Source organism: Clupea harengus, chromosome 7 (genome assembly GCF_900700415.2).
Source record: "Clupea harengus chromosome 7, Ch_v2.0.2, whole genome shotgun sequence".
In the NCBI taxonomy this organism is placed as follows: domain Eukaryota; kingdom Metazoa; phylum Chordata; class Actinopteri; order Clupeiformes; family Clupeidae; genus Clupea; species Clupea harengus.
The window spans coordinates 386887-440604 of record NC_045158.1 but is presented as its reverse complement, the minus strand read 5'-3'; the positions used below and the strand labels follow the sequence as shown (position 1 = coordinate 440604).

The 53718-nt window shown below is 41.3% G+C and overlaps 3 protein-coding genes across 4 annotated transcripts; 2 read left to right on the top strand and 1 right to left on the bottom strand.

Moving 5' to 3' along the window:
- Positions 1–2775: 2775 nt before the first annotated feature.
- ficd (FIC domain protein adenylyltransferase) lies at positions 2776–9029 on the top strand. Of its 2 annotated transcripts, none has more exons than XM_031570048.2 (3): positions 2776–3074; positions 3323–3686; positions 4843–9029. In XM_031570048.2, the coding sequence occupies exons 2-3, from the start codon at positions 3419–3421 to the stop codon at positions 5922–5924; spliced, it is 1350 nt and encodes a 449-aa protein (XP_031425908.1). In that variant the 5' UTR covers positions 2776–3074; positions 3323–3418; the 3' UTR covers positions 5925–9029. The 2 variants fall into 2 exon arrangements, with proteins under 2 accessions (XP_031425908.1, XP_012679126.2); XM_012823672.3 differs by having other exon boundaries at positions 2776–3095.
- Positions 9030–9242: 213 nt separating this feature from the next.
- On the bottom strand, positions 9243–44280 carry sart3 (spliceosome associated factor 3, U4/U6 recycling protein). Its single transcript, XM_031570047.1, has 19 exons — positions 43966–44280; positions 40436–40562; positions 39349–39453; positions 38991–39175; positions 38010–38115; positions 37092–37216; positions 36468–36623; positions 32123–32261; positions 30214–30321; positions 28358–28432; positions 26353–26411; positions 23066–23175; positions 21678–21790; positions 17207–17283; positions 15543–15687; positions 14276–14709; positions 13889–14041; positions 11676–11857; positions 9243–10113 (listed from the first exon to the last, which is right to left on the bottom strand). Exons 1-19 carry the CDS (start codon positions 44179–44181, stop codon positions 9948–9950), a joined length of 2781 nt encoding a protein of 926 aa, XP_031425907.1. The 5' UTR covers positions 44182–44280; the 3' UTR covers positions 9243–9947.
- A 5382-nt stretch (positions 44281–49662) lies between these two features.
- tmem119a (transmembrane protein 119a) lies at positions 49663–52227 on the top strand. The gene is made up of 2 exons (XM_031569849.2): positions 49663–49765; positions 51284–52227. Exon 2 carries the CDS (start codon positions 51299–51301, stop codon positions 51980–51982), a length of 684 nt encoding a protein of 227 aa, XP_031425709.1. The 5' UTR covers positions 49663–49765; positions 51284–51298; the 3' UTR covers positions 51983–52227.
- The last annotated feature ends 1491 nt before the right edge of the window (positions 52228–53718 follow it).

Below are 53718 nucleotides of genomic sequence, written 5' to 3'. Positions count from 1 at the left end.
AGCTGTATTGGATGTGGAGACGTGCGATCATAAAGCTGTACTGGATGTGGAGACGTGCGATCATAAAGAGGGTATTGGATGTGGAGACGTGCGATCAGAAAGCTGTACTGGATGTGGTAGGGTCCCCCTCCCTGTTTTGGCACATTGAATTAACGGCTGTAAAAGTCGGACTGGGTTTCTGCCACCGGGGCAATTCTGATGGCCTTTTCTGCAGTAAGGATTTGATTTCCTCCCTCTGTACAGAAGGCTGACCATCCTGGGACATGGGACATAAGCACACCCTGACATCAGGGTGGTTTTCGGGCAAACTGCAGTTTTTAACCTCTGTGTATAATACCCAGAATGTAGTTCTACATGAATGCCACAGGGGGGCAGGGGAGGCTTAAGAAGGAGGAAGAGCTGTCCACTGTGTCCAGAGACACTGGGCTTAGTACATACACTGGACATGGAGACATTGTGTGAGTGCTTGATTCTTTTCTGGGAGCAAACCAAAACTGACGGGGTGCTTCCAACCTGGCGAGTGACTGTCTGGTAGAGGAGGGCAGTAGGGAACTCGAACCCTGGCCCACACCCATTGTCTGAGGGTGAGCAGGCGAGGCCTGCACTTCAGCATCATTGTAGGTGGGGGAGTGGCGCTGGTAGTTGGGGGGCTCTGGGGGCAAAGGGGGGCCTGGCCCAGAGGTTTTGCCATGTGGACCTGAAGCTCTTCTTCAGAGACATGGAAGTGGATCTTCATAACATCTGTATCACTGCTGGGGACATCCTGGAGACGGCTGAGGACGAGGATCCAATGTGCCTTTTCTTTCACACAATGTTTGTCATATTTATTACAGTCTGAAATGCAAAGACCATGGGCTGCCTAAAAAATCTTAAACCATAAACTCTGAAGAGGCATCCAAGTGGTCGAGCTATTCTAAATAATAAATATTGTGTCTGAATGTAAATGGAAGTATTGAGTAAAAAGGACAACATGGTGGTTATGTCCACATCTCTAGTCCACATGTGTTTGGTTTCATCTGTGTAGCCATTCTACTTAACTTGTATGTTTCACAGGAGTAGGTTGGCATTAGGGTACTTCTTCCTTTACGCCCTGGTCCTTTACGCCCTGGTGTTGAGAAAATTGCACCTCACAGTTAAGAACATATATTATGTTGTACAGCAGAAATCTCATGTGTTTGACAATGGTTACAATTCTGAAAAAGGAGATCCTGACATGGGAGGTCGTAGGAAGGGGGCTTGCACTGAGTGCAGTGAGTTCGGCAGTAGTGAGAGTAATAGTCGAGAACAGTTGGGGTTAGGTTTTTGTTTGTGGATTGAACAAATTCTATTCCATTCTTTCAGCAACCGAAGAGCTTAGTATTTCACTTTAAATTTCAATCTAATGCTAGAATGCGTGAATAGTTAAGAAATACCTGGATCTGATATGTGATTTCTATGGTAGACCTTATGTTACAGATCTTATATTATATTACACCTTCAGTCCCTCCAGATTCTGTCCATAGCATAAATTATGCAGAAAAAGGCAGAAAATCCACCTTGAATTTAAATGATTTCTGCTTACTCCTGATGGTTGTGTAAGGTTAATAGGCACAGTCTGCCTCAACCACTGCCATTGCTTAATGTCCCACTCGTTTGGTGTCAGGTGTGTGATGGATTGACGACCACTGTGAAGTTAGCTTGGCTGGATTTATAACTATTATCTCATTAAAAGTTAAATTAAATACTTACACATTATGTTATTGATGGAGATAATTTCCAAGCACTGTTAATGACTTAAGAATATATGAATCAAGTGCCTTGTATTAATATATTCCTTGTATGAATCATGTGCTTATGAAAGCAGGAACATGGCTTTTCTGTGTGTGTGTGTGTGTGTGTGTAACTTAGATTATTAGGTGCCACTTAATCTGCATATGTACAAGAGCATGTTTAGACCAGAAGTGATAAGAAGGGTCGAACTGTGCTTCTTCCGACCTTGTGCAAAACTTCCATCCGTGCCTCGGACGTCAGAAATCCACCACGTGGTTTTCCCTGCTGAACGCTAAACTTCTGTCTATATAAACCTTGTGCGATGTGTTTAATATGGCTACACTTTCAGCCTTGTGCTGGGAGTGAGCCCGATTGCAATTGTTGTTTGTCTAATAAATATACTTACATGCAGCTCCGGAGTCCTGAGGTAACTAGGGTGAATTTTCACCTATCAGTTATGATTTATAACTGTTATCTCATTAAAAGTGAAATTAACTACTTACACATTATGTTATGATTTATAACTGTTATCTCATTAAAAGTTAAATTAACTACTTACACATTATGTTATGATTTATAACTGTTATCTCATTAAAAGTTAAATTAACTACTTACACATTATGTTAAGACATATTGTTGCATCAGCTGTCCATCTTTCACAGAGATGGCATTTAAAATAAAAGCCTGTTCCTAAATTAATGTATAGGCTTATTGAAGGGTCATGGACCAGGCCAGGAAGAGTCAACACATTTTGAATAACCTCCATGTTTCTTGCTCAGTTTTCTTTAAACTGCAGTACAGGATTACATATGATTGCTGTTGTGAATATTAACAAGAACTTGTATTTTTGGAATACTATTATCTTATACTATAGTCTAAGCTTGATATAAATTTGCAGAAAATACTCACGCTACATGGGAAACGAAACATTACTGGATAACACCCGTCTACTAAAACCTCTGTTTTCTTTTCTTAGAATCATGGTTCTTGAAAGAAGAATTTATTTATTTTTCTCATAACCATATAATTCCGCTCTGTACACTCCCATACAGCAGGTGGCGGCATGAGCAACAAGATAGTCAGTTAAACTCAAAGAAGGGGAAGAAGAAGGAGAAGCAGCCTATCACGAAACACTGATGTGTTAGTTTGACACATCTACTTACGGCCAATGAGAATTCCATAACTACCGGTATATATTTTACCAAGTCTGTAGATAATGATGTTAACGTCAACAACGATACAGAATTCACGTCAAACTATTTGTTTTTGAGGTATTTCTCTGCTAGAGGTAATTTTCATCAGCTGTCTACAGTCATCATCAAATGGTAGGCTACACACTGCTCAAGGTAACGTCAACTTTCATATTGTCTTACAATCCAACTTAATAGTTTTGACACTAACAGCTGTTTGTCTACGCCTGCGGGTACAGTACCCAGGCCCACCTGCAAAATAGCTCTTAGTATATTTTCCGATAATTAAGAATACAACTAAAGATTCCTAGTATTTCCGCGTTGTCTAACAAGGTGTTTGAGATCCATCTGATTAGCTAACGTTAAGATAATGTTCCTTCCAGATCACCACGATGAGGTTATAGAGATCACCTGCGTGTATCTGGAATGATACCGCGACATGTCCTAGACCTTGTGGATCGTCAGAGAAGAGGTGTTTGATGGCTGCAGTAGTTCTTTGGCGTCAAGCTAATGTTGCCATCCCGGTTAGCTGGAGCCCCCTTATTTGTCTTCTGCTGGGCTCCATACTGTTGTTGCTGTTGCCCTCCATTGGGCTGCAGGAGCAATGCTGTGGTACTCTGACAGGCTTCGCCCGCTGGCGCTGCCAGTTGTGGGGAAGCCCAAAGCATACCACCTCCCACTCATCAAGCCTCACTGTTTCCTTTGCTTCCTTGGACCTTCTGCCTTTGAGAGAAAAGCCAAGTAAAGGTAAATACAATACAGATTTTTTAGGATTGTAGTAATTCTCTTGCATTTGTCTGGGCAGACTATTACAGGCATAATAAATGCGATGTAGGCTGCTGTAGCAGTCAGAAGTTTGGACTCACTTTCGCATTCAGTGGTTTGTCTTTGTTTCGATTATTTTCTACTTTGTAAGACATCACAGCTATGAAACACATTATTAACAAATTATTAGCTATAAACACATAAGGAATTATGCAAAAAAAGTGTAAACAAAGCAAAATGTTTTAGATTCTTTAAAGTAGCCACCTTTTGCATTGAAACAGCTTTGCACACTTTTGGCATTCTCAGAAGCATGCCTTCCCCACAGGTTCACATACAGATCATGTCAGATCACCCCCTAAAAATGGAAATTTAAACCTCATGATCCAGATTTCAATTACATTTGGTACGTAGCTTCACTTTAGCCAGAAACTAAAATGTCAAGTTTCATCGTCACTGATCAAATGGTTGAAAACATACAGCCCTTTCTTTTCCTTATCTTTTGCAAAATCTCAAATATCATTTGAAAAGGAAAGTCAACAAACCTACCATTAAATTCGACTTTTACAATTTAATGGTAGGTTTGTTGAGGTTACAAAAGGTGGCTACTTCAAAGAGTTGATGTTTTGACCCATGTTTTGACCCTTGTTTTGAAATTGATCTTGTGAGGTTACAAAAGGTGGCTACTTCAAAGAGTTGATGTTTTGACCCATGTTTTGACCCTTGTTTTGAAATTGATCTTGTGGGACATGTGACCTTGACATGACTTTTAATGAGAATTAAATCCCGCCGACATATTATCAACAACAATTTGAGGGGTAATGTTTTTTTATGTTGAAGTATATTTTATGTCTTGAAGCATGCTAAAACATTGAACTGCTGTACATGCAGCAGTTGCACATTTCAACTCCTAAATCATACATCTTATCTTTATATATTATATATCTTATCTTATATATTGTTTTGAAAAGGATGCCAGGAAGGTTGCAGGAATGAGATATTTGTAATCTTTGTGCCTATCCATAGCAGGCTACTGATCTGACAGCTGTTTTTTCCTGGCATTGGGTTAAAGTTCTAGATTATGTGATGCAACCACTATCTATATGATCAGAACCTGAAATATTGCCATGTGCTCTTCCAGAAGCTAAGTTGGAAGCGCGCGCTGCCCTCCAGCAGGCCAAGGTGATGAAACATGAGGGCAAGCGGGAGAAAGCACACAAGCTCCTGGTGCACGCGCTCAACATGAATCCTGATTATGTGGACGCTCTGACAGAACTAGGTACCATCCTGGAGGAGGAGAAGGATGTGGTCCAGGCAGATCATCTGTACACCAAAGCGCTGGCCCTCTCTCCGTGTGACAAGCGGGCTTTAGTGAGCCGTGACCGTACACTCCCTCTGGTGGAAGAGATAGACCAGCGCCATTTTGATATCATTGACAAAAAAGTGCGGCAACTCATGTCCATTTCCAAAGGAAATTCTGTCTTGCGCCGTGTGATGCAGGAGACTTACTATCACCACATTTATCACACGGTGGCCATCGAGGGGAACACGCTAACACTGTCTGAGATTCGGCACATCATCGAGACGCGCTACGCCGTTCCAGGGAAGAGCCTGCAGGAACAGAACGAGGCCATCGGTGTGGACGCCGCCATGAAGTACATGAACACCACCCTGCTGTCTCATTCTGGTGCCATCACCGTCAACGACATCCTGGAGATCCACCGCCGCGTGCTGGGCCACGCCGACCCTGTGGAGGGGGGCCGGCTCCGCACCGGTCAGGTGTTTGTGGGCCACCACATCCCCCCTCACCCACAGGACCTGCAGCGGCACATGCAGGAACTGGTGCAGTGGCTCAACTCCGACGAGGCGCTTAACCTTCATCCTGTGGAGCTATCTGCACTCGCTCATTACAAGCTGGTGTACGTGCACCCCTTTGTGGACGGCAATGGGCGCACCTCGCGGCTCCTAATGAACCTGGTGCTAATGCAAGCTAACTATCCGCCCATCACCATCCGCAAGGAGCAGCGCTCGGAGTACTATTTAGCCCTGGAGACGGCTAACGAGGGGGACATCCGCCCCTTCATCCGCTTCATTGCCAAATGCACCGAGATGACCCTCGACACGCTGCTGATCGCCACCACGGAGCACGCGGTTGGCCTGCCTGCCGCCAGCCAGAACCACGGCTGTCAGGATTGCAGACAGACCATTCCCTTTCACAACTGAGCGGATACTTCAAGTAGCTGATGGAAATTTCCTTCAGGCCTTTATATTTGGTGGCGGTATGATTGTGAAGAACTCTTTCAACAGGAGGTTGGAACTAATGGGTTATGACAATAACTTTGTGAATGGGTTTTGGTTTTACCAGTCATTAACTTTCTTCAGCTGTGGTATCCACCCCAGAATGTTATCACTCTTACTCAATTATGATTAGAAGATTATGCTGCCAATTCCTTTGTTGCAATGTTGAATTTGACATTTCCTTGTTTGTTCACACTGTAAATGATCAAGTTACATTGCTTTATGTGTTCATTCTTAAAATGAGCTGCCATTTCCTTAAATGATGGCCCAGATGTCCGTTCTGAATATTCACCCAACACCACAGGATTCTCTTGGGTCAGAAGCGGAAAGTCATGTTTTAGTTCCAGTAGACGGATATATGCAGTTTAAAGCAGAATTATCCTGATGCCCGATTCCTGATGTGATTTCTCAACACAGTGCAATTCTTTGGGTTTGTAGTGTGCCATTGTGTTGGCGAATGCTGACTTTAGGCAGGCTTGTGTAATGTCAAATTAAATTATTTTACTATTTAAAAAAAAGGTTTATAAAATGATCATGCCATTTATTGTAGTTATAGCATGGAGCTTATATATTATTTATTATACTGTTGTAGGAGACACTTATTTGGTCATATAACACTTATCTCTGTCCTGAACAATAGGCAGTATTGAAGCTTTACAAACATTTAACAAACGTTTAACACGTACAAACGTTTAACATTGTGTTCTTTCATGAATTACACATCTACATTACATGTCAGGACAAACCTTTCTAAAAGAATGAATGAATGTAATGTATCCCCTCAAATCTGATTTTAAGTATGAGGGAGACCTCAGCAAAGCAAACAAAGTTCAAAAGACTTGCCTACACGGACTTTTAATGTGACTGATAAACAAACCTGGCTTTTCCTGTTCACAATTCTCAAGATAAACAGTGGTTGGGTCTGGAGTTGTTACAGTACAGCAGTGCAGTTACAGCACACAATAGTAAGTTGGTTGTTGGTAACCCACCTATTAAGTGTGAATGTACAGCCAGCCTGGAAGTATTGCAAAATAATCCACTCCATTGGTCATTTGCTCTGGTCCCAGATGGCAAAAGGCCGGTGGCCCACGGTTGGCCCAGGGTTGGCCCAGGGTTGGACCACGGTTGGCCCACGGTTGGCCCAGGGTTGGACCACGGTTGGCCCAGGGTTGGCCCAGGGTTGGAGCACGGTTGGCCCAGGGTTGGCCCACTGGGGGCAGAGCTGGCAGTCTGTTCATTGGTGTTCGGGCTGTCCATAGGTGAATTACAGACAAACGACCCACTATTATAAACTTTTTTTTCTTTATTAATTCATACTTCATTAATATTCACCAACCTGTAACATTTGTATAGAAGGTTACCAGTTGCGTAACGTAAGTCTTTAATTGACCAGTGCGTAACGTTAGTTTTTAATTGACTAGTGCGTAACGTAAGTCTTTAATTGACCAGTGCGTAACGTAAGTCTTTAATCTGACCATTCTTCACCTCGAGAGCCTTTTAGTGGCATGAATGTCTTCTGTTTAGAAGCTATGCCAGACTAGGCCAACATTTGGTTATTTTCTTAATATCCACGCCCAGTGAAACTAAAGATGATGGTGGTCCGCCCAGTGAAACTAAAGATGACGCTTTACAAAATATGTCCGTACACTTGAGAAAGCAAAAAAGACTGCAAACGCTTTTGCCAGGCCAATAGGTGGTGATAAAGTCTCCATCAATGATACCAAAGAAGACCTTTCTGAGCTCGCTTTTTGACCTTACATGCTCAATACACAAAGCAAGAATGGGTATGAGCGAATTGAGACATGTTATCTTATCATGTCTTACACGTCCACACAGATACACGTTAAAAAAGTCTTCACTTTTGCATGTGGCCCAAACAGAGGGAAAGGTTTGTTTGGCTAAACATCCGCATGAGCGTGGACACAGCGTCATTTCAACCATCAACCATTCATTAGTTCTGGTCAAATAAGAGTCTCTTCTGCTTCATTCATTAGTTCTGGTCAAATAAGAGTCTCCTCTTCTTCATTCATTAGTTCTGGTCAAATAAGAGTCTCTTCTCTTCTTCATTCATTCATTCATTAGTTCTGGTCAAATAAGAGTCTCTTCTTCATTAATTAGTTCTGGTCAAATAAGAGTCTCTTCTTCATTCATTAGTTCTGCTCAAATAAGAGTCTCCTCTGCTTCATTCATTAGTTCTGGTCAAATAAGAGTCTCTTCTTCATTCATTAGTTCTGCTCAAATAAGAGTCTCTTCTCTTCATTCATTCATTCATTAGTTCTGGTCAAATAAGAGTCTCTTCTTCATTCATTCATTAGTTCTGCTCAAATAAGAGTCTCTCCTCTGCATCATTCATTCATTAGTTCTGGTCAAATAAGAGTCTCTGCTTGCTTCATTAGTTCTGGTCAAATAAGAGTCTCCTCTGTTTCATTCATTAGTTCTGGTCAAATAAGAGTCTCTTCTTCATTCATTCATTAGTTCTGCTCAAATAAGAGTCTCCTCTTCTTCATTCATTCATTCATTAGTTCTGGTCAAATAAGAGTCTCTTCTTCATTCATTCATTAGTTCTGCTCAAATAAGAGTCTCCTCTTCTTCATTCATTCATTCATTAGTTCTGGTCAAATAAGAGTCTCTTCTGCTTCGCTCAAATAAGAGTCTCCTCTGCTTCATTCATTAGTTCTGGTCAAATAAGAGTCTCTGTTTCATTCATTAGTTCTGCTCAAATAAGAGTCTGTTCTGCACCATTTGCACACAATGTCATCTGCCTTAATCTGGAACTCAAAAGCACAGGGGGTTGAATACTTGCGCAAGTAGTATATTTCAGTTTTCAATTCATTGTTTTAATGTTAGCAGACAAATAAAATATATTGCCTTTGGAAAAATATGTGTATCTTTCAGGGGGTTGAATACTTGCCATGGTATTTTAATGGCTCGTTGCCATGGTATTTGAATGGCTCGTTACTTGGTTTCAGTGGTTTGGCAATTGTTATTGTCTCTTTACCTTCAAATAAAACTTATTTCAATGCTTCAAAATGTTATTTTTTTTTTTACTTTTAATTAAACTTGTTGGAACAGGGGTGTTTTGGTACGCTGTAGAACAGGTACCCTATTAGATTCTAACCAAGTACTTCCCCTGATCATTTCGTTTTCTCCCTCTACATCTCATCTCACCATCTTATAAGAGAAATAAAGAGGAGAAAAGAATAACAGCAGATGCAGATAAATAATACCACATTTTGACAAAGATTCATGGCTTTTTTTAAACCAATTTTATATGAAAAACAAATCTGATGTAATTGATTCAATAACATATTGATGCAAATCTGATGTTACCTTACACTGACAAGTAAAAATGTAAAAAAAAACAACTAAAAAGACAATGCATGAATAGAAACACCCAGCTAAGTACGTTACAATCCAAGCAAAGATGCTCCTTATAGGCTCACTAGGCTTCTTAGGCCACTGGCAATCACACAAATACACCCAGTACTGTTCCTCAGATCTGAAGAAAGGATGGCCTTCACAGATTTGGAAATCATATTGAAATAACAACGTTATTGAGAAAGGTACAGTGTTGTCTCCAGTCTTCCACTCGGCTCTTACCCTTTTTAGGATCAACCATTTCAAACTGGAGCTGCACTACTTAACATATATACTAAGACAATCTTAGGACAAATTATGGAATTTCACAAAATTGAGCCTGTGGGGTCTGCAAGTGTTTTCATGAAGAAATGGATTCAATACCATGAAACAATTTCCAATTTAGACAAAGCAGACTAGTACAAAGGTGTTAAATGTAAATGCCCTTTCTCCATGCTAACAATTTACTCACATGTACGTTTCAGTAAAAAAAAAAAAACCAACCTCACATAAACCAGAACAAATATTTAATTTCTTTTCTGGGGTATGAAATTCTCCCATTTCCTGGTACAAAAACTCCTGAGGACAGTTTCACTTCTTGCGTAGCATCTGGGCAAAGTCGGCGTTGGACAAGGGCTTGCTCTGTGTCACTGCAGACGGGTCGGGGGCGGTTCCATTGGCTGCTTTGGACCCTGACGCTGCCTGTCGGAGCAGAGTGCGGGGCAGAAGGGCCAGCTGTGTGCGGCCTCGCCCCCTCCTGTTGGACAAGCAACATGTCACTCATTGGTTCAGGTTAACGCTGATTCTGACTCATGTCACTCATTGGTTCAGGTTAACGCTGATTCCCTCTCCTATTGGACAAGCAACATGTCACTCATTGGGTCAGGTTAACGCTGATTCTGACTCGTGTCTGGACAAGCAACATGTCACTCATTGGTTCAGGTTAACGCTGATTCTGACTCCTATTGGACAAGCAACATGTCACTCATTGGTTCAGGTTAACGCTGATTCTGACTCATGTCTGGGCAGTACAGTGTTGATACAAAACATGAATGCATAAATGACTGCTTTCACAGACTGGATACAATGAATACCACATTCACATATAATCAAGGAATGATTGGACCATTATAATTCAGCAGATTCCTTGTCAACAGAATAGTTTTGTATTTGTTTTGTAATATTAAAGTACAAATTACTCCAAATGAGTCATTTATTATGCTATTATGCATTTTTGGTGCACATTTGTGCGTAGGTTATTTTAAAGTTATTGACATTTATTGTTTGTAAACAAGTGACATCATATGTCTACAGCCCCGTAACTAAAATAGAGGACAATGAGGTCCAGCTATCTACATGAGCCAATTCAAATGAACAGATTTCAAAAGCTATTGTGTTCTTATCGGTTTGAACATGCATATGTCAATGGTTTTAGACACGATTTAAGGTAGACATGTGCACTGCTTATCTGACATTAAGGAAACCATCAGTCACTGCCTGTCCACATTGAGTGCCCTGTGGATCAGTTCAGGATAAGCCAGCACAAACGAATGAATGAGCTGAAGCACAAGCGAATGAATGAGCTAGCCAGTATGTAGCTACCTACAATAACTCACGTTCATGTAAAGCCTGTCACCATAGTTATGAATGGGGGGGATACAGAAAAGCTATGTGCAGAAACTGCAGTTAAACACACTAACACATTAACGTGTTTGCACATAGTTGTGCTCTTACTCTTTAAAACTTGCCAGCTACCACGTACTATGATCTAATATACAATACTGTTATAAGCATTTTGTTGTATTGTGCAAAATGCTTTGGTTGTTCATACTGTTTTTTTTTTTTTTTTTTTCAAATGTGTTTTGTCAGTCACTTTGGACAAAAGCATCCACTAAATGGCATAACCATTTTCATCCTTTGTGTCTCAACAGCACCGCTGATATTAGTTAAATATGACATGCATGAAGGCTTGAGGGCTATCGGTTGGCATATTCCTGAGATTACATCACTATTACACCCCCAAAACTTAAAATCTCATTTTTGTTATATATTTTAAAAACTTTACATATTCTGTAAGTATAGATTTTCCCCGCTTGTTGAAATGATACTGTAAACTCATTTCACCTAAGACTATATACAACTTAAAAACATGATTTGTCAAATGCTTAATTGACACAATGTGTACTGCTGTAAACTGCACACACAAACATGACACAATCATCACATCACACACAGTTGTACCTGAGGAAAGAAAAAGCTGTTTGCCAATTGGAGTGTGAATCATCAAGACCTTGTATAATGAACTGAATTGAGACTTACGCTCCAAATGGCTGCTGTGGTGGCATATTTCTGGGTAGTTTCCCAGAGGACGCCTCAGTGTTTCTTCCAGGTGGATTACTGATGGCAACGGAGATGGTATAATCCTGAAAGACCATTCCATCCATCTTGAGGACAGCCTGTGACGCCTCGGCCTCATTGGCAAACTCCACATACGCCAGTCCCTGCAGGTAAACCACCATCTCACAGTAAGAGAGAGCCAGTGATCTCAACCACCACCAACTTTTCAAAAACTGCATGCATCTCGTCCAGACACAAATGGGTAATTGCACAGTCAGTTAGCATTTGGTTAGCTTAGCTGCACTTTAGTACAGTACTACTTAAACCAGATGTTTCACAAGTTTTATTCTGTTGAAAGGTTGTTGATATTTGAGCTCAACAGCCAGACAAATGACACCCCTCCATTAAGTGTTTTCCGTGCTCCAGAATCAAAAAGTTGATTGGCTGCAATAGTGTATGGCTTGGTCCTCGGAACTTTGTTTACCTTCTCACACGGTACAAAAACATGCCAGAGTTAAGTCCAGGAGACAGAAATACTGTCCTTCCCACACAAAGCCACATAGAGGGGGTGTCCGTGCCCAAAATGAATTCCAAATCACCTTAGCTAGTCCTTCTAGATCTTAGCGCTGCTTTCAACACTATAGACCAGGGGTTTTCAACCAGGGGTCCGTGGCCCCCTGGTGATCCGCGACGGCATTGCAGGGGGTCTGCGACATGAGCCTATGTTGATCAGTTCACCATTGACTTTTTTTTATTTTATAAATATACCTGGGCCCGTCGACATATTTATGTCTGAATAGCCAAGTCGCATTGCCCAAAATATTGATGTAGACCCATATTCAGCTAAGAAATTACACTGCCATATAGGCAGAATATGTGTGCGGGGGGAGGGGGCGTGGCGCTGGTTACAAACATGAAAAAGAAGGGTACGGGACTGTAAAATGCTTTGGGAATCACTGGCACATCAGTGGGCCGCGGATTACTTTCTGGTCAGAATGGTGGTCCCTGGGACAAAACCAGTTGAAAACCCCTGCTATAGACCACTATATGCTACTACAGAGACTTGTAGTACCATGTAGGCACCAAATGTCATGTGCCCGCCTGGCTTCGGTCTTACCTCTCTGACCATTGATGGTTTGTACATGTCCATAATGTACCATCTAGTCATGCAAAGGTTAGCTATGGAGGCCCCCAAGGCTCTGTACTCGGATCCCTGCTCTTCTCTTTGTAAATGCTACCTTCAGGTTCTGTAATAAGGAAGCATGACATTTTCATTCCTATGCCAATGACACTCAGCTATACCTGTCCATGAAGCCAGAAAGTCTGGATGACTAACAACCAGTTTACTTACTAACAACCAACTCCTGCTTCTGAACTGAGCCCTTTCCATGTTGAAATCGAGACTAAAGACATCCCTCTTTAGTGCATCCCATGAATGATGCATCAAAAACCTGTCATCTGTATCAACATTCTTAATTTCTTCTTGTTAGCCATGTTGTTGTGTTTAGCAAGAGTGGGCTACAAACAGCGCATGTTGTCCCATGAAGGAGCCAGACATTTGGGCACTGCTATTGTATCCTGCCACTCCTACTATGCTTGTAGAACTACAAATCCCCACATGCACCAAGCCAGCCAACATAACTAAACATAACTCATCATAATTAAAACACATACAAAATTCCAATATCAATAAAACTGGGCTACAGACAGCACATGTTGTACTGTGAAGGAGGGCCTTTATGGATCCCAGTTACAGCATTCGGCGTGTGTTGCGGCTGTTGCCAAACAGTTAGACACAGTTGTGTATCCTGCCACCCGTGCCATCCTAACTGAAATCCTAATTGACACCTCTCCCTCTGACAAAGTAGCCATATTACCTACAGTAAATGTATCTCTTTATCAATTTATCAAATGTTATATCTCTTATAGTATGACCTTTGCTCAGAAATGCTAATGGCTGTGCAAACATTGTTCCTCATCACCATATCCATTAAGCCCATTATGCCTATTGGCCGCTGTGTGTGGTGTTATAGAACATGATCTGTGTGTGTGGTGCAAAGGGTTGAAATGTTAGCAGTAGTATGCAAGTTTCCATTTAACTGCATGATGTGAAGGTTTTGTTTGAGAGTTCACTATGTGAAATCCTTAGTATACTACAGCATACATGTAGAGAGCTGCATTCAGCTCCTCCATACCTTGGGTTTGCCAGAGCGGTTGGTGACCAGACGAATGGCCTTTATTGTGCCGTGTGGTTTGCTCAACTCCTCCAGCTGCTGCTGGGTGCAGGCGTAGGACAGGCCAGAGATGAAGATCTTGTGTTTCTCCAGTGATGTATTGTATTTGAATACCTTGCAGCACCAAAAGACGTGATTGTTAATCCACAAAGGCCACATGTGTGTTTCTATCAAACATGACATTAATCTGGTATGATTAATTAAGAACTATAAAGTATATAAAGTATAACTATAACTTCATATAGGGGCAGGTGTCAGTGAAACAAAGGTGAAAGCCAGTTTAAATCACCTTATTATACGTCACCATTTTCGAAATCCATTTGTATACAATCCAATACATGCACTTACCTTAACTTGGTCTTGGTTCTTCTTCTTGTCTATGCTTGGTGATACAAACATGGGCCTTCCATCAAGCTCCTGCCGGTCTAGCTTGAGGGCCTCAGTGACAGCTAGTGTGTCCTGGAACTGCACATAGCAGTAACCTCGAAAGGTTCCCTGGCCTGAGAAAATCGGTCGAACCTCCTTGACAGTGCCACAGGTCTGGAAGACGGTTCTTAGTCGTTCCTCTGGATCTTGTAAGGTGAACGCCAGGTTGCTGATGAACACACAGCAGCCGTCATCCCACTTCTCCTGCGAAGCCTCTGGTTGCCCATGCTGGCTCCATTTGCCAGGTCCAAGTTTACTTGGGTGTTTATGACGGGGTTCTTCATGTCCAAACTGTCCAGTCTCAGTGTCCACATCCTCTGGATCACCATCTCCACGATGTCGTTTAGGTGGGAGCTCTGGAATGAAATGCCAGTTAATTGACTGATAAGATTGTTACGATTTTCAAGTGTGCTGCACAAGACGTCAGCTTACTAGTGAATTGTGAGAAATACTTCAAAGCAAAGGAAAATGAAAATGAAATAGACAAGATGAATACAATTGTAAGATGATGAAGAAGATGATGATGATGTTGACCACACAGGCGTCACACATTCACAATACAACACATCCACTGTTCGACCACAGCCTTGGACGGAAACAACACATGTTCTATGGATAGCAGCAAGGCATCATAATAACCTTTTGGTAGGTATCTAGGTAACTTAATACTGAAACCCAGTGGTGAAAAGTAATACCAGGGTATACAGGAGGTGTTCTGTGACAACATTTTACAGATGTGTTTAAAAGCAGAGGTGTTTAGAAGCAGAAGGGCATTACTGGCATTTCACAAACTTGACAGGAGAGCCACTGGACGCTAGACTACACAAGATATGCCGGCCTACAAAGGTTATTTGGTTATTACAAAGGTTATTCCAAATGATCAAGCTTTGGGTCATCAAATTGGTTTTGGGGGTGCGTTTACAGTAAGTGCAGCCTGGTCTAGGTTATGGGAGGCTCCATATTAAATATAATTTCATAGGGCCAAGATGTCTAGTAGTGCCCCTGAGCCAGCTGTGAACACTATAGTCCACGCTTAGTTGTGCAGATCTCTCCTTCATTTGAGATCATTTGGAACAAGTCAGTGCAATTATTGGAAAATAGAGGCTTGGAGGTTTCTGTCAAAGTCATTATCACTTCCGTATGACAGGGCCACACAGCTTTTAATCCAGATCCAAGATCAGCCTCTCACCTGATCCCTCATAGATATCTTTCCTCTTTGCAGTGTGCTTGCTTTTCTGACTCTTTTTCAGAGTGTTCTTGTCGGCCTTGACTCTTCTCCGGTCTTCAGCTTTCCCCTCCTCATGTCGCACCTGTTTGGCCTCTTTTTCTGCTGCCTGGATATCAAAAACAAAGTTGTCAACACAGAAACAAAGATCGAGAAAATAACAGAGGCAAGAAAGAGAAAACGGCAGAGTTAAAACTTCAAATTTACATTACAAAAACGGTGACCGAAACAATGGCATTTTAACTCCCAGGAGCACCGGTCTAGATTTGGCACTTTGGTAATATTGACGTGATAAATAAATGAACTATGGTTTAAATTTAATTAATTCAGCACAACCTTGAGTACAATAATATGTTTTTAATTACATGTGTGCATGCCACTGCTCTCTGAAATTATTTGAAAGTATTTTTTTTTTTTAAATTTTTTTTTTTTTACTTCTGCTGAAATATGCACACAAATATTTTCAACAATAATGAAGGGCTGTTTTGGTCCCTTCCGGTTGATTCTCTAAGGTCATAGAGAATGTCATAAGCATACACGCATGGATATCATCTCATCATTTATGGGCTGGCCATTGAGGTACCAAAAAGTAACAATGGCTATCGCTGATACTGACAACCAACTGATAACTACATTTGAACTCAACAAACTGTTTGCCTAGGTTTTCAACTCGCTCACACCTTATTTTCACAGATTTTGCAAACACCCATTACATTTTCCATAGGGATATTTCTTCGGAACCAGAAAATGCTAAAATGCTAACACTAAAAACTACAAACTTCCGGTTCGACTCCCATGCTCTATATCAGCCGCACCTGGCATGCTGTGGCAGTGGCATAGATGCCATTCTCCGTATTACAAATCAGTGTACCAACAAAATTATTTCAAAGTAAAATTGTTACATAATATTGCTTTAAGAATAACTCTTCTATGGACATGAAGTTGAATTCCCCTGATATAATAACAATCTCAATCTATAGTCACCACATCCAGCTTGTGTGTGTACAATTGCCATTCTATCCCTATAAGGAAAATATTCTATCCCTATAAGCAACATATTCTATCCCTATAATTAACATATTCAATCCCTGTGAGAAACATATTCAGTGTATTACGAGGCTACAAACTTTCTATTTTTATTCTTATTATAATCAGCTTAGGTTGATACCAACTTGTTGGTTATTAAGGACGTACCAAGAATAAATGACATTCAGTGAGAAGAAATTGGCGAATACACGCCTAATAAATGATCAATGATGCTTAATGCTGACCTTATTGGGCACTTATCCATTAACACATAACTATAATGTGTGTGTATAACACATGTTCCCTAAACTGAAGAGACCTTTATTGACTGTTTAAATGAGGTCAGCAATAACAAAGCTACTGCGCATAGCCATTCCTGATTGCTGACAAATTAGGCATGTATGCAGTCCAAGGCACTGCGATCTCAGCACTACAACCTTTGTTTTGAACAAAAAATCTTAACAGATGACATCAATTGCCAAATGTTTGGGTGAAATGGTCAGTGATGATTATAATTTTGTTTTATTGACTGGTTTGAAACTCTAAATTGATTACAGAGCATGGATTAACGATGAGAAGCGGAAGAGAGGCCCATTTCTTACTCTGGCTCTCTGCTCAGTGACCCGGGAGAGTTTGCCCTCGGTCTTCTGCACTGCAGTGTCCCAGTCCTCTAAAGAACCTGAGGCAAAATGGAAACACTCTGTGAGAAGCATGACCTGGAAATCAATCAATTGATTAATACATCCAAACTTGAGGCAGCATACATGTGCTTGTAAAGCTGCCAACACCAATGTCCATTGTGCTATTTATTTACGGCCCATCTATTTCTTTTGTCCCCGTTTCCATCTTTCCCCAACTTGCTCTCCTTTAAATCTGTAGTCACCGTTCAAGTCAACATAATTATAACGGGCTATTGTAAGCATCACAGTAATGTACACACCTAACCTACTGAAGGTAGGGGCCAGGTTCAGGCATTTTCAAAGAGTTTCAGTTACTTCTTTCATAAGGATAATGAAATGACCTCTATCACTTATTTCCCCATGGAGGTGATATCAGAAAGTTAGAGTTGGAGGGATAATGGTCTTTATACACTGAGGAGTATGCCAAGTAATTATCACACCGTAATAAGTGCAATACTACAATCCATAAATAAGAAACATACAATCTTCACAAATTTTTTTTTTTTTTCTGTTCAAAGAATGCACGTGGAGTCTGGGCCAGAGATTCAAACACAGCCCATCAGCCTGACCTTTACCCCCACTCTCTGTCAGTCAGACAGTCAATAATGTCCACCATGGCCTACCTCTTGATGCATGGGCCTCAGAATAATGTCAGACAATGAGATCTTTGGCAAATATGACAGGATGTTTTGTCTCTTCAGACATAGCTGCCCTACTAAACTGTCCACCATCGTCCCACACAGGAGAAAGCTTGAAGACATGGCTGTTTCTGCATTCATCAGCTCACCTACTGTGAACAGCCCTCTAAATGCCGGGCCTTTGACCTCTTCCATTTCATGTTGTTCATTTAAGTCAGACTGCGCAAAATCCATGCCCAACCACTTTCTGACTAAGATATATGAGCAAGTTCATAAACCTACGCATCCAATCCACAGTCCTTTTAAAACGAGTCTAGGAGGAGAAATGATGGATCAAACGAGTGGTTGCATCCACGTCCTCTGAACCCTACACAGCACAACACTGACCTTGACCTCTGGATCATTTGGTAAGAATTCACCTGAAAGATATGGATTCACAGGCCAGTCCTGTTCGGGATGTAAAAGATACGTGGGTCCTGACAGCCAGGTCCCCTTCATCAAGAACACATCTACCTTCAGTCCTCTAGAAGCCACATCTGCGGGATTGCTTTAAGCGTTTACATTCCTCCATTGAAATGCCTGTGAGACTCAGAACTTCTGAGACCCTACTAGCCACAAAGGTATGGAATCTTGATGTTCCATTCTTGATGTATGTTACTTGGAGGTACTATCGGTCCAAAACACTGAATCCTGAAGCTGCATTTGCAACTCCTCCAGAAAGTGTTCATAAGGCTGGCCATTGTAGCAGCTATAAGCTCCGGGCAAGGTACCGAGACTGACTTCAGAGGGGTTACCCTAGATTGTCCTTTGACGAAGGCACTATGCAACTGTGAAAGTGCATTCTGCAAGAGCAGGTAGGTCACTACACCATAGCCGTCTTCACTTGCAACTGGAAAGTGGTGCAATTGTGACTTCTCCAAAGCCTGGGGGCTTTAGACACCTAACAACCTGGAAGTGCTCTAATGGTGCAAACCCATGACAGCGACACGATACGCTTCCATCGCTTTGAGTGGGCGTGTTGTAGCATGTGTAAATATAATTTTCAAATCGTCAGAGACGACGCCAAACAATCTGATTGGCCGCTGCCGGGAAAAATCGCTCCTCATTTGCATAGGATTCAACATTTCCCAACTTTTATCGGTCGCTTCGCCCAAAACGGTGGTCTACGTCACAATGGCTTGGCTCCCATCGAAATGCATGGATTTAAATCTCGCGTCGCTCATAGCTGTGTCATGGGTTTCCACCGTAACTGACAGAGCTCCTCTAACCAGTTCATTCCTTTACAGCTGATGGTCATGGGTCATCCAAACCAAGTTCCTTTCAGCACAGCCTTTGCAAGGTGATCGTAGCAGAGAGGACAACAGGACTTAGGATTCCTAAGGGATCGTAAATGACCTTATGATGGAGAGGATCCCCCTTCTTCAGAGTCAGAGGTCTGTCATGCGCCACAATCTTCAACTTGAAGGCATCAGATTGAATGTACCAATGCACCCCTAACAAACACTCCACAGGAAGTAAGTCATGGTCCAGATCCTAATCCTTCATATCCTTTGCTCTTTGCTTTTCTGCTATAGCAGCCGCCACAGTACATTCATTGCTCCTCCATTTTGTCAGTTTAAAGCCATCTTTGTAACATATGACGACCAGATAATGATAGAGCGCCATTGCCTCGTCCTCACTGGTTGTTGATACGAGACAGTCATCCACACAGAAGCAGAGTGGACGTTTCTAAATGGTCTCCTGACAGAACTCAACACATATTCTCAAGAGAACTCACATTTTATCAGTGCAAAGTTAGCACAAAAGAGTTGCTGATGGAGATAATTTCCAAACACTGTTAATGACTTAAGAATATAATAATCAAGTGCTTTGTATTAATATATTCCTTGTATGAATCATGTGCTTATGAAAGCAGGAACATGGCTTTTCTGTGTGTGTGTGTAACTTAGATTATTAGGTGCCACTTAGTCTGCATATGTACAAGAGCATGTTTAGACCAGAGGTGATAAGAAGGGTCGAACTGTGCTTCTTCCGACCTTGCAAAACTTCCATCCTTGCCTCGAGCGTCAGAAATCCACCACGTGGTTTTCCCTGCTGAACACTCAACTTCTGTCTATATAAACCTTGTGCGATGTGTTTATCATTGCTTCGCTTTCAGCCTTGTGCTGGGAGTGAGCCCGATTGCAATTGTTGTTTGTCTAATAAATATACTTATATGCAGCTCCGGAGTCCTGAGGTAACTAGGGTGAATTTTCAGTTCAGTTGCATCAAAGAGACGTGCCATCATCCTGAAGTCCACCAGCTCTTGGGTAAGGGCTACCAGAGAAACCTTAGCAGACTTGCGTCTTCTACTGGTACCCTTACCGGACGGCAGACACGGAGTGTATTATTTCATGATCACCACCGATTCTTTCCTGCATTTTGTCATGACTGCAGTCAGAAAGCGAGTGAGATCTGATGCCTGTAGGAGTTGAGCATTGGGGGATGTTGACTGGAAAGTTGCTCCACAGTCAAATACCAAACAAATCAGCCCTTTCTGAGGGTGGTTAACGTCTGTGTCCTGCTGTTGAAATGACAGATCTTTCTTGAACCTCCCTCTGTAGGTTTTGAACATGCTGCACTGCAATCTTCCTATTGTTTGGCATGTTCACTCTTTCTCAGTAGCAATGGAACTTGGTAGTGACCATTTACAAGCTTTGCTGAATCTGTGACCAGCATTGTGAACCTTCAGTCATCTCTTGACAGCCAGGTTGTTCATCATGACTGCGTTCAGGGATATCCATTTTAAACTGCTGCTGCCAAAGCTCCTCCAAGTTAAAAACAGAGATTCTATTGACTGTTCCTTCACCACAGTCTCCCCCCCCAATGGTCCATTCACAGTCCAGCCCATAACTGTCCTAATGGCATAAGGTCCATCATCCACACTACGGATTACGTGGTTCCAGTGATTCCAGTGCCTTTCCAGAGTCAATCTCAGCTTTCTGGCTTTCCTGGTACTGGGCAGTTCATAAAATAGCTCACTGTCAAGGACAGCCACCTCCAGTTCTGTTACAACATAGCTGTTAACAACCTTCTCTTGACCCCGATGTCTGTAAAAGGATACGTGATCAGGTTGAAGGGCCGATTTTCTAATTAGGTGATTCTACTAGGGACTCGATTTTTACATGAAGAGTAGGGAGAGTACTTTAAGACACCGGGTAAGTAGCCTAAAAGTGCACACTAGCAAAGAAAGAAAATACTTAACTCAGTGAATGTGTGTTCACAAAAGTTCTACCTAACAAACACCCATTTCATTGAATAGGTCATTTCGAATAGCGTTTACCAACGCAAAACACTAACAAATATTTACACTCCACAAATGATCTTAAGCTGGATCAAATAGCAGATCAAAAGTACATTATGTCTGAAGAATCGACAAGCTTTGCAAGATCATCTCTCCGGTCCCTTATAATGATGTGCGTTCTGAGTGGACAAAAGCTCTGTTACATTTCAGTCCTTAGTCTCTTATCCTGCATTGAAAGTTTTTTTCCCCCACATGAGGTTCATAGCCCCGGCTTTCCTGGGCATCCCTAAACAATTCTGTGTGGTGACATGCTCTGTATGGGGTTGTCACACAAAGATATCCTGCCCATTTTTGGCATAGCGATCAGACTCCACCTTAAGAGCATCCACACATGCACAATTAAACTGACCTTTTGTTCGCCTTCATTGTTTCCCTGCGTTATGAAATAAATAACAGGTTCCAAGGCACTTACCTTCCACCCTTTCAAACGTCAGTAGAACCTCGCACACATGCTCTGGGTAGTCCGAGGTGCACTGGACTGCTCTGTGCAGGGCTTTCCTACAGTGAAATGAGTCGCCATAGGATCTGGAAGCACAAACATAAAGAGATATTTCTAAATACCAAGACTCAGGCAGTCAGGCTTCAGAACTCACCAGATCATTGAGACAACTCTCGTTAAAATGATCAACGATATTTTACTTGCATCTGACAATGAATGGATTGCAATATGGGTATGGGTTGGGGTATGTAAATTATACAAAAAGATGTGAAAAAATGTCAGTGTGGATTTTAAGGTGTGATTTACTAACATTTTCAGTTTCTAAATATAGTCCAATCTGATCTTCCACACATCGTAAGTTTACACCAAATGTTGCTGTGATTTAATATTCTTCATTCCATCGTTCTGTGATCTGGTGATTTCCGCCAAGAGTTGCACATTTATAAGACCCCAGATTCTGCTACCACCAACAGGATTATGTTATTCTCTTGACATTATTATCTCTTAGGATTATGTTATTCTCTTTACATAATTAACATTATTATCTTTTAGGATTATGTTATTCTCTTGACATTATTATCTCTTAGGATTATGTTATTCTCTTTACATAATTAACATTATTATCTTTTCGGATTATGTTATTCTCTTTACATAATCAGACATGACTAATGTATAATCACTATCCTACAATAATAAATTGATCATGCAATTCTGCATTGTTGTGAAATGACACCTATGGCAAAATTGACTGACATACATATGCTATGACTGTTTATGAACCTCATACCAGAGCTGGGAATTTGGTATTGTTTGGCATGAACTTGGAATACAATACTAAAGCTATACAACAATATTCAGGAATATTCATTGTAGTTATAAAAGGTAACAGCACAAATAATCAAGAAAAAACATATGGTCTGATATGCTCATTTACAAATGATTTGTAGCCTTAAGCAATACAGGCAAAACTCTCTTTTACCCGAGTCATTACCCGGCTTTAGTTCATAAGCATAGCAACCTAACCTACCAATGGTAGTGCCACTTAATGATTTTTTTATTAAAGTTTATATTACTGAACCGGACAAGCTTGATTCAAACTTATGGGTATGACAATAATAGGACAAAATTATTGAAGTGATTTCATAATGAGAGATATGGGTTTAGAATCTTAAATAGCACAAAGGAAGTTCCTTTTATGAAATAGTTGTAAACTATTGTAAAATAGTTAATAAAAAAATAAAAAAATAAATAAAAAAATGAATCTTAAATGAATCCTTACTGGACCTCACAGAATGCCAAGATGCATAGAAACTGAGGAACATGACCTTACACATGTTTCACTCTTGGTAATCAACACTCACCTCTCCAGGTTGTAGTATTCCAACCACATGTTGGCATATTTGGCATTCCCTTTTGTCATGATGCTGTCCCAAAGTTCCCTTGCTTTCTGCATGTTCTTGCAATGGAAGGCCTGAGAGGAATGGATGTGAATAGTGACATAGTGGTATTCACAATATACTCCAGGTACAGGTGTATTGCTAATAATGTAGGACTTGATATTGGCTAAAATCTCCTAAACATTTGAGAAGCTCCAAGTTAACATTTGAGGAGCATATGCCATATTGCAGAACTCAATCAGGTTACCTACCCAAATCAGTGTGTAAAATTTCACAATGTTTTAACCATATGGTTCTAGGATAAAGACTTCAATGCAGAAGACAACAATGATGACGATGATGTTGTTGATAATGAAGGGCCCTAGTTTGATGGCAGAAACTTGGCGAGAAACGGCTTCTTCCGCCTGGGCGGGTTAAACTCCAGCAATAAAAAGAATCTACCAAGGCATAGTTTCTGATATACAGTTAGGTCCATAAATATTTGGACATTGACACAATTTTCATCATTTTGGCTCTGTACACCACCACAATGGATTTGAAATGAAACAATCAATATGTGCTTTAAGTGCAGGCTTTAATTTCAGGGTATTTACATCCAAATCAGGTGAACGGTGTAGGAATTACAACACATTTTATATGTTCCCCACCCCTTTTTAAGGGACCAAAAGTAATTGGACAATTGGCTGCTCAGCTGTTCCATGGCCAGGTGTATGTTATTCCCTCATAAAGGGAGTTCGTTATTTCATTGACAAGGAGCAGATAAAAGGTCTAGAGTTAATTTCAAGTATGGTATTTGTGTTTGGAATCTGTTGCTGTCAACTCTCAATATGAAGTCCAAAGAGCTGTCACCATCAGTGAAGCAAGCCATCGTTAGGCTGAAAAATCGAAACAAACTTATCAGAGATGTAGCAAAAACATTAGGTGTGGCCAAATCAACTGTTTGGTACATTCTTAAAAAGAAAGAACGCACTGGTGAGCTCAGCAACACCAAAAGACCCGGAAGACCACGGAAAACAACTGTGGTGGATGACAGAAGAATTATTTGCCTGGTGAAGAAAAACCCCTTCATATCAGTTGGCCAGATCAAGAACACTCTCCAGGAGGTAGGCGTATCTGTGTCAAAGTCAACAATCAAGAGAAGACTTCACCAGAGTAAATACAGAGGGTTCACCACAAGATGTAAACCATTGGTGAGTCTCAAAAACAGGAAGACCAGATTAGAGTTTGCCAAAAAACATCTAAAAGAGCCTGTACAGTTCTGGAACAACATCCTATGGACAGATGAGACCAAGATCAACTTGTACCAGAATGATGGGAAGAGAAGAGTATGGAGAAGGGAAGGAACTGCTCATGATCCAAAGCATACCACCTCATCAGTGAAGCATGGTGGAGGTAGTGTTATGACGTGGGCATGTTTGGCTGCCAATGGAACTGGTTCCCTTGTATTTATTGATGATGTGACTGCTGACAAAAGCAGTAGGATGAATTCTGAAGTGTTTCGGGCAATATTATCTGCTCAGATTCAGCCAAATGCTTCAGAACTCATAGGACGGCGCTTCACAGTGCAGATGGACAATGATCCGAAGCATACTGCGAAAGCAACCAAAGAGTTTTTTAAGGCAAAGAAGTGAAATGTTCTGCAATGGCCAAGTCAATCACCTGACCTAAATCCAATTGAGCATGCATTTCACTTGCTGAAGACAAAACTGACAGTTGCAGTAGAGGCCTGGCAGAGCATCACCAGGGACGAAACCCAGCATCTGGTGATGTCTATGGGTTCCAGACTTCAGGCTGTCATTGACTGCAAAGGATTTGCAACCAAGTATTAAAAGTGACAATTAGATTTATGATTATGTTAGTTTGTCCAATTACTTTTGGTCCCTTAAAAAGGGGGGGGGGGGGGGGGGGGGGCACATATAAAATGTGCTGTAACTCCTACACCGTTCACCTGATTTGGATGTAAACAACCCTGAAATTAAAGCTGAAAGTCTGCACTTAAAGCACATCTTAATTGTTTCATTTCAAATCCATTGTGGTGGTGTACAGAGTCAAAATGATGAAAATTGTGTCAATGTCCAAATATTTATGGACCTAACTGTAGGTGACGATAGGTGTGACAATATATTCTTCTCTGGCAGGGAGAATTTGCATGCATCAATCCCAAACCATCACTGCCTAATTCTGATTTATCTATAACTGCATCACCTTAACTGGAAAAGTGGCACATTTTTAAGTGGTACATCTTTAAGACCACACACCAAATGGAAAGCTAGAGGACTAAGATGTAATAGACTTGGACAAGAAGCGTTACAAATGTGTTCAATTCGACCAATTTGGATGATTTAATTGAATGTGTATGCCATGTTTGGACGTATTACATGCTACGATAATACATTCTCTAGAATGAGTGCATTTATATAATGATCTTGACAAAAATAGCCCGACATGAAATCTTAGTGAGTAAAATTACGACTACAACTGCTACTTACTGTGATTAACAATATAACAGCCAGTTGAAAGAAATGTGGCTTAGGCATTTAAAAATATGTCTGAAAAGCTCCAATTCCACATCAACAAATAGAATTACTCTAAACAACAGAGGAAGCACTGTGGTTTGTTCCTTGGAGAAGCGCTACTGGCAAACACTGTCCACTACCCACGGCGAGGTTGCAATCACCTTACATCGATATCTCATCTGATGCATTCAGTGTAAAGGGATTGCTTGCTAATGTTAATGATTGGTTTTAAATATAGTTTTCACTAATTAACTTCAGCCTGGCCCTTCCCATGTAGTGCCTTGGACCCAACATGCTGGAGACGAGAGCGACACACACCATCCAAACATGCTGGAGGAGAGAGCGACGCACACCATCCAAACATGCTGGAGGAGAGAGCGACGCACACCATCCAAACATGCTGGAGACGAGAGCGACACACACCATCCAAAAATGCTGGAGGAGAGAGCGACGCACACCATCCAAACATGCTGGAGACGAGAGCGACACACACCATCCAAAAATGCTGGAGGAGAGAGCGACGCACACCATCCAAACATGCTGGAGGAGAGAGCGACACACACCATCCAAACATGCTGGAGGAGAGAGAGACACCATCCAAACATGCTTTCCTTAATCAATGCAAATCTCTTCCAACTACCCCAGTACTCTTGACGGCAACTAACCTTTATGGGACAAATTAGGAATGACATGATGCAGTTGGTGACAGCCTAAAGATGAATGCGTTCTACTCACCTCGATCCTGGCCCATATCTGCATTAGTGTGCAGGACAGGTCCCCACTTCCACTGAACCCTACAGGACATAAAAGAGGAACAATGACTTGAACTATGAACGGCTTATCAATAAGGGCTTACACGGGCAGACAGGAACATAATAAACTGTATGGTGGGCTACGTAATACCAGAACGCACATAGATTGCAGCAGTTACTATTCTACCATTCCGTTTGGCATGTGAGCCGCAGAACGTGTCTCACATGTGATGCTGGCTTTTGGGTTGCCGAATATTCACCAAACACACACACTTTTTCCAACTACCAACTTTGCAGTTCCTTTCAAACATTGAAACAAAGGATTGAGTTCTGAGAATGCTGACAGTGAGGCATCAAGGGCAGTTCGAAACGATTTCACTCTTTTCCTGTCTAGTAAGATGCCTTCAAACTTCCCCCGTAACGGTCGTTTTGAAGGCAGCATCGATGTTGCCTCAAAGCTTCCCATTACCCATAAATCTGTGCGGCAGCTTCCTCCAGCAACTGCAAATTTTAGACAAAAATGGCGGACCAAATACTGCTGACGGCCGTGTTTTGTATGTAAATGTGAATTTGGGGCGTTTTCCCACTTGGATTTTTTTTTTAGTTACTGAGAAATAGACACTGTACTATCTGATAAAACCGTTATTGTAACCAGCAACAATGGTTGATGTGATTTGCGAGGGTCTATCTCTCAACTGCCTAACATTAGCACACTAGCTTACGTTAGCTAGCCTAACGTTCTTGAAGTGTGCCACCGCAAATGCCGTCCTAAAAGGTCGTTCGAAACCAACGCTTTTTAGAAGATGCCTTCACTTGCAGTCATGCCTTGTGAGACACCTGTCTATTACGGCAACAGGGCAACAAGGCAGCAACCTTCTGTTTCGAACTCATCCTAGATCTGCAAATGAAGGTGCGAGTTATTTACACTGTTCTACCAGGCCTGTGACAAGATGTGCCTACCTATATATTTAAATCATTTGAAATACTTCAATGCATGGAGAGGGATGTAAGATTTATGACTTCTGAATCTTTTATTTAAGATTCCAATTGGCCTCATGTTGCTTGTTGAAGGTGGGCATAAGGGTTAAAACTGTTGGTGTTTGAGATGAACGGAAATAAAAAGAAAGATGAGGGCCGATTGTGGACAGTAATGATCAAGGCATTGATTCAAAAGAAGTACATTTTCAAAACCAAATGCCTCTGATCGACACAAGAAGTAATTTTATCTGCATTTTTAGTTCATCTAGATAAAAAACTTCTGCCTGAAGTGTTTTTCACAAATAACCCATGTCCCAATTTCAAATAAGCACCCACGCTCAAAAAGCACATATATGTCTGCACTGTGTGTGTGCGCATATACGTACAACTACAGGTAACATTTTATAAGAAAGGTGAAACCTGTAAGGTTTTACATTCATAAAACCTTACATAAATGCTTCACAAAACATTTATCAATGCTTCATAAAAGTATACGGCTGCTTGATTAGGGAGAAGATCATAATCGCTATTATTTTGATCAATATTGAGATCATGATTATCATTCAGTGTTTCCTCTAGGGTTTCTTTGAGCAGTGTGGTTGTGCACACAGACATGAGCCTGCGACGCTGGACCCTCAATGCTTTTATTTCATAGAATCGTTTTGACTTTATTATTAGCGCTATTTTCACAATTGTATATTATGTTTACATATCATGTAAGGAATAATGTATAGTCCAGCGGTCATTATCGAAAATAAATCAGTAATTACTACTGTTGTCTGAAGGACACTTACTGTCCTCGATGTCCTTCAGGTACTCAATAAATCTGTTGTCTGAAGGACACTTACTGTCCTCGATGTCCTTCAAGTACTCACTAAATATGTTGTCTGAAGAACACTTACTGTCCTCGATGTCCTTCAAGTACTCAATAAATCTGTTGTCTGAAGGACACTTACTGTCCTCGATGTCCTTCAAGTACTCACTAAATATGTTGTCTTTGGAACACTTACTGTCCTCGATGTCCTTCAGGTACTCAATAGATCTTGAGAAGGTTGCCCGCAGCTCCTCCAGCTCTTTGCTACATTCTGTGAACATAAGGTATATTTATACATTCATTACTACTTTCTGTGAACATAAGGTATATTTATACATTCATTACTATACAGCCAAACCGATTGGAAGAGTTCCCTCATCCACCATGTCTACACAGAAAGGTGTCCTCAACTCACACACACATAATCAAACAGTTACTCTGTGCACACCAGTTAACAGGCAATGGGAAGAGGAACACAAGACATAAGTAGATACAGATAAATACATACATACATACATACGGAGTCTCCACTCAAAATGGGTTTTACTGATCCAATCTCAGACTTAGTCAGCTATTATTTCTATTGACTACTATCTTCATTAGTTTCTGATGTATTGGTAGACGTTCATACAATAGCCATCTCTTCAAATCCATGTACAACTGCTTATTTTTGCATGGCTGCTGCCAAGATGCCACCCAGCTATGGCGTCATCATTATTTAAACAACAAAAGCCAAATACATTTTAAAATGCCGTGTTCGGCATACAGCTGTATCAATTGGTCAGACAGAAGGTAAACAATGCACTCTTTCCCCCGCACCCTGAATGTAGAAAAAAAAAACTCATTCTTGTGCAAAATAACTGTCCATATATCTCAGACTCGTCTATTCACCTCTATTTCCATAACACTAACATAATTTGATGTACAAGGTGCGATCAAAAGGTTCTGAGACCGAACTTGGCTGCCATCCCCTTCAAAAGGCAGTCTTTTTCCAGAATAAAACTGTCAAACTCTGACTGTACAAACAATATACAGGTTCTTTACATTATTATTGAGGTAAACAGACATGGGTACAGTACATCTCTGTATGGATCCTTTCCCCACTGTCAGACACTCAGAACAACATGTATGAGCCTTTCAGTGGTTAAAACAAGCGCTTTACTTCACCGTGCATGCTTGCCACATAGGATTACATTGTACAGCTGTTTTACTTTGCAGAACAAAATGGGGCCTATTGTTTAGTTAGCCAAACTATATTCACGGTTCTGACAGTATGTAGGATTTAGCAGATTGCAACCAACTCAATACTTCTCCCTTTCCAAGTGTCCCTGAAAAGTTACAGTGGCCGTCAAGTGCCATAAAACCCCCAAAGGCCTTCTGTAGCGCCAGCGTTTTGGTTTGTACGTTCTGGACTCCCTGGAGCAGGACCCCCTTACACTAAGGGCACATTCTGAGATAGCAAAAACACCATTCCTAGTTACAGGTCATTATGCACTAATGAAGAAATCATTCTGAAAAGGTTCATTTGGTGTGATCGTGTGCTCTCAACTTGTACTTAGTTGATTGAAATGTAATGTGAGGAGCCTCATGGAGCCAGTGGAGGTTGATGAGGACCAGAGTGATGTGTGCTCTCGTGTTGATCAAAGACCCCACACACACTACAACATTCTGGGAGGTCTGGAGAGGTGTGAGTGCACATGCAGGCAGGCAGGCCCACAGCCCTCTTAGGTGCTATTAGTAGGGCCAATGATTTTCCGCGATAACGGAAAACGGACGGCATGTACCCTTTGAAACGGAATTTGCAACTTTCAAACGGAAACACCATTTTGTGCATCAAAATCGCCCAAATTCCCCTGTATTTTGTCCTGCAAGACTGTATTTATTTCAAATAAACGGAAAACTCATTTTTTTTTTAACGGAAAATCATTGGCCTTATATTAGTATGATTTGGGTTCATGTTCATGTGTGTGTAGTCAGGGTTGCAAAAGACTCATGCATGAATGGAAATCCCACCTTAATGAACAGTCTACTTGTGCCATGTCATCTGCTCACCTTTACTGAAATCCACCCGCCTCCTCAGGTAGTCAAGGTACGTTTGCCAGATCTCAACATAATCAGTAGCCTGGATAAAACCAGCATTCAGGGATTTCTCAAAGGTATCTGTAGAAGAAGGACATTTCAGATGATCAAAATCCTTCACAAAGTCTTTCATCTCAATCATTCATCATTGTGGTCCGTATTGCTTGGTTGTGATTTGTTGCTTCCAAAATGGTGTTTGTTGTCGCTGTATTATTGTACAAATGTTTTGCTGCTTCCTGTTGCTTTGCATGCCTTGTGTTTCTGTCTCTATAATTTTTGTCTGTTGTTGATGTTGCCGTCTTTCATGGCATTTTTCTCTGTAAACTTTGGTTTTCAAAACATCTCGCTGACTAACACTGGCACATTCAGTGGTGCGAACTTGTCACCTTTCGACGAAATTCACCATTTTTATCTCAAAGTAGGTAATCCACCTGAATAGTGTAGATCTGCAAAAATGACATTGTCCTTGTCTCAGCCAAGTCATCTGCCAGAAGGCATAACATAAGCCTGGGCGATACTTTTTTCCTAGGATGGCAAAAGCATGACCCACCCTACTCTGCCTCTGATTGGCTCACCCTGATATTGTTACCCTAACCGGTGGGGTATCTGTCACCTTTTTAAACACTGATGATTTTGCACCCCTGCATATTTACAGAAATGTTGATTAATGGGTGTTGTCATTATCAATAAATGCATTAATGGAATGTAATTTCGATTCACACAAGATGCTTAACAGAAATGTGCATGACTTGATCATATCCTTTGACAGGGACAATATCGTTGCAGAAAGCCTTTACAACAGAAAGCAAACAATTTGACATGACCTCTTATACCATTCATTCATACCATTTACATTATTTCTTAAATATTATTTCTACTGATATTTTAATCTTCTACACTACCCTTATTGTTTTAAACAATAATCACAATATTTTGCTCCTTTAAAGTATATTGTTTGGCTCTATAGATTGATAATATGATGGGAGTAGAAATTGTAAATTTTAAATAGGACCTAACAAATCCACCTGACTTGGAGTCCAAAGAGTTAAGAACATTTTGTGGCCATAAAATCGCACTGTCAATTTTCATTTAATTTGGTATAAGACGACTCATGTCAATTTTCTCCATTTTACGTACACTGACTACAACTGTACCTATAAAGGTAAAACTGCTGGATGTATTCCTATAAGACAAGAATGGAAGACAATAGATTTAGAAAAGCACGTCATCTGCAAAAAGGAATGTTTGTGTTCCTTTTCACCCGGCTTCATCGCAAATATTTTTGCTATCATCAGTTTTAAGCTTGCATTGGGTTACTGCGTCATACACAATGAACCGTAGGTAAATATGCGAACGTCATCCATGAACTGCACAGCTATGAGACTGACGGTGGGGTTGGAAATGTTCATTAGCTGCCTCAAAAACAAGGGATGTTTAAAGGAAGTTTATGTTTAGTGCAAACACCAGAAACAGATACCAAGAATTTGGCACTGCTACCATATTTTCTCCTATGCAGAACATGTTTACACTCATACTCTTGAATGTCCTGTTCTGACAGGAATGCCCAGTCCTGTTTTACCTGAAGAACCAGATATGCACATGTTTGAAACTCAATATAGTTATATAGTTACAGCTGAAGGTGACGATTGGATTATATTGTTTCCACATTTCCACTTGTGTTCATACAAGCTTAAAACTCCATCCATTAACTAAAAGTCTGTGACAGACTAAAAGTGCTTAACTCATCATCATTGTTTATTCAGGGAGAATTGACTGAGCACAGGGCTCTTTTGCAGCAATGCCCTGATTGAGGCTACATAGTACAGAAGAACAATAAATAAACAAACCATAACAAAACAAAAAAAATAAAATAAAAACTCACCCGCTATATTGGAGTGATCCATGGTGTGTCTCTCCAGGGCGAGCAGGTAGTTCTTCCATAGGGCCATGGTCCAAGGGCAATTCCTGACTGCTCTCTCATGGGAGGATAGAATCAGTTCTTTCATCTTGAGATGGCGGTCCTGAAGATTCAAACATATATACTCTGTACCTTTAGTACTCTGTACATTTAGTACCACTTACACACTGCAGATAAGATACAGTTGGATGCCAAGTCTGAGCACCCCTGAGCAGAATATCATGCATTGCAAAAGTATTCTACCCCCCTGAATCTTTCAATTACAAAATGTGTGTCTCTTGCCCAAATAGGATTACAGGAGTGTTGTTTAGCAACCACCACAGAGACCCCAAAGTCCCCTGCTTTGTACAATCCAGTGGAACTGCCTGTGTAAACTATTAGGACAGAACTAGGTAGTTCATTCCACCACAGAGGTAACACAAGGAGTCTTGACTGGTTGAGGGAGGACAAGGGAATCATGGTATTTTATTTGGCTGGTCCCAATCCAGTGGCTGTCTTACAGGCAAGGGTTTAAATGTAATCCTAGACAGAAGGATGAAGAGTGACTAGCAGAGGAGTTACATGTGTCCTCTTTGGCTGATCAAGCAGTAGCAGTGATGGGAGAACCCATGGGAGCGGATGATCTTACCTAAAGATGTGTAAATAGAAAATAGGAGGGGTCCAAGTACCAATCCCTGAGGTACACCAGTGGAGAGGTGGTGAGATTTTAACACCTGTCCCTGCTAAGACGCACTGAATGAATGTCCACTAAGGTAAGATTCAAACCAACTGTGTGCTTTTCCCGAAATTCCCCGTTCGGACAGCGTAGAAAGGAGGATAGAATAGAATAGAATAGAATAGAATATATTTATTTGTCATTGCACAAGTACAACGAAATTGAGGTAGCAGCTCTCAGACACAAAAACAATACAAATATAGATTGAACATATATATATACATATTTACACTATAAAAACACAAGACATATAACACAACAGAGAGACAAATACAGGTCAGTTTTGTGCATTGTTAAGTGCTATGATGGCTCTGGGATAGAAGCTGTTTCTCAGCCTGTCTGTTTTTGCTATGATGGTCCTAAAGCGTCTCCCTGAGGGCAACAGTTCAAATAGGTGGTAACCAGGGTGTGTTGAGTCTCTGAGGATACTGTGGGCTTTTCTGAGGCAGCGTGTTTTATAAATGTCCTCAAGAGGTGGAAGAGAGCAGCCAATTACTTTTTGCGCTGTGTTAATGACCCTCTGGAGTACCTTTCTTTCTGCTGCCGTGCAGCTGGCAAACCACAGCGAGATGCCATAGCTTAGCACTGACTCCACAGAGCAGCGGTAAAAGGACACTAACAGTTTCTTTTTTAATTTGTTCTTCCTGAGTAACCTCAGGAAATACAGCCTCTGTTGTGCCTTTTTCAGCAGTGCAATGGTGTTTCTGGTCCAGGAAAGGTCCTCCTCGATGTGAGTGCCCAGGAAGCTGAAGTCTGATACCCTCTCCACTCTCTCCCCATTGATGGCAATAGGTTGCATGTCCGATTTTTTCCTCCTATAGTCGACTATCAGCTCTTTTGTCTTGGAGGTGTTGAGGACAAGATTGTTCAAGGTGCACCATGTCGACAGCCTTTGCACCTCCTCCCTGTATGCAGTCTCATCTCCTCCTGAGATGAGCCCCACCACGGTTGTATCATCTGCAAACTTAATGATGGCATTGCTCGGGTGGGTGGGAGTGCAGTCATGGGTATAGATGGTGTAGAGTAGGGGGCTCAACACGCAGCCCTGCGGTGAGCCGATGCTGATGCTGAGAGCTGAGGAGAGATGGGATCCTACTCTAACCCTCTGGGAGCGGTCTGTCAGGAAATTTCTGATCCAGTAGCAGATTTGCTGTGAGAGCCCTAAGTCCATCAGTTTGGTGACCAGTCTGCTTGGTATGATCGTGTTGAAAGCAGAGCTGAAGTCTATGAAGAGCAGCCTGGCGTAATTCCCTCTCTGTTCCACGTGTGTAAGTGTGGTGTGGAGAGCCGTGGCAATAGCATCTTCTGTAGCCCTGTTTGCTCTGTATGCAAACTGGTGGGAGTCAAAAGTGGGTGGCAGGCTTGTTGTGATGTGACTCCGGACCAGTTTCTCAAAACACTTCATGATGATAGGTGTCAGTGCCACTGGTCGGTAGTCGTTAGGGGTGCTGGCAGTGGTCTTTTTTGGTAGAGGAATGATTGTGGAGGACTTCAGGCAGGGTGGAATCAAGCACTGGGATAGGGACTGGTTGAATATGTTGGTGAACACACCAGCCAGTTGGTCTGCACAGTCCCTCAGCACCCTCCCAGTCACACCGTCTGGTCCAGCAGCTTTTCTTGGGTTCACTGCCCGCAGAACACACCTTACCTCCTGTGCCTGCACTGTGAGGGTGTGGCTACAGGGGTCTAGTGGAAGTGGCGTGGTCACATCCGGTGTATCAACTTCAAAGCGTGTGAAGAAGCAGTTTAGCCCCTCAGCCAGCGAGTCATCACCGTCGGCTGCAGTTAGGTTGCTGGACCTGTAGTTGGTGATGTGTTGGACCCCTTGCCACACCTGCCGTATGTTGTTGCTGCTGAAGTGGTCCTCAATCCTCCTCTTGTATGCTGTCTTGGCCTCCCTGATGCCCCTCCTCAGGTTGGCTCTGGCAGTCCTGTACTGTGCCTCATCCCCAGACCTGAAGGCGCCGCTCCTCTCCTTCAACAGCACTTTGACTTCTTTTGTCATCCAGGGCTTCTGGTTAGGATACACCCGGATGCGCCTGTCCACTGTGACAGTGTCGACACAGTGTTTGATGTAGCACAAAACAGTCGAGGTGTACACTTCCAGGTCCTGGTGCTTGAAAATATCCCAGTTGGTGGTTTCAAAACAGTCCTGCAGCTGCTGAGAGGCATCATCAGGCCAAGTCTTAATAGTCTTTGTTGTGGGTGCTTTTTTCTTAAGGGGGGTGTATGCCGGTAAGAGTAGTAGGGACATGTGATCAGACAAGCCAAGGTGGGGTAGCTGTGTAGCCCTGTAACCATGCTTGATATTTGAGTAGGCTTTATCCAGTGTATTTTCTCCCCTGGTAGCACATTTTATGTGTTGGTAGAACTTAGGGAGCACTACCTTCAAATCAGCATGGTTGAAGTCGCCTGCTATCACGTGTACTGCCTCTGGATAGGTGTTTTGTTTAAGGCTGATGGCATTGTACAAGTGACTAAGGGCTGACTTGGCATTAGCATCCGGTGGTATATACACAGCAGTCACCATGACAACAGTAAACTCCCGTGGGAGGTACGTGGGTCTGCATTTAACAGTTAAATACTCGAGGTCTGGAGAGCAGTGGCTATCGATGGTCATGGCGTTGGTACACCAGTTGTTGTTGACATAAATGCATAGCCCCCCTCCTCTGCTCTTACCGGAGTTACTGTTCCTGTCCTGGCGATGAGCTGTGCGTCCTGCTAGCTCTATGGCCGTATCTGGAATGGATGAGTGGAGCCAGGTCTCCGTTATCAGCAGAATGCAACAGTCCTGTACGAGTCCGTTTGCTGCCATCTGTAGCTTCAGCTCATCCATTTTATTTGTGATGGATCTGGCATTTGAGAGGAAGATGCTAGGAAGTGGCAGTTTATGCGGTCGTCTTCTCAGCTGCGCGTAAACGCCAGCCCGGCAGCCTCGCTTTTGTCTCCTTTCATTTCGGCGCCTCCTCCTCCTGCCCGTGGGAATGACAATCCACGGAGAGCCTGCTGTCCGGGCTATATCCTCTGGTATGCTGTGTGTGTGGGTAAAGTCGCTGTTTACAGATTGTTCACTCCGTACTCCAATGTTTAGGAGATCCTGGCGACTGTAGACAGTCAAGTTGTGTACAAGTTGTGTACATGTCGCCATGGCAACCAACTAAGCGATTTCACTAAAACTAAACTAAACTACAACGAAACAGTTTACAAACAATGGCATCTTATAATCGGGAGAACCCCGAGCCGCTATTACACTTAAAACTTAACTAAAACTAAACTAAAACTACAACTAAACAATTACTAAAAACAAAAACAAAATCCTAGTCTGGAGAGCCCCCAGCCGCTGCGTGTTTACGCGCCGCCAACGTCACAGAACACCTGGATGCTATGGTTCACTGTGTCAAAGGCTGATGACAAGTCTAGTAAAATCAGAACTGGCAGAATAAGACTATTGCTCCTCTCACTGCCAAAGCAATGTAATGTAGCAATGTTTATCCAAAGCAACATACAGTCAACTCATTTATTATTTATTTATTCTACAGCAGGGGGTATAAAGAGAATATGATCAAAAACAAGCTGGAGTAGTGTTATTCTCACCAGGTAGGTGGTAAACTTCTCCCACAGATCTGGTACCAAGCAATTTTCCACCAGGGCTCGCTCAAAGATGATCTGAATGCGGGCCGGATCTCCCGCCTTCAGTTCATAGTCAATGTACGACTGGTATTCTGTAAGCTTCGGAGCCTCCGCGAGCAGCTGCAACAGAAGCATATGGGCAATTAAGAACTTTCCCAAGTACCGACTTAATAATATAACAGGTTTGTTATATGACCTGTCCAGTTTTACTTCACGAATGATGTCATATAATTCACGGTGATCTGACTCGAACACAATAATCATATAATTCACGGTGATCTGACTCGAACACAATATGTTTCTCCACCGACACTTCGCTTGTGATTGGCCAGCTGTCAAAAAAGCACTTGACATAGGGCATTTTTTCTGAAAGGTTGAACTTTTTTCAGCTGAAATCCATAAGATTATAATGTAAAACAGAGGCCGACATCTTAAAAAAAGATCCTATGTGTGAGCACAGCCTAACGCAAATATTCTGATGATTCAATTTGATAATTTTTGTTGTTTGAACCAATGACTTTATAAACTGTCTATTACAACCTTACATTGTGACAATGAATGTGTGAATATGAATATGTGACTAGATACCAAAGTCTCCTCATAAGGCTTGATGATCTCCATCTGCTTCAAAGTCTTTTTGTAGTTCTGGCTGACCATCTGGGGCACACCTTCTTCTGCCCATTCCGTGTACTCTGCATACGTACCCTCCATATCTGTAAGGCACATAACATCATTATGTTACCAGGAAAAGGTTCTTCTTAAAGTCAAGCCAAAATATGTTCCAATATTCATTCATAGTCATTAGCTTTGTATTAAAAACGGTCCCCTCCAGGATCTTGCAATGGAAACAATTCACTCAATTAAAATGATTCCCCGCATTATTCTAGATTATTTGCAGTTGCAATTTTCAATTATTTCTAATTCTGTCTACAGCAGACTTCATGATAAAAATTCCATCCGCACTTGATTTGGTCTGACATCAGGTACCGTCGAAGGCTCCTGCACAAACCCAACCCATGTCGACAAACTAAAAGACACTTCATAAATGTACTACTGTTGGGCCCCTGTATCCACTGATTTGGTATCCGCAGTTTCAGTTATCAGTAATCTGCAGTGGAAAATTCTGAAAATAAACATTTCCTTTTAAATTCTGCGCCCCTCTGAGAACTCGTTCTGCCTTGCTGCGTTTTTATAACATTTCTCATGTAGCCTGTGTGTCCCTGATTCACCCATCCTCATTGCCTTCACTTTTAATCAAATTCTTTAAGAGAAGAAACTGCAGGATGACACTTGCATCTCTTGAACACATGTCTGAACGTGTTCATTCTTAATGTACTGGAATGTTCCAGGCTAGTGTACAAGTGTAGCTAGCTAATGTTAGAAAGCCCATACTGGCAGTCACAAGCTGGCGACCTTTTGTAGGAGGTATACGTAGATTCTGAAATCTCCAAAAGATGGCATGAAGGGGATCAGAAAGAAGATGGTTCAAAAGAGGGACTACATTACCCAGAAGCGGCACAGACAGCTGGCGACGGAATAGGGAATGGATGCGTTCAAGCTGGGCATTAAGCAGATCCTGCTGCTGTGGTGTAGAAACACCTCCAGGGGCCGGCTGTACAGAGAACAGGTGGAGAAGAGAAAGGCCAATTAAAAAACAATAATAATACAAATAATAATAATAATAATAATAATGTCAAACTATTATTGTCAACCAAATCACTCTTATGATATACAGCTCTTCCATACTAGTTAACTGGCTGCTATTCATTTCTATTGTACAGTTCTTTTGCAACGCAAATTTTAGGGAACTTCTGTTGCAACGATGCAGGCGAGTACAAATCAGACCTTTGCAGTTTAGTGTCCAGGGTCCTCACGCTGACTGTGCATTACTGTAGCCAAATGATTGTTTCGATACAGATACCAAGTAATGAATTTCAATGACTGGGAAACACTATAAAATGTCATTATTGGGCTTTTTCAAACCTGGACACACACCACATTTGCTGAGTTTTTGGACACAAAGGGAGTCTCCAAACCTCTGACCTCATTCATTTCACTGTGGCTGTGAAGTATTCGCCTTCAAGAGTTTCTCTGGTTGGTTATACCAGCGTTTAGGGGACACAAATCATTTGAGAGTTCTGTTTTTACCCCACTGCAATTTATTTGAGCCATTTATACCACTACTGAATGAAGTTTGGACATACCTTCTCATTCAACGTTTTTTCTTTATTTTTTTATTATTTTCTACATTGTAGATTAATACTGAAGACATCAAAAGTATGAAAGAATACATATGGAATTATGTAGTAAACAAAAAACTGTTAAAACAAACCAGAATATGTTTTATATTTTAGATTCTTCAAAGTCGCCACTTTTTGCTTTGATGACAGCTTTGCACACTCTTGGCATTCTCTCAATCAGCTTGAATCTAAAATATAAAACATATTGATATACGTATTTGATTAGAAAAAAAAACTAAAACCATACCTCCAACGTGGACATTATAGCGAGCTCAAACTCTCTGTAGGCTTCCCATAAGGCCGCTCCTTTTAACATGTGCAACCCCGCTGCAGTCAGGCCTCGTTCAAAAAAGGTCCTGACCTTCTCAATTCCTCCAGGTGCCCCCATTCCCCCAATGGAGTACTGGGCATACTCGAGCCAGAGATCTGGACCTGCAGTCAGAAAGTTATATCTTTATGTTAACTACTGGAATAACTCGTGCCCAGCAGTACTGATGATGATCTCTCCAAATAATGTACACCATTTTAGAACTTCCTGTGGTAAATACTCTAAGTAAATTCCAACTTAAAAAGCTAATGCCCAAAATTGAAATGGCACAACTCACAGATGTAGTCTTTGACTGCCTTCTCAAATAGCTCATACACCCGCTCTCGATCAGGATCGTCTTCTGCAAGCCTAATCTCATCTTTCAGCCAGTCCAGCCACATATCTACACAATGTAAAGAATTGTCGTAACTGATTAATCAGATTAAACACACAAATACAGTGACTCACAAAAAAATTACACATTGATGACTTGGTTCTTCATGGTTAGAAACTCTTTCCAAAGACAAAATTCTGTAATTTTTCAGGGTTGAATGATTGCTTTAACCCTTTGAAGTTATAGTTATAGTATTTAGCAGACACTTTTGTCCAAAGCAATTTACAAAATATAAAAGAGAAAAACATTTGATCAAAAACTTTAAAACAATGAGAAAAGCATAATGAAAATCATTCAAGAAACAATATTAAAGTACCAATTCAAAGGGAAACTAAATTAAATTATTAAAAATAATAAAACTATGATTATATGTATAAAGTAAGCCTCCTATAAACTAATTACACGGATGATGTTTAACCCTTGGGAAACGGTATTCCTCTGGAGGAAGTTTTTGGTCTTGTTGTCAATGTGCCTTTAAAGCTCCAAGAGTTTTGGTCCTAGAGACATACAAATAACAAACCCAGAAACCTTGAATTACTCTAAACCAAAAAATGAATTAGCACTTTGTAAGGAGAATAGAACTCAAATCTTGCACATTACAGTCTCTGATTGGGGAAGCAGCTGCTAATGACCTACACATTAGCAAATGAGGGCGATTCATATGATAAGGGCATGGAAAATCAGCGATCGCTATTGGGTCATGACGTAGCAAGAACACCTGAGAAAAACACCCCCTTTCACCAATAAACAAATCCACAAGTTGGTTTCATGTTTTCCTGTGTATCACAAAAACTTGCATGGTTTGAAGCGTTTGATGGCGTAGCCAAGCATAGCCATAAAAAAAACCTTTTTTTACTAACCTATGCCTATCCTAGCCATCTTCCTTTCCATCAGTCTTATCTCAACATAGGCAATTATCCCCCATGAAGACCTGAGACTTTCCATATCCATCAACATTTAAAACACATATGGAACACAAAAATTGCTTTACCTTCAGTGAGTGGGAAGAGCTCGCTCATCTTCAGTCGGGCTTTTCGCAGACGATGCAGTTTCCCCTCCTGGCCCAGAAGCTTGATGAGGTCCACATGGCAGTTGTAGTCAAATGCATTGATGGAGAGCTACAATTCCAAGAAAAAGTTGAGATTAGAAATGTCCATACTCGAAGAATGCCTCCTTGGTAATACTGCAACCAAACCTCCCTGTGTTTAATTACTTCCTCCAAGGAGGTTATGTTTTTGTTGCGGTTTGCCTGTGAAGAATATTCGTGGTTTTTATATACTTTCAACTCATATGTGTGTGTTGGAGAAAGAACATCGTAGAGACACCAACCCACTACTTCCGTCTCTCTCTCTCTCTCTCTCTCTCTCTGCGTGCGGTTCAGTTTTTGAGCGGCTCCTGAAAGTGAGTGTTTTCTAACTTCTTTTTTGGTACGTTTATGTTTTTCGGCAAACTGTTTATTTATGATTTTTTGTTGTTATCAAACTCTACAGACGCTGTGGATAGTTTTTAGTTTGCTTTATTTTTTTAGTTTTGCCCTCCCGCGGAGTTAGCCACCTTTGGCTGGCAGCGTCATTCATAATGGAATTTCAGCGTCTCACAAGACAACATGGTGTCAAAATTCAGTCCTCTGCAAGTTTTGAGGAGTGTAGTCTTGCAATTGGTGATGTAGTTGGCCATGAGAATGTTAAATCGGCCTCCCGTATGAACAGTGCCATAGTAGTATTTATTGCTACGATTGAGAAAGCTAGACAGCTAATTGTAACAGGTATTGTGCTAAATGACGCATACACAACTGTACTTCCACTTAGTTCCCCTTCTAAGAAAGTTATTATATCTAACGTTCCACCTTTTATTGATGATAACTTGATTGAGGATAATCTATCGGTTTATGGTCGGCTGGTTTCATCCATGAGGAAGATTTCTCTGGGTTGTAAATCATCACTTTTAAAGCATGTTATCTCCTTTCGGAGACAGGTGTATATGGTGCTTGACAATGGGGAGGAAGAGCTCGACTTAACAATGAAGCTAAATGTGAATAGCTTTGAGTATATAGTTTATGCTACGACTGATGCCTTGTTGAAGTGTTTTCACTGTGGTTGCGTGGGTCATGTCGTCCGCGACTGCCCACACAAAAAGAGTAAAGTGTCCGAACCGAACTTAGAAGGTCCCCTGCCGAAAGCAGCACAGGTGCGCATGAAACTAGGGAAAGCACAGCCGACATTGACTTAATTGCAGAGGAGCCTGTAGCCGCAGCTGGTGGCTCTACTCCAGCTGTTTCAAATGATAACGCAGTTAATTTGATCACTAAAGAGTTGACTGCTTTGAGTGAGTGTAAGACAGACGGTAGATGTGTATTAGAAACACCTACAGAAAACGCAAGTGCTAATGCCGAAGTCTCGGGCTTGCTTTCTCCAGAGCCTGTCCAAGACGTTATCATGAGCGGTGGTTTTAAGGTCCCGTTCAAGAGAAAGGCTGAGGACAGTGCAAGTTGTGTACCGAGGGCAAAGAAAGGGGATGAACACGATAGTGATGAAGAGTCTGTTTGCTCTAATGTCTCTGACTCTTCGCTGGGTGAAGTTTGTGCATCTGGAGGGGACTTACCGTTGCAGTACAAAGCAGAAGATATAAGCCGTTTTTTTACATGAAACGAAAGGGCTTCGTCATGTTGAAGCAGAACTTTATTTTCCTGACCGGGAACAGTTTATCAATGATGTTGTTTGTTTTCTGAGAGACAATGTGTTCTCTTGGAAGGAGGCTGCGCGCCTCCGAAAATTCCTGACTAAACTCAGAAAAAAAAGTTAAGGAGCAGTCAATGCTTACCAATTCCACACAGCCATGATCGCGAATGCCCTTACATTTGGCACTCTAAACTTAAACGGTGCCAGAGACAAAATTAAAAGGCTGACTTTGATAGATTTTATTAATTTTAAAAAGATCAGAGATGATTTGAATGCGTTACAAAGTATTGTTAATTATTTTATTTTTCTTTCTTCAGCTAAAGTGAACTGGGGGAAGAGTGAAGTTATTTGGGTTGGAGAGTTGGAAAAAAGGTGCACTGGTTTGTCGAATGGACACAAAGCAATTCGCGCTTGATGGACTGTCTCCTTGATTAACTTTCTTTTGTTCCATGTTTGAATAACTGATGTATGTACGGTGCTCTCAGTTGTTGTACAATAAAGTTTAATTTAAAAATTAAAAAAAAAAAAATTCTCTCTCTCTCTATATATATATGAGGGGGGTACGTAGCTGGAGATTGAAGGGGTACGGGACTGTAAAAAGTTTGTGAAACACTGCTCTACAGAATGAATGAATTCCCACAGATGAACTCCAAAATCTTGTGGAAAGCCTTCCAAGAAGAGTGGAAGCTGTTATAGTTGCAAAAGGATGACAAACTCCATATTAAACATATTATCAACAACACAGTTAGAACTACAAGAAATATCAAGGAGTGCTGAATCAAAATGGTACTAACCTGCTAGTTTTGTGTAGTTTTTAAAGAGACCGTTACTGAAAAATCTATTCTGTGACAACCCTACTGACTAATACAAAAATGATAGCCAGCCCAGGTGTTTCAAAGCTCCAGCTACCAGGTCCAACATCCACTGCTTCCCCAGAACCATTTCTCTGTTGAATTCTGAAAGACTACTCAAAGCTGCAGTATCCTGTATTTATTATGCAGTATACTGGCCCATAGTCTTTATTTGTCTACTTCTACTTCAATAACAATAGCATTTATAATAATAATAAAACCAGCCACTTTGGCTCGCTGAAGAAAACATTTATGTCCATCCCTGATGTGCAACAGTACAAACTTTAACTTCATAAAATAGGCCAAATGAAGATGTCACTGGAAAGAGGGCTAACAAAACAACAAAACTAAAATGACATGTTTAGCCCCATGATTACAGAAACTACAGCTAATTAACCATAGACATTAACAGGCCCGTTTTATAATGAATGTGAGTGAGAACAACTGCGACATTTGGGGGCTTTTTGATTAACTTAGATTGACGTTGTCAACAAAAGAAGAGCATTCTCCAGAGTCAAATGCCATGTTTTAGTTTTGATTTGTTGATATAGTAGAATTGAATAACGCTATGTTCTTCCAGTTTTAAAATAATCAAAAATTGATTTTTGGGTACTTTCACGAGCGTGACTGAAGTTCTGAAATTGTCCACATCGAACTTGAAACTATGAGGCGGTAGATCCAACATCCAACTACCAATACAGCCAAAAACATTGATGCCAGCTTCACATCAAAAGCGCGCTGTGGGAGAAATTCAAACTTTAACCGCAACTGGCCACTGTTTTTCTAAAGCATGCCGTTCATACCCATCCAATATGGATACCGCTGAGCGTGTTCACGGCGTACCTACGTTATGGCATGCACACAAATATTGGCTAACGTTGCATACCAATTGAGCATGGGTGCCTATCAGCATCCCTATAATCAATTTAAACTTTAAATAGTTCAGTGTTGTGCATATCAAATCAAGCTCTTAGATAATCATTTCATGTTACCTGCTCTTCCAGACGCTGAATTTCAGCTTCACTCTCTCGTTCGTCTTCAGATGTGTCGTCGTCTTCGTCTTCATCCTCATCCTCGTCTTCGTCGTCATCTGGTTTATCGAGTTTCATGCCTTCTTCATCAGACAGCAAATCCTTTTCCTTTTCCTCAACTTCCTCCTCAATTCCTAATTGCATTGATGTACTTTCTTCTTTACTTCTAACCTCCATTGCAAATCCAGTGTTGTCGATAGATATACAGAGTACCCAGAGAACCTTTGCAGCTTTCCTGAACTTCCGGCCAAATTTAGACAATAAATGTACCGAAATAAAAGTCATCAATGTCCACACGTTAGTGATGGCAAACTGTTCGAAATTGATATTTCAATGAGCTGTTCGAATTGGGTGGCAACAATAAATAAATCGAATCTTTGTCAAACTTATATTCTTTTAATTGAATTGTCTAACCCAGTATGACTCAAATACATAGCCGAGACTGTAGTAGACGGGCTCTTGTGGCAGGAAGGTAATTTTGTTCTATGGAGTTTATGATAGTGTGCCGGTCCAATAGCGCCTCTACTGCCTAGGTGGTGATTATGTCTCAAAACACTGATATCACCAGAGACTTTCTAGAGCTGAGCAACTTCTCCCAGGGGGCGCTCGTGAGAATGGGGGTATATGAAGTTTTGGGCCAAAATTCTACAATTTTTATAGAGTATACATGTTTTTCCTTGGAATTGTAATTCTGTTTTAGACATAGCGCATAACAAACAGCACTGTTTTCCAAAAATGTAAGGCTGTTGGTTAGGTTTAAAGACTTAAAAGATTTAATGGTGCTGGTGACATCGCTCACTGCAAACCGCTTTACGGCATGCGCTAGCCCACTGAGCTAAAGTTACGGCTAGTGTGGGTATACAACTTACCAGACTAAACAACTTACTAGAGTATGTCATATCCATACGACGTGTCAACTCCTCATTTGTAAAACTGTGAAACCACTGCTCGCGGAGTTCAGGGACGTAGCTGTTGTATGCCTGAGGTAAAATGAATAATGTAAAGAGGACCTTATCACGTTAATGCTGCTGGTCAACTATAGTGGTAAACCGTAGTAATAATACCTGAAATAAAAACACGTTAGTTACATTTTCTTAATCTACCGACCAATGTATTTAGTGAGTGAATATCAGCTACAGCTGTATTTAAATCAGGTTTGATAAAAGCAAAGTCTTGCACAGTCGCTAGCTAGCATCAGGTGAATTAGCTAAAACTTTATTTTTGTATTACAAAAAAACAGAGTGAAACGATCAAGCATCGGGAGGATGAATAAAAAGTTGTTTATTTGACTTTTTTTGCTTAGATTTTTTTAAGTTACAGAGAAATAGATACTGTACAATGTAAAAAACCTGTTATTGTAACTGAAGAATACGTCAGTGAGGGGATTTGCGAGGTGTCTGAGCCAGCTATCTAATGTTAGCACGTTAGCAAGGTAACTCGCTAGCGGCGTGATTGGTTGTTGACCTGTCAATCTCACTATAAAAGTCTCTGTTATCAACACAACACCATGCGCCAGATACGCCCTCCGTCATCCATCAAGCAGGGCATGCCGTCTGAGCCAGGGGTTATAGACTGTTTACAACCCACGTAAAGGTTTGAGATATTTCTTTTAAAATGGTCTGTGTCTGTGCAAGAATTACTCACGCTTACTGTAATGTCAGTCAAATCAACCGTATCCAAGGAGCTGGGAGGAACAGCAACAAAGAAGACATTTACTGCCATTAATGTAAATTGAGGTAAGCAAACTAGCTAACTCTGTTACTTTTGAATTTGAAAAGCACCACCCTCTTAAGGACTGTTTTTAAAGTGTTTCAGGGTTTCAAATCTGGACTTGTCAAATCACACCTCTCTTGACCTGTGAAATGTGGTTCGGGACTCTTCATCATTCGAATTGGCCTCACTTACTCTCTACTGTTGCTGTAGGCCTACCTCTTTGGTCAGTTTCAGTGTCCGCTTTGGGTTACTTGTCTCTGGGGCTGATGCAGGCTGAGGATGGTGGCTTGGATCAGGAGCTGGTTGACTGTAGAAACTTGGAGCTGGAGTCATCTGACCATAAAAGCCTGGAAAGGTTGGAGTCATCTGGGTGAAGAAACTTGGGCTTGGCATCACCTGCTGGTACTGGCCCATGGATGCGGGTGCCACTGTGGGTGGAGGCTGTGCTGTGGGGGTCTTTTGATCTGAGACCACTCCAGTAAGGTCTGCTGTGGGTGGAGGCTGTGCCGTTGTGGGTGGAGGCTGTGCCGTTGTGGGGGTCTTCTGATCTGCCTGAGACCACTCCAGTAAGGTCTGCTGTCGGGGTATTTTGATCGGCCTGAGACCACTCCAGTAAGGTCTCCAATGGGTGGAGGCTGTGCTGTGGGGGTCTTCTGATCTGCCTGAGACCACTCCAGTAAGGTCTGCTGTGGGGGTCTTTTGATCTGCCTGAGACCACTCCAGTAAGATCTCCAATAATGTCTGCATCTGAGGGTCCATATCCATATAGAGTCTACAGATGCAGTTATCTGAATTTCCCATGCATTCACTTGTACCGCATTCACTATTCAAAATAGTCCCATACAGGCCTCACATGTTTCCTTGCTGACATATCTAACTTCTTCACTTGATAATAACTACCACTCCTACTACTTCCATTACTTACAAAGCGTAGGTCCTGAAACGCTTTATCGCCATCTTCAGGTTGTCAGCTATAGCCACACACTGTACATTGCATTTTGATGCCTTGATGGATATGACAGCCACTGTCTTTAAGTGATAGAAACTATAATTTTTTTGTCTTTTCTTATTTTATTTTTGTTAGTTTTTTAGTTTTAGTCATTAGTTTAGTTTAGTTTTAGTATTACATTTTCTTCGGGTAACTTATTTTATTACAGTTTATGAAAACCCTAGTTTACAATAATAACCCTGCTCTGAAGTTTTGGTTCTTGGCACTGGTAATATAACTGCATTTACTGATTTGGTATTACAACCATGATTATAACAGCAGGATTGAGTTATCTGAGATTACTGTGTGCTACTGTAGTATTCGGAAAGATTATATTAAAACTTGAAAGTATGATCAGCAAGTGCAAGGTTGGTTGTAGGTGCGGGCTCAAGAGAGAGCACATTTGATGTCTTTTGGCTAGAGGGCAAGGTGTCTTCATGGTAGCCTAAAGAATGACTAATAAAGCTCATCTCACTAACCCTTTTATATCACTGCTTGTGTAAATCACCTTCATTCGCTTTCTGATCTGTGATTCATTTTGAATTCCTAGTTAAATAATAATTTCACCTCAGATGAAATTGTTCGTCCTATGTTGGGACACTCCAAAGGATTTGGGCAAACTCACACTGGAGATAAAACTATGTTCCAAAATATTACAAATGCCTTGCTTTTTCAGATGTTGCTCATAGCATAATTATATGTCTGCGAAAGGCTTCCAATTATGGGTCATGGTATACTGTGATTTAATCTTGATTACTTCAACAAGCCTGCTCCAAGCTGGGTCCTTCATGTATGAAGAATGGGGTCCTGACTGTATTCAGTTTGTCCTAACAAACACATACACTAAATACACTTTTTGTATGACCTAGTGTTAAAGGTGGATGGTTGCCAGCTATTGTATTCATATTTGCTGTCTGTAATAGGGAGTGAAAGTAGGTGGGTTTCCCCCTGGAAATAGCGTTCCTAATGCTGAGCCAAATGAATGAGTTTGTCCATAGAGATGTTTTTAGAAAATATACTGTATGTCTCAGACTAGATGGAAAAGGGAATGCAATGGCTTCCTCTACATACAGTATGCTTTGAGATAACCCTTATTGATTCTGGTGAGCATAGTTTACTTTCAGCCACAATTTGAATTGTTTACATTTTTGTGACAAGGTGATAAGGAACAACTGAATGTTGGATAAATGACCCCACCAGTGTGAACGCCTCTCCGAGCTGGTCAAAATGCTTATTTACATCGTTCGGCTGGCTGAATATTTTTGTAATAACCCAAAAGATTGCATAGCACATAGTGTTCAGAGCATGTGGAGAGCTGACAGGTATGGTCAGGGCTAGCGTGACGGACAAGGCACATCATGTGACAGTGACTGCAGCGATTGGCAGAGCTGTGACGTTACCTAAGTGACCTGAGCTACAGTCGCTTTATGAAATGAAAGGAGCCATTTCAAAATTATATATTACAAAGAATACATTATATATTACAAAGAATATATTATTGCTTGGAATTTTCACTGTTCGAAGGTTATTACTGTACAAGCACTGAAAAATGCACATACAGAACATAAGAATGTGATTCATCACTGTATGTTTATATTGTTGTGCCATATGAATTGTACATACATTCATTCACTTTTTTGTTTGTATTCCCTCTCTTTCTCTCTCTCTCTCTCTCTCTCTCTCTCTCTCTCTCTCTCAATTCATGTCAACAAATAATTACTGAATCAGCCCGATGTATCAGTAATTGACCCAGCTAACCTATAACATTGTCCCTCTATCCACTTACAGTGTTGTAAGTCCTTCATTTTTATTCAAATTAATATTTTCAAATGTGTGGCTTCTGTGTATGAATTGGGTGTGGTGTGGTGACAAACCAGCTTTTTACAGTTTGTCCTTAAACTATACCTCTAAGCAAATACAGCATTGTATCTTAATTTTCTCATAGAATGGAATATATGCATTCTTGTTGCTTTTGTAAGATATTGCACACATTATCTAGGTGTGTTTTTAGTTTGCATCAGGTCACTGTAAACATTATAAATCAGCTGTGTAGAGCATAGAACCAGTTGAAATAGCAGCCTCTCTCTGGGAGTTGAGAAAGAAGAGGCTATTTTTATTCTGTTGTAACCAGCCAATTATGTACACTGTCTTTTTTAGAAAATGGTACAGTGGACAAGCTGGCTGGTCCATATATACTCCAAACAACTTGTGTAGACATGTTTAGTTGTACATTTTGGATACCCAGTTACTCTATGTTCTTGAATGTTCTTGGAAGCACAGTGTTGCTGCTTTAGATGTAGCCTGCCATAAAAAAAGAATCAGATTCACAGCCTTGTAAGTGTTATCTTTGGAGTTCACATATGGTGGTCTATCTCTACACCCAAAAACAGAGATAGAGTGGTAGTTGGGTATGTGAACATTTACAGATTTACAGTAATGTTAGGGAGTGTGCCCGGAGACTTGGGTGAGAGGGTGGTACCCTATACTTACTTAATGAAAGAGCAGCAAAATGGAGGCCTCCCGCCCGACCAGAAACTCTTCCTACTCATGAGTGAGCTTAAAGGGTTGAACTTCTGAGACTTCAGCAGATGTTTTTACTGAACAAAAAAAGAGGAATTGGGAGGAAATCACTTTAAATTGAAATGCATTTAAGACAACGCTTTTGGTTTTCACAGCCATTCATCATGTTCCATTCCATGATGCAAAACTGAACATTCCTCTAGGTATATTCAACAATGGAAAATAATGTTATGTCAAATAAAATAGTTTTCAGCATATGAAATGCTACACCATATAATGTATTGAATCTAAGGTATTATGAAGGTCCCCTTGATGGCTCTGGATAACAGTGTGAGAGGCAAAAGAACAAGGGGCGGAGCAGAGACGGGGGCGGAGCCATAGAACATTTCTTTCTAAATCTCAAGCTTACTCCTTTCATTCAGAGGCTCTCTGCAGGAGGATTTAGCCAGTGTCTTTGTGTTACTTTTTACTTTTGTCTTTTTACATTTCTGTTGTGTGCCTTCAGCTAACATCTGTCAAGGTCACTCTCCTGGGAGAACTGTAAGTAAATAGTTTTCCTCATCACAATAAATGCATTTTTCTGTGCTTACATTTTCTAGCGCATATCTACTTGTTTTCCATGTGTGAAGACAGATTCAAAATAAATAGCCGTACTTTAGTAACTTAATGCTCTATGTGACAAGTTCAAAAATGAATCGGATCAGAAATGTTATGACCTTAATGAGAAGATGGCTCCTGGCCTGTAATGGTGAAGACGTACTGTATGTTTATGTGGTGGTGGTTGGCTGCAGTTATTCACTGTACATGCACAGTAAGGCAACACATTCCACATGGTGACTAGTGGGGCTTTGAGCTAAATGCTAAAAGTCATTCTTTTTTGACGAACAGGAACATGGTTGGAGGTGAGAGCTTAGAGAGTGTACACAGTGAAATGAATGCACATGCTGGACTTGTAATTATGCTGACCTAATTCTGTTCATAAAATGATACATATCTGACTGCAGCTTTTTATTTGAATGTTCTTGGGAAGAGTTCAGCTATATTTAGAGATGAACAGAAACCATACACTCATGGACATCTTTGTATTCAGCCACGTGTGCTGAGCAAGATATTGGCTGACACAACAGCTCAGCAGTTGCCTGCTTGAGTCAGAATATATTTTGAATGTAAGACTGAAATGACTTAAACTAACTGAAGTAACTGAATTTACTTAAATTGTCAAGCTCTCAATGTCACATTTTAGCTACCTTTTTTAACATAAAAATGTTTTGAACTACTATGACCTTAAGCACAATTCTTTTCACTACCCTCTTCCTCCTCCCCCTCTCCTGATTCCTTTTTCTCTGGGCCACATAGAGAGGCCTTCTGTTTTTGAATAGGGTTCTTCTCCAGATGTGTTCTGTTTTTGAATAGGGTTCTTCTCCAGATGTGTTCCTTTAGAGGACTTCCCTGCCCTGTTCTTACACTCTTGCACTATAAAAAATACAATTACTGCTATTGAAACCCATTTCTAAACGTAACATAAAATTGAACTGGTTTTAACATAGATTTTCTTTTAAGTATCTTAAGTATTTCCCATTTTTGAAAACATGCAGCATAAAGACAGAAACATCAGTAGCAGACACCACGCCTTCTGAGTTGCAGTCAAACATAGACTCTCTCTCTCTCTGTTTGGTGTGGTCAACCAGTGGCAGGCCTCTAGGATGGAAATTACAAACCACGCTTTACTCCACCCTGTCTAAGTAATGACTCCCCATCTTTAAAAATATATTTAGGTATTACAGGGAACACGTGTTGGTAAAACTGTTTTAGGTATATCTTAACAGATGTAAGGTCGTTTTTTTTTTCTTTGTTAGATGAACTCCCAAGAACTATACCTGTACTTTGCCCACTGGTCTTTCCCCTCTCTATGTACTGTAATGCACTAGGAGCAACTCTTCTCAATGAGGTGATGGATTGGTTACGTGTGGATATGTGGTACTAAACTCTTCTCAATTAGGTGATGGATGGGTTATGTGTGGATATGTGGTACTAAACTCCACCTTCTGTGTTGCACAGCTTCCCTAAAGAGCCATGGGCCTGTCTGCTTGGAATCTGCCCTGTGTGGTCGCAGTACTAATCTGTTGGAGTGCAACGTCCATATGCGCCTTTCCCTTGAACATCACAATGGAAATGAGTGGTGACGGTGTGGAAGCAGAGCTTTTCCCTGCCGTTCTGACCACTCACATCCCTGTTCCCGTCACGCCGACCCAGAAGGTCAGCACCATCACCACCACCATCATTCGCCTAAAGGACTTTGTCTTCAGCCAAGTGGTGGACGTCTTGAAGGAGAACCTGCTGCTATTCACAGTGGTGACCTCTCTCCTCATCGTCATCATCTTCATCGTGTGCTGCGCCTCCGCCATGAGTCACAAGCGCAAGCTGGACACTTTCTACCCCCCTACCAAAAAATACCTCCCCAGGACATACATGGACCACGGGGCGGCCCAGTCAAAGAATCCTCAGCCCCAAGCAACCACTGCCACGGCCAAGAGCCTACGCACACCGTCTAAAGCACTCGTGGGGCCCAAGGAGGGCAAAGACCCGAGACCCAAGCCGCTGGAGGTGCCCGCCGTGCAGGAGGTGGAGGAGGTGGACGTGGAGATGCAGAGGGACGAGCCCAAAGTGGCCTCGGACCCAAGAAGCCCCGGTCAAAGCACGAGCCCAGCTGTGGTGTGCACCTGCCACCTGAGGAAGGGCACTCACCCAGCTGAGTGAGGAAGAGATATTGACAATGTTTGGAGTGATCTATAATATGTTTCAGTTCTGGGGGAAAAGAACTTTGCTGTCTGATTCTTTATCGTAGTAATTCCACAGTAGCATTTTCCTGATTTACGAATATTTTTCTCGATGTAATTCTTTGACACAGTGTTAATACTCATTTTAATTCTGCTGATTGCTTTCTGCCATTTCAATGCTTATTCTAAATAGGCTTGAGTTACAAATAAAGTTTGTAAGCACTTAACCCCCCCCCCCCCCCCCCCCCACCACCACCACCCCTTGACATGCCCCATTATTCCTAGGAGTAGTACTTGCAGGTCTAGACTGACGTTAGACTACGTTTAGACTGACATTACGTTTAGACTGCCATTTTTTATTTCTTGTAATATCAGAGTCCCAATTTACTGTGCTCTTGAATTCCTGGTATACCCAATAAAACATTCTGTGATTTTCTTTGAACATAAATGAGAGTGGATGCCTGGTGGTGTGACCCTCATTAATTGTACAGCACTTTGGTCAACGTGAGTTGTTTTTAAATGTGCTTTATAAATAAATTTGACTTTGACTTTGACCGCCAGGTGTAGAGTGCAGTGTGTAAAGCTCAATATGTGTGTAATCCTACCTTCATTAGGAGGCCTATCTGTGGAGAATGCATGGGAAGAAACTTAAATAAAATCTCCTTCAGAGAAAAAAAGACATACTGTAGTTGTATTCGGTCTGCTTGCTTTGAAAACAAATTGTATTGGCTTGGAGAGAACAACGGCAGCACAGCTCACATACACTAATGGCCTATTTTTAAGATCTCTTTATGAAATTCTTAATCCACAGCCATGGCTAAATCCTAGGTTATGCCAAGACTTTGTACACTGTCACACCAGAACAAGCATGTTCCATACAAAGCAAATGTCTGCCGTTTACGTATTAAAAACAGTTGGTTAAAAACAGCATACGTTTCTGACGGTGTATGGAATGACCGTAGCAGACAGAACGTTGCAAACTCCTTACAAAAACATCTAGCATGGGAAATACTGTACACTTATTATTATGACGTCCCTGACTAGCTAGCAGATGTTAGAATTGACAACCCGGTTATCTGCTGTGACAAATTCAAACCGTTGCCGTTCCTACTTCAGGACTTGTAAACACAGTATTAGTCCTTCAGTAACTCATGACATAGGAGGACGAACACACCATGAGCCCGATCTGCAGCGCAGAAGAACGACCCGTAGAGTATTATCCCGCTATGCGCTTACTTTAAAATACAAAACAAAATATGACTTTGGTGTCTCACTTCTTTGAGCACTAACCAAGGCACCAATATGATTGATTTATTCAGACAGTGTGGCTTAGAGCGCAGTTGGGCCTAATTGCATAGGCTACATAGGCATTTGGTAATGTATTCTGTTGCGTCAAATGATTGGTCAATTTAGTAACTGAGTGGTCAATTGTATGCCGTCAAACTGTGTACAGATTAGATTAGATGTGCCTGACATACTGTACGTTGAAAACCAAGATGTAGGCTACATTTCAACAAAATAATTAACATGAAACAACCATCTTTTTGATCAGGTTGTTTTCTCATCTTATGAAATTACCAAGTGAATGTGCTCTGCTGCACATAAGAACCTGTGGTGCGTCTCTATTAATGTGTCTATGAAATCAGGTCCCATTGTATCAAAGCGTTTTACAGAGCCTGAACCTGAACAGTTTCAACTAAATTTCACTTTCAGCCC

What these genes read in the sequence shown, in the direction of transcription:
- tmem119a (XM_031569849.2), top strand. Translation starts at nt 51,299, where the DNA reads ATGGGCCTGTCTGCTTGGAATCTGCCCTGTGTGGTCGCAGTACTAATC.
- sart3 (XM_031570047.1), bottom strand. Translation starts at nt 44,181, where the DNA reads ATGGAGGTTAGAAGTAAAGAAGAAAGTACATCAATGCAATTAGGAATT. An exon ending in AGATATGGGCCAGGATCGAG is followed by an intron (nt 23,176 to 26,352) that starts GTGAGTAGAACG and finishes CATTCCTCTCAG; the next exon opens with GCCTTCCATTGCAAGAACAT. An exon ending in AGATATCTATGAGGGATCAG is followed by an intron (nt 14,710 to 15,542) that starts GTGAGAGGCTGA and finishes ATTTCATTCCAG; the next exon opens with AGCTCCCACCTAAACGACAT.
- ficd (XM_031570048.2), top strand. Translation starts at nt 3,419, where the DNA reads ATGGCTGCAGTAGTTCTTTGGCGTCAAGCTAATGTTGCCATCCCGGTT. An exon ending in GAGAGAAAAGCCAAGTAAAG is followed by an intron (nt 3,687 to 4,842) that starts GTAAATACAATA and finishes GTGCTCTTCCAG; the next exon opens with AAGCTAAGTTGGAAGCGCGC.